This window comes from Peromyscus californicus, unplaced genomic scaffold (assembly GCF_007827085.1).
Source record: "Peromyscus californicus insignis strain IS unplaced genomic scaffold, ASM782708v3 Scaffold_4__1_contigs__length_199733344, whole genome shotgun sequence".
Taxonomy (NCBI): domain Eukaryota; kingdom Metazoa; phylum Chordata; class Mammalia; order Rodentia; family Cricetidae; genus Peromyscus; species Peromyscus californicus.
The window spans coordinates 75,384,720-75,444,877 of NW_026294562.1; the positions used below are offsets into that span (position 1 = coordinate 75,384,720).

A 60,158-nucleotide genomic window follows, 5' to 3' on the forward strand; every position below is an offset into this window, starting at 1 on the left:
TATTCTGGAAATATTGGAAATATGTGTTCTTTCCAAGCATGGTGGTGTATTCCTTTAATCCCAGCACTTTGGGAGGCAAAGGCAAGATGATTTATGTGAGACCAGCCTGGTCTACATAGCAATATCCAGGCCAGTTGGGGCTACATAGACCTTGTCTCAAAAAAGAGAGAGAAAGAGAGAGGAAAGGAAAGGAAAGGAAAAAGGAAAGGAAAGCCAGGCATGGTGGCACAGGTCTTTAATCCCAGCATGTTGGAGGCAGGTGGATCTCTGTTAGTTCGAGGCCAGCCTGGTCTACAGAGCTAGTTCCAGGACAACTGGGGCTACACAGAGAAACCCAGTCTCAAAAAACCAAAAAAATAAAAATAGAGTCTTTCTGACCCCAGAAGTAACAATATGGTTCCAACAACCAGTTATTTTAGGGGTTAGGGGATCATACACCAGGAGGCATCTCACCTCACCCACCACTCTGGCTCTGGTCCATGGGGGCAAGGGAAAGCCTAAGCTGACTAGAGGTCCTCTGGTCAAAGCTCAGCTCTCTGAGTACCTACCTCATCTAGAAAGATGTGAGGAGCACTTCCAATGAGAAGGGGGCATTTGACTTCCCAAGAACTCTAAAACCTACATATTTCCTTCTGGGTACAAGCTGCCTGGCAGTCTCCAGGAACCAGCAGGCCTTGTCTCTACCTCCCTGGGAGACAATGGTCAAGACACTGCCTTTCTCAGAGCACTGACTGGAAGGATCCAGACCGAGAGGGAAAGTGACGTCCTGATTCAGAGACAGAGGGCCTGGGAGTTAAACCGGTCTGGGACTGACACCCCACCCCTCTAAGTTAATTTCACCATTTAATTACTTCACTGCAACACTCACCTTCCTACTGGCACTTCCAGAGGCTCTTTGCAGGTATTTACTTTCTTTATACATAGTCACTCCAAGAAATAGGCCAACTTATAGAGCAGGAAAGTGGGACCTGGAGATGTTGGGTGGAATCTGGGGGCCACAGGTGACACATGGATAGGGTTCCCATCTGTGTTTCAACATTGACTAGCAGTGTTGTTCCCAGGGTGACTTCTGAAATTGTTTCCCACTATATGTTGGGGAAAAAATGCGTGATTCCTTTTGAGGTTACTGGGGAAATTAAAGGAGACTGTGTGTGCTAAGTGCTTACCACATGCCTAGAAAAATAGTGAGATTCAAAAATGGAAGCTAATAATAAAAGTCATCCAAAGAGGCTGCAACTTCAGTAGAATCTTAATACATCTTTTTCAAATAAAATAGGCTCTCCCAAAATTGTTCCAGTTCAGAATCTGCAGAGTGCTAAATAGCACCCATCCACTAAGGCATCACTTGTCCCTATTGGGGTTCAGCTTAAAACTGCCATCAGGGTGACACTTCCAGTTCTGTGACAGCAAGGGTGGCATTTCCCCAGTCTGTGTCTCTTGCTTCACTGTGGCATCTTATCGAAGTGCTAACACTTCCTGAGACCTGCGACAGGTGAACGACCCAGCCAGGCATCTCTATGTCTGAGTTGTAAGTAACTGCTCAGATGTCATCTGGCCCAACTTGATCCCCTCTCAGTCACCAGGAGGAAAGTCAGTGTGCGGCTCCCATTGTTCCTCAGAAGCATCACACACACAATTACTCCTTCCTGGCATTCTCTGCAGCCCCCAAGTTTCAGTTAAAAGCAAATGCCACCCCATCCAAACAAAGGCTCAATATGGGTAGCCAGAAGACATAAGGGACAGTGTATGGTACACAGCTGGAATCCCAGCACTTGAGGTCAGGGCAGAAGGATCAGGAGTTCAAGGTCATCTTCAACTACAAAGCAAATTTGAGGACCTATCTTATGAAACCAAAATAAATAAATAATGTGATTTACCAAACAAGCCTGAAACTTTAGTTCAATCTCTGGAATCTGGGGTGGAAGGCAAGCACTAACTCCCAAACACTGTTCTCTGACATCTATATACACCAAAGCACACTACCAAAATGCTGTTCACTAACAGCTATACACACCAAATCACACTCCCAAACGCTGTTCTCTGACATCTATATACACCAAATCACACTCCCAAACGCTGTTCTCTGACATCTATACACACCAAATCACACTCCCAAACGCTGTTCTCTGACATCTATACACACCAAATCACACTCCCAAACGCTGTTCTCTGACATCTATACACACCAAATCACACTCCCAAACGCTGTTCTCTGACATCTATACACACCAAATCACACTCCCAAACGCTGTTCTCTGACATCTATACACACCAAATCACACTCCCAAACGCTGTTCTCTGACATCTATACACACCAAATCACACTCCCAAACGCTGTTCTCTGACATCTATACACACCAAATCACACTCCCAAACGCTGTTCTCTGACATCTATACACACCAAATCACACTCCCAAACGCTGTTCTCTGACATCTATACACACCAAATCACACTCCCAAACGCTGTTCTCTGACATCTATACACACCAAATCACACTCCCAAACGCTGTTCTCTGACCTCTCTACACACTGATTACAGGCACAACCACACACACCCATGCACAATAATAAATAAAATTTAAACCAGGTGGTGGTGGCACACACCTTTGATCCCAGCATTCAGGAGGCAGAGTCAGGCAGATCTCTGTGAGTTCCAGACTAGTCTGGTCTACAGAGAGTTCCAGAACAGACAGGATCGTTACACAGAAAAACCCTATCTCAAAAAATTAAAAAATAGCCGGGCAGTGGTGGTGCACGCCTTTAATCCCAGCACTCGGGAGGCAGAGCCAGGTGGATCTCTGTGAGTTCGAGGCCAGCCTGGGCTACCAAGTGAGTCCCAGGAAAGGCGCAAAGCTACACAAAGAAACCCTGTCTCGAAAAACCAAAAAAAAAAAAAAATTAAAAAATAAAAATAACTAAAAAAGAAAAGAAAAATATTAAATATACACAGGTGAATATTTCTATAATTCTAGGATTAGGACTCTTTTGTCATTCTACAAAGGCTTCTCAAGGCTACATCTGTGCCAAGCCCTATGCTGGGTATTGGCCAGAGAGGGTCTAGATCCTGTTTCTGATCTCAACAAGTTCTTAGACTTTAGAAAAAGTAAACAGAAGCCAGGCAGTGATGGCGCACACTTTTAATCCTAGCACTTAGGAGACAGAGGCTGGTGGAGGCAGGTGGATCTCTGTGTTGCAGGCCAGCCTGGTCTACAGAGTGAGTTCCAGGACAGCCAGGGCTACACAGAGAAACCCTGTCTCAGGAAAAAAAAGAAAGAAAGAAAAAGAAAAGAAAAGAAAAATATATAAAAAAAAAAAGAAAAGAAAAAGCAAGCAGACACATCATATTATAAAGACTAGGTAGAGACATGGAGGGATATCCCAGGGAGAAACCAAGGAAAAGTTCATTCTGCCCAGACAAGAAAAATGGCAGGGAAGGGTGGGATGAGAATAGAAATTATACAAACACATGATGCCCTAGGTTCAACTACAGCTTTAAAAACAAGACAGAAGCTAGACCAGTGACTAAGCAAAGGACTCTTGACCATTCCACCTCTGAGCACAACTTCCCTTGTGTAAACGGAGCTGCTCTTCCCCTCAAAGAAACTGTTGAAAAGCATAGAAGTGACACCTATGGAGGACCACACTGCTACTTAGAAAAGGTAACTTTCTAAAAATGAGTTGTTTCTTTACCTATGTGCATTGGGCTTTGGCCTACATGTATGTCTGTGTGAAGGTGTCAGATCCTCTGGAACTGGAGTTACAGACAGTTGTGAGTTGCCATGGGTTGCTGGGAATTGAACCTGGGTCCTCTGGAAGAGCCACCAGTGCTCTTAACTGCTGAGCCATTTCTCTGGCCCAAAAATGTGACTTCTCGTATCAAAGGACAGGCTCAGCAAATGGAACAGAACAAAAGAGAACCCAAGCAGAGTTAGTGCTGAATTGTAATCCAAAAGTCAGCAAGACAGAACGGCTAAAGTTAACATGGGCTCTCTAGGGTCAAGCCAAGGAGCTTGGGCTTGATTCTGCTGAGTCTGGGGAGTCACAGGAGTGGGAGAGGGACAGGCTCCTTTGTGTAGGTTAGGGAGCTGAAGATTCTGGAAGAATAGGGATCAATGAGGGGTCATGCTAAGCCCTTCGAGCCAGGGACACTAGCTCTCTCACCAAAGCTGCTGCTGGAACACCATGCCACAGGATGGACACCCTCTGTTACCCTGCAAACTTAATCCACAATTTAACAGTGTTAAGAGGTAGAACTTTTGCAAGTCCTGGTGGCACAGACCTTGATTCAAACACTTGGGATGCAGAAGCAGGTGGATCTCTGAATTCCAGGACAGACTTATTTACAGAGGTCCAGGACAGCTATCTTGGGGGGGGGGGGGGGGGGGAGGGAGTACCTTAAGCCAGATGTGATAGAATACACCTGCAATTCCAATTCCAGCCATCAGGAGACTGAGTACAAGGACTAGGGGTTCAAGACTGGACTAGGTGAGATAAACAAGACCTTATCTAAAATAAATGGACAATCATTAGGTGGTAGTGACTAGGTAGAGTGCCCTTGGCAAAATCCCCAGCATTATAACAACCTCCCCCAAAAAAATATCACAAGAGCTACAAATAAGAGCTCTGTTAACCAGCAGTAGGGGGTAGTATGGTCTAACTGGGACTAAGAGAAACTGGGAGGCCAGTGTGGCTGGAGCTTGAAGAGAAAGGTAAACTGCTAGTGTGGTATACACAAGACTGCACAGATTGAAAACCGGGATGGGCCAGCTGAACCTCCCCAGCCATGTTTAAAGCAGGTTAGGAATTCTGAGTACAGAGCAGGCTCCAATGTCATCCCGGCCAGTCCCAGGAGTACGGGGTATCTAGCTGTTCACTCAGGTCTCCCCACAGTTCAGAGTTTTCTTATCTAATGGCTGTTGTCATCACCCCACAAGACATTTAACTACTGGGCATTTGGTAAGGTTTCAAGAGGCCTTAGCCCTTCCAACCCAACCTCTCATACCCCAGGCCCCCTCCTCCAGATGTGAGGCTGAGAGATGGATGAAGGAAATGTTTAATACATGTGCCTGAAACTAAGGCCAAGATATAGTCACTCTTTTACATTTCATTTCTTCTGTGGAATTTGGGGCTCAGTGTTCTAGCTGTTACAATTCTAATATTCTATGGCATGAGAGAGGATCCTAAGACCTGGGGAAATGAGATTTGGGGTTTCTACATCTTCAAGATTCTAAACTTCTATACTCCCTCCAGTAAACTCAGAGTGAACAGAAACGGGTTGCGCCAGCTGGTTTACAAACAAGAAGAACTCCTGAGCCTCTCAGCATCTCCCAAACAGCCAGAGAATAACAATTTAGCTTCACCCTCCATCTGCAAACCTCCAACACACCCCCACGAGCTCCATCCTCTACCTAGCAAAAGCCGAGTCTGAAAGTCTTAGGGGCGGGAACCAAAACTTGCTAGCTGAGGAAAGAGCGGGAGCTGTAACTGCAAGAGGGTGGTGGAGTCTGGGCCCGCCCATCCGCCTAAACTGCTGACTTCCTGGTCACAGCAGGCATCCGCAAGGGTAGCAGGCCACCGCGGCTGCGAACCCCAGAGCCATGGGGCAGGCGCGGGATGCCATCCTGGACGCTCTTGAAAACTTGACCCCGGAGGAGTTCAAAAAGTTCAAGATGAAGCTGCAGTCAGTGCCTCTGCGCGAGGGCTACGGACGCATCCCGCGGGGGACCCTGCAGCAGATGGACGCCATAGACCTCACTGACAAGCTTGTCAGCTTCTACCTGGAAGCTTATGGCGCGGAGCTCACAATGACTGTGCTTAGAGAGATGGGCATGCAGGAGCTGGCTGAGCAGCTGCAAAGGGTCATTCAGAGAGGTGAGTGTGGCTGCCCCCCCGTTCGTCTACCCTCAACTTCCTGCACCCAGCCAGAGGCCTGCCTCTTTGGCTCTTAGTTTTCTCTTCCTCTTACCTTACAAAAAAAAAAAAAAAAAAAACTTCCCACTGTAGCCTTGAACTTAGCACCCTGGGTGGAGGGGGCATCAGCTCCAGACAGATTATAGAAAACGGAAGAGAACCACCTGACATTTCTTTACAGAGTCTGGAGCTGTGGCAGCTGCAACCAGTGCCTCTCCTCAAAGGGTAGCCAGAACAGGTGAGGCCTCCCCACCCTACCACACCCTTGCACAGCCTATCTATTGTACAACCCAAGGCCAGAGCCAAGACTAGTCCTGCCTACCTACTACCCACACATTTCGGGGAGGGAGTGTAGTTCGCCTATGTAGTCATGGTGGGTGGACTTCCTTGATCCCCCCACCCCTAAAACTACATCTAATGAAATCTGAAGCAGCGATCAGCTCTGTTCTCTTCTGTCCTCAGCACACTTCATTGACCAGCACAGACAAGCACTGATTACCAGGGTCACGGACGTGGACGCCCTGCTCGACGCCCTGTTAGGCAGTGTGCTGACTAATGAACAGTATGAGGCAGTTCGAGCGGAGACCACCAACCCAAACAAGATGAGGAAGCTCTTCAGCTTCACTCCAGCCTGGGACCTGACCTGCAAGGACTTGCTCCTCGAGGCCCTGAGGGAAACACTACCCTACTTAGTGACCGACCTGGAGAAGAACTGAGGTATTTTCTCCAGCTACAGTCCCTACCCATGTCGCTCCTAACTTTGAATACACAAATTTTTAAAAAATCAGTTTGTACTGTTTTCTCTGCTCCCTTGGATGTTTGTGCCTAGCTAAGCTACATTTTTAAAGGCCAAATAGGCTAAGTGGTAGATCATGGACCTCCCATGCACAAACCCCTGGGGTCAGTCTCTAACCCCAAAATTCCAGAGTTCTGGTTTCACTGTTCTAGTGTGTAAGACTTCTCAAATGATTCCTGGTTCCCCACTGGGGAGCGTTTCCATATTATCCCAAGGGACTACTCTTGAAAACACACTTAACATATCCATCCAAAAAAAGTTTAAATGGGTATATTGAGAATATATGGGGATATGTACAATGGGGCTTAGAATCGAGAGGGGCAGCCTTGCCAGAGGCATCTAGAAACCAGTTCATAAAAGACTCTTTATGTGCTCTACCTTTTCCATAATTATACTATTTTCACATGAGGCAGAAGTACCAGCAGGTTACCAAGGAAGCCCAGATGCCAAGCACCGACCAGCTTCACTCCCTCTATCAGACTTGGTCTAACCTCTTAGCTGAAACAGGCCTACAGCTGGTCCTCTCTACTTCCAGTCCCCCTCCAAAGGCCTGAGTAACCAAAACTGCTCATAGGAACAGACTGTCTTATTATCACACCTGAACTTCCAGCCTGGTCCTTAAGCCCACCCAACCGCATCTCCTCACACACACTTCTACTTATACCCATATCCACTATTTGCTCACACCAGGCACTACTTACACACTTGGCATACAACTCTGGAAAGTCTTGAAATCTACTTGTCCCAGCATGCTCAAGGGCACACCTACTGGCTCAGAAAACATTTCCCAGTGTCTCCATGGTAAAGTAAACCATTGCCACAGTATATTTTCACAAGGAACCCTTCTAATAGACTGGGCCTGTCATTATAAAACAAATTTTTTTCCTAATTCCTATTTTTTTTTAATTTTCATATAAACTTGTTAGGCATGGTGGCACATGCCTTTGACCCATCACTACCCAAGCCAGCCTGGTCTACAGTGTTCCAGGCCAGCCAGGGATACAGGGATGTTAAGAGCCTGACCGAGAAAATGTAACTCCACAGGAACCTAATGGTTCCATCAGACAGGACCATAAATAATACTTTTGCAAGAGTAGCCTTAGGGCTGGGGATGGAACCCCACTCTAGAGGGCTTGTCTACCAACCTGAACCCTGGGTTTGTTCCCACCCCTCATGAGAACACCTGTTAGTCCCAGCACTGTGGAGACAGAGGCATGAGAGTACAGATGGGAGGCAGAGATAGAATGGCCCTGAAGCTCACAGGCTAATTTGCAGCACAGCAACAGGAAGAACTGACTCCCAAAAGTTTGTCCTCAAGCCTCTAAGTACAGACATACGTGCTCACATACACACACACAAAATACATTTTTAAATTTTCTTTAAAATGGATAAGCCCTTGAGGCTGGACGAACGACTCAGCAGTCAGCTCTTCCAGAGGGACCAGGTTCAATATAGTGCCCATGTGAAGGCTCAGTCTGTAATGCCTGTTCCCGGGAATTTGATGCCCTCTTCTGGCCTTAGCAGGTACTGCATGCATGTGGTGTACAGACATGCAAAAAGCATCCATAATAAAATAAAAAAAAATTTAAATAATCTTCGTCATGGCTCCTGATATCACCAAAGGCCATGCAGTAACACAGGATCAGTCACCCGATGCAAGATAGGGATCTGAGAGTCATGCTGCAGCTGGGTCCATAAAGATCCGAGTGACCTGTACTGCCACAAGATGCCCTGATGACATCTGAGCCCAGGCTGCTGAGGACCACGGCTGGGTCTTTGTTGATGTCCATGGCCTGTGGTGCCACCAAAGGCCACACAGATGCCTGGGGTCTAGGCCCACAATGAGGCCATGCTGGCACCCAAGGCCATGGCACCACTACTGGGGCCACACCAATCTGAGTGGCCTGCACTATCATATGGGGCCATGGTGTCATCTGGGCCAAGGCTGCTGCCAAGGGCCATGTCTGGGTCTGTAGTTCTATGGCAGCCAGATCTGTGTTAATGTCTGTGGCTGTTGATACCATCAAAGGCCATGTCAATGCCAGGGGTCTGAGGCACCACCTGGGGCTACATTGGTGTCTGAGGGCCACTCGGCTGCTGCTGGAACCATGTCAATCTCAGTGGCCTATCCTGCCACCTGGGGTCATAGTGACATCAGAGCCCAGGCTGCTGCTGGGGACCATGGTTCTCCCACAGCCAGGTTCTGTGTTGATGTCCATGCCCCATGGTACCACCAAAGGCCACGTGGATGCCCAGGTCTAGGGCACAACCTGTGGCCATGTTGGTGTCTGAGGGCTGTTACCACTAGAGCCATGCTGATCTGGGTGGCCCACGCTGCCACACAGGGTCATGGTGTCTTCTGGGCCTGAGTTGCCAATGTGGGCCATGTCTGGGTCCATGGTTAAGCAGCAGCCAGGGTCTGTGCGAATGGCCAGGTCTGGACAGCAGACCATGTTGGTATCTGAGGGCATTGCTGCCACTGGGGCCATACTGATCCAGGTGGCCTGTGCTGCCACCGGGGCCATAGTGACACCTGCGCCCGAGCCACTGCTGTAGCTGGGGTTAGTGATAATATCCATGGCCTGTGTTACCAGAGTGGGTCATAGGAACCATGCGTATGAAATCCGAGAGCTGTGCCAACAGCCCTGCCCCCTCGTGGACACTGTAGCAGGAGCTGCCTCCCTCCACCAATCCACTCCCACTCTGGAGAGATGGCCCCACCACTCACCACATGCATGGAGAGCTGCTGACCCTGATGGCATAGGCCTAGGAGAGCTGGCTCTGCCCCTCACCTGAGGTTGACAGTCCCAGTGGTCCAAACCAACCAGTTCAGCTACCACCCAGACCCACATCCTGGACCTTGGGTCAGCCCACCCTAACATCTGCCCCATCTATGACCTGCTGGAATAAGTAAAGGGACTGGTCAGCAGAACAATTCCCACAGGATCTCGGGGCAGCAGCAGGATATCCAAGAGGCGTTTCAGTGAGGGTCCAGTGATGATAGTGTGCTAGAGGCCTTGACCAGACCAAGGACTCATTGAAATGAACATTTGCAAGTAAAGCTGATTGGACAAAAGGGTCTACTGTGTGACACACTACAGCTTCCGATGCCACTAGAATTGAATGAAGAGGTGTTAGAAGAGCGAGGTGATTTGTTTTGTTTTGAATTAATTTGGGGGGGTCATGCTGCATGAGTAGAGATAGATACGAATGGACTGGAAGTGAGCAGGATTAGGGTGAATGTGAAATTCCCAAAGAATCAATAAAGAATTCTGTTTAAAAAGAAAAAACACTTGGGAGACATAAGCAGGCAGATCTCTGAGTTCTAGGACAGCCATTCAGTCAGAATTACATAGTAAGTACCAGTCTCAAAAAAGTTTTTTTTAAATAAATCCTTAAAAAAAATAGTTCCAGTTGGGCGGTGGTGGCGCACGCCTTTAATCCCAGCACTCGGGAGGCAGAGCCAGGCGGATCTCTGTGAGTTCGAGGCCAGCCTGGTCTACAGAATGAGATCCAGGAATGGCGCAAAGCTACACAGAGAAACCCTGTCTTGAAAAAAAAAAATAAAAAAATAGTTCCAAAGCAATGTTTCTTTGGTTTTGTTTGTTTTGGGGGGTGTTATTTGTCCTGGAATTCGATATATAGGCCAGACTGTCCTTGAACTCAAGATCCATCTGTCTCTTCCTCGAGTGCTCAGATTAAAGGCTTGTGCCACTATGCCCAGCCTGAAGCAGCGTAGTTAATAGTTTTCCCGAGGGCTAAGGAGATGGCTGGGGGTAGAGGTGAGAGAGTAAAGTACTTGCTGAACAAAGGTAAGGATCTGAAGTCAGACCCCAGAACCTATATATAAGCTGGAAACAAACCAACAACTAACCTCTTTGGTAAAATGGGAAGCAGAGAATGCCTGGAAGCTCCCAGACTGGTCATGAGACCCTAATTCAAACATGGTAGAAAGCAAGCACCAACACCCTAGGTTGTCCTTTGACCTCCACATATAAGCCCTGGCCCTGGTGCTTAGAACACACATACACATACACACACACACACACACACACACACACACACAATCAGATCTTGGGGACTCCCCTTCCTCTTTGTATTTTTTCCCTAGAAGTAGGGAAGAATTCAGTTCTAGAAGTCTTAGATTTAGGACATAACATAGTGGTTTGAGTAAAAGTTCTAAAGGATGGAAAGTCAAACCCAGCTCCTGGTCTTACTATGATGAAAGCTGTACCCTCAGTATCCCTCTGCAAAGTAAGAATAGTAAGACCTAGCTCATCTCTTAACAGCACTGGGAAATGCACATTAGTGTCAATAACTCTTTCTAATAGGTCATTTAATTGCATCTGGGTGCCTGCGCTGCCTACTACATGGAAGACCATCCATCTAAAATTACCTTCCAGTCTTGGTGGTATGTAAAGCTAACCCACAAAGCAGCCCCCCACATCTCCAGTGCATTGGAGCACATCCCAGAGCTAGACGTTCAGAACACTACAAGCAAGAACTAGACAGCCACTGGTCAGATCAAACAGTCAGGCCACAAAGGAGGAGCTTTGAAGGCACTAGACAAAGTGACAAAACTCAATCTAATGTTCACCAATAGTCCCAACCAGGAGTCCCACAGAAATTCCCAACATCATAGTTTATGCCGAACTCTTTAAGATCTACCCCCTCTGACAGGGTTTCTGTGTAACCCTGGAACTCACTCTGTACACATTCCCTTGCTTCTGCCTCCTGAGTGTTGGGGTTAAAGGTGTGTGCCACTACTGCCCAGCTACACCAAACTCTTATCGACGCCCAACCTAACAAAAATTAGTTACAAAAAAGACAAATCTGAAACTTTTAGGTTTTGGGGGGGCCAGGTTGGCTTTATTGAGACAGGGTCTATACAGAGCAGGCTGGCCTTCCACTCAGAGATCTGCCTGCTTCTGCCTGAGTGCTGAGATTAAAGGTGTGCCAGGCTCAAAAACTTTTAAGACTCACTGCATCACATTTTCCCATGTCTTCCACCCACGTGCTGGGACTACAGGTGGACTATATACGACTATTCAAACTGATAGACCTTCCTTCTCAATCTAGTCAAGCTTCAGTCTTTGAACAAGAATAAAAGCCATCTTTGAACAATAAAAGCCAGCCTAAGCTAGGCTTGTGCTACTTACAAAAATTTGTATATAGGATGGGTATAGTAGCATACACCTTAATCCTAGCAATTAGGAGGCAGAAGCCTGGTCTAGTGTTTCAGGACAGCCAGAGCTCATGATTCCAATTAACATACAGAAGAGATGATCCAAGCACACATTTTCTGCCTAACTTCCTCTTCCTAAGATTTATCTTTATTATTTTTAATTATGTATATACATGTGTGTCTAGGGGTGTGTGCATGTATGTGGCCAGAAGCTTTGGATCACCCTGGAGGTGGAGTTACAGGTGGTTTCGAGCTGCTTGATGAGGGTGCAAGGGACCAAACCAACCTCTACAAGATCAGTGTGTGCTGATCTTGCTCAGGCAGTCTTTAAAAAATTAAAATTAGAAAAAGGGGGGGCATTGAAGAAATAACTCAGCCGTTAAGAGCACTTACTGTTCTTGCAAAGCATCTAGATTTGGTTTTCAGCATCCACATGTTGGCTCACAATCATTCACAGTACACACATGGTATATATATCCATGAAGGCAAAACACTCATACATAAAATATGTAAACCTAAAAAAATGAAGATAGCTATGTTTACTGGCAGAAACAATATAACATAGTGAGAGGCTGGGGGAAGTACAACTTGAGGCAGGAACGAGAACAGTGCAGGGACTGTGGAGCTGTCATAAGAAGTCAGGGCTGGAGAGATGGTTCAGTGGGTCAGAGCACACACTGATCTTGTGCCCACATCAAGCAGCTCAAAACCACCTGTAACTCCACCTCCAGAGTGATCCAAAGCTTCTGGCCACAAACACGCACACACTCCCAGACACACATGTATATACATAATTAAAAATATTTAAAGATGAATCTTAGGAAAAGTCAGGCAGAGAATGTGTGTCTGGGTCATCTCTCCTGTATGGTAACTGGTATCCTAGTTAGGTGTCTATTATCTGTGATAAACACCATGACCAAAAGCAACTTGTGGAGGAAAGGCTTTATTTGGCTTACATGTGCTGCTCAGGTCATCATGATGAGAAAGAAGTCAGGGTAGGAACAAGGCAGGAACTGAACCAGTACTCCTTGGGATAAAGGAAACTCCCAATCCCGTTAAATAAGGAAGAAGGAAGAAAAGAAGGAAAGAAGAAAGAGTTAGAAAGGAAGAGAGAGCAAGCAAGCAACTTCTAGTAGTCAGGTAGGTAGTAGACCCATGCCTATAATCTTAGTACTCAACAGGTAGTAGATCACAAGTTCAAAGCCATCTTATGCTATAGTAAGGGTCCATTTCAAAAAATAGTTAAGTCGCCGGGTGGTGGTGGCGCACGCCTTTAATCCCAGCACTCGGGAGGCAGAGCCAGGCGGATCTCTGTGAGTTCGAGGCCAGCCTGGGCTACCAAGTGAGTTCCAGGAAAGGCGCAAAGCTACACAGAGAAACCCTGTCTCCAAAAACCAAAAAAAAAAAAAAGTTAAGTCAACATGTGACCTCACACTGGCATGTCACCATCAAAACACAAGAACATTATGAATGCATGAAATTACACATACCGAAGGTATATGTGGAACAAGAGAATTTCACGTTTCCAACCCCAAAATACAAATATGAATATTCCAAAACTTAAAAATACCAGAAACCCAAAAAAACTCCTGATCCTAATCATGGATTTGGGTTATTAAATTAGTAGATAATCTGCACATTAAACTTGAAGGATTATTCAAACCACCTCAACTGACACAAGTTTAGAGGTGGGATTAAAGGCATGCATCCACACTCGGGTGCTCTCTGCCTCATGTTGTCAGTATTGAGATGTGAGCTCTCAGTTGTTCTCACTTTGCTCTACCATCATGAACTCTAACGCTCTGTAACCGTAAACCCAATGAAATGCTTTTAGGTTGCCTTGGTCATGTTTCATTACCACTAAGACAAAGTCCATAGTAAATAAAATTGACTAAACTTACCTCCAACTTCAGAAAAATTTTTAAAAAAGCCTATCATAAAACCCCAGACATTTCAAAGCACTAAATAATCTCAAGTGGAAAACACTGACCCCTTTTGGAGGTGGTGTATGGACAAGATGCCACCTGGAAAGAACTTATATTCTTCAAAGCTTATTCTCATGGCCCTACCCATCCCAACCCAGCCTGTCAATCCACTTTTTGAAAGATATTTAATGGACTGGAGGGATGGTTCATCTACTAAACATACTTGCCTTCAGTTTTGTTCCCAGCACTAGGGAGTACTCTCTGGCATTCACAAATACCTGCAAACAAGTGGTATCCACTCACATACATAAAATAATTAAGCTAAGCTTAATGGTGCTCACCTTGAATCCCAGCACTTGGAAGGCAAAGGCAGGTAGGTCTCCATGAGTTCAAGGTCAGTATGGTCTACATAGGGAGTTCCAGGCCAGCCAAAGCTACATAGTTTGTCTCAAAAAAAAAAGAAATAAATAGTAGACTTGGGGGAGGGGATGGGGTGGAAATTAAAACCAAAGTTTTTCGTGTTTTTTTGTTTTTTGCTTTTAAGATTTATTTTATTATATATAGAGCATGTATGACTGCAGGCCAGAAGACGGCACCAGATCTCATTACAGATGGTTGTGAGCCACCAAGTGGTTGCTGGGAATTGAACTCAGGACCTCTGGAAGTAGAATCAGTGCTCTTAACCTCTGAGCCATCTCTCCAGCCCTCTTGTTTTTTCATTTTTTGAGACAGGAGTTTCTCTGTGTAATTCTGGCTGTCCTGGAACTCATTCTGTAGACTAGGCTGGCCTCAAACTCAAATCCATCTGCTTCTGCCTCTGCCTGCTCAGATTGAAGGCGTGCATCACCACCATCTGGCAAAACTAAAGTGCTTAAAAGGATGCCCAGAGCTTGGCTTTCCACTACAGTACCAGCACTCAACCAAACAACACAAGTTTCTGTGTTTATCCCAACAAGTTGGCTAGCACTCAATTGCTTCTCAACAAAGCCCTTCTCCTCCCAGCACACACAATACACCAATACCCAAAACCAACACTACATCCAAGAGTCCTGAGCACTGTGTATTAGCAGGAGTGTTAGTCTGCCAGATCCCTCTTATTCCAGACTCATGAATTCTGACAACTTCAGAATCAATTATTTCCCAAAGCTCTGAACTGCTAACCATCAAAAATCCCTGAGATCAAATCTGCCAACATGCTCTAAGTTTAAGTCTATTCTCTGGATGCCAGCACAACTTGTGGTCTTCCTGCTTTGGCTTCTGAATGCCAACCAAGATGACAGGCATGTGCCATCACACTTGTTCTCCAAAAGCCCAACAAATGCATTAAAACTAAGTATTGTAGCAGTATCACTTCTGGGCATATACCAAAGAAAATGGAATAAACAAAAGCATGTCCAATACCCTCCTTTTGCAGTACTCAAAAAGCTAAGCTATGCTAAGACGCCAGCTAATTAAGTTTGTCTGGAGTATTTTGAGAGAGGTGCTGTGATTACAGGCATGAACCACTATGACGAGCAGATGAGTTGCATGTGATATACCTTCATGTGTGCACAGGTCTGTGCAGAGGCCAGACATTAATTGTCTCCCTCAACAGTTCTAATCACTGGAGCACTAGGTCATCCTCAGAAACTAGCAAGTCCAAGGCCAGTCTGGGCTACCTAAGACTCTACTGGGGGGGGGGGGGGGGGTGTGAGTGCTAGAGAAATGGCAACAGTTAAGAGCACTTGTTGCTCTTCCAGAGAACCTGCGTTCAGTTCTCAGCACTCACATGGTGACCCACAACCATCCCTAACTCCAAGTCTAGGGAGCTGATGCCCTTTTCTGATCACCGTGCATAACCAGGAATACCCATGGTGCACATATACATGCAAGCAAATATTTGACTGAAGAATTCCCACAGAGCCAACAGCCAGTTTGACTCTCCAGTGTTAACACCTAGCTTTGATCTGCCTTTTGTGATTGCTACCTCCTGTCTCCATACCTTCTCAGTGTTTTCCTAGGGGATCAAAGCCTATGCAAACTTAAGTTTAGGAACAACCCAGAAAACTGGTATTCTTTACTGAGGTTTTACATTTGGCGTTGTCCCTCTGAGGGGCTTAGGTCAAAGACTTTGGAATTGACGTATTAAAGGCGTGAATTATATAACAATAAAAGGTGCCGTTGCTCAGGGAGGGCAGTTCAGTCGAGACAATCCACCCTGCAGGTGGAAAAGGCTAAAGATTCATCCTCAAGGTGCCTCCTTTCATGATTCCACTGACACATGAGAACACCCACACCTGATATACAACTACACATTAAAAAGTAAACCTCCAGGGGTGGTGGAGCTCATCTTTAGTTCCAGCACTCTGGAGGAAGAGGTAAGCAGTTATCTGAGATACCTAAGTTCAAGACCAGCCTGGCCTAAACAGTGAGAGTCTTTCTGTATGAAGCTAGAGACCTTGTCTCAAAATACAAACTCATCTTTCAAAAAAATCACTTAAATAAAATAAAATCAATTATAAGATGGGGGAAAGACATAGCTCAACATGTAATTCAAACAAGTAATGCAGCTAAGCAGTGGTGGCACTTGCCTTTAATCCCAGCACTCGGGAGGCAGAGACAGGCAGCCGAGTTGAGGCCAGCCCGGTCTACAAAGCGAGTTCCAGAACAGTCAAGAGCTATTGCACAGAGAAAACCCTGTCTCCAAAAACCAGGAAGGAAAAAACCAAACACGCCACTGGGTGTCACAATTTTGTCATCAATGATGACTGGGCACCAGAACCAATTGTCTTGTTATCCATTTATTTCCTCATCTACCCACAGACTATGCTGGACCTAACCACTACCAATCACTGGGCACTAGTTACCTGATAATAAACTTCAACCTTAGGGCTGGAGAGAAGGCTCCAAGGTCAATAGCACATAATGATCAAGTTCCAGGACAGCCAGGTCTATATAGTGACCCTGTCTCAAAATACCAAAACAAAAAGCACATACTGGTCTTTACAAAGGACCCGAGGTTAGTTCTCAGCAGCCATAGCAGGTGGCTCACAATTGCCTGAAACTACCTCCAAGGAATCACTCTTCTGGTCTCTGCATGCACCTATAGAACACATGCAGACAACACATACACATAAACAAAATGAAGTATTTAGTTAGAAACAAAAAAGCTTCAATCTTCATTTCTTCTAGCTGCATGGATTAGGGAACCACAACCAAACTCTAATGTATTAGAACCCTAATAGGTGAAGCAGCAGCAGTACACATCCATTAGGCTTCTCAAACCAAATTAACACATCAAATAAACAGCCTATCAAATAAGCAGAGTCAGGGGCCTAACTACAGCTTAGCTGAGGATTCTTATCCAGGCATGGAAGATTTGCACACGTACCAAGTTTAATGAGACTAATACACTTCCCAAAACATTCAGGGCCTTTAACCTTAAAGCATGCCTACTCACAGGTGAACCTTTAACAAAGCCATCAAGAAACTCCTCTCACAAACACATTTCAGCATAAACTTCAACATAAGGCTGAGGATGGTAGCTCAGTAGAAATTCTAGCCCTGCTGAAGAGGAAAGGAAAAAAAAAAAAAAACTCTGCAAGAAAGCACCTCCCAACAATAGGTCTCAACACATCTGTAGGGCATGCTTCAGATAATAGCTTCTGTATACAAACTGTTCATCAGGCATCATAAATCAAGCCCTACTTTGTGCTGACATGGTGCCTGTCTGTAATCCCAGCACTGGGAAAACTGAAGGATTCATACATATTTAAGGATAGCACAGGCTACCAGGCCTGCCAAAGTTAAATGACAAGACGGTCAAAAAAAACCTTCAGGAGGTACAAATTAATGAGCAGCTCTAGAGCTGTCCAATATTAAAGATTGTGGGATAGAAACTAGTACAACCGAAACACAAAATCCGTCTTTGCTCTAGGCAGTTTTACCATTGTGACCTGATGCTGTCTTCTACAAATACAAAGTTCATGCTCAAAAACCATGCAGTTGGTTGGGCATGATACCCACTTCGTCTTTAATCCCAGAAACAGTGACACGTTGTTAAGAAACGTATTACACCAGGCGGTGGTGGCACACGCCTTTAATCCCAGCACTCAGGAGGAAGAGCCAGGCAGATCTCTGTGAGTTCGAGGCCAGCCTGGGCTACCAAGTGAGTTTCAGGAAAGGCGCAAAGCTACACAGAGAAACCCTGTCTCAAAAAACAAACAAAAAAAAAGCATATTACAAAAATAAAAGAGCATGTTTTGTTTACTGTTTTGTATTGGGCTACATTCTAAGATTTTTGCCTATTGACACTAATTTCTTACTGACCTATTTGGATTTTTTTTTGGGGGGGGGCAGGGGTGGGGGATGCTCCCCCCCACCTTTTTGGCATGACAGCAAGTCCATGCTGGACTTGAACTTCCAATCTTCCTGCCTCCACACACCTAAGTACCAGGATTACAGAAATCCATAACCACGCCCAACTGGTTTTGGTTTGTTGGCTTTGGGACTTTGTAGCCAGAGAGCAATCAAGTTGGAAACCCTGCCACCAGTGCTGGGATTACTATACCTAGTTTTCAGTTCTATATGCTAATATAAACACTGTTGCCCAACAGGGACAAGTTACTAAACACATCAAGTGAAAAGGCTGGGGGTTACGATGTTTTAGCTCCTCACTGAGGACCCTTTTATCATTCAACTTTCCTTAAGAGGAACTGTAGCCAAGAATAGCGTCTTCAATCCTAGCACCCAGGAGGCAGTTTTAGGTGAGCCAGGGCTACACAATTACCATAGTCCTATAATCCTAGCTGATAGGATGAAAGGGTAGATTATTCAATCTACTTTGAAAAAAGGAGATACAGATATGCTGGAATAAGGGTAGATTACTGAATCTACTTTTAAACCAAAAAGCAACTACTAGTTTTAAATATTTTACATTTGATATGGATCTTTGTATATTGATATAAATTTGAGGTTTTTGTTAGAACTGTACATACATTTCAAATCTTGTTCAAGATATTGTACCTATACAACTCATTTAAAAATTTATTGTCCTTGAAAGTTATTATTACCAACTAATTAGGATATAAAGAAATACAGGTTAGTAGTCATGTTACAATCAAACTTGTAGTCATGGTAGGTTATGTTTTCAAGGTCAAACATATATTTAGATAAGCTATCTTCAAACACTTAGAGATCTACAGAATATGGCATTTAAGGTATTTTAATAACAGGTTTTTTTTCTTGTTTTATGACAATGAGACATGCGCCTGTTCCTGGCAGCACCAATTTTACTTCAAAGATGGGCATCCAGGAAACTCTATATAGTTTACTTTCTTTGGGGCAAAAATTAGTCACTGGGCAAGAAAATGCCCTTGCCTCAACTGCTGACAGTATGCTGTCCCAATGGGACAAGTAGGACACAAAAGGACTGCCAAACTTGGCTAAGACAAGGTAGGAGAATATCCTGCTTCACAGAAAAGTCTGTCAGATATTCCAGGCCTGTAAAGCAAAGATGAATGCTCCAACGTTGCAAAGGAACCTTAGGTGACTGTGTAGGCAGCCAGCTGTTTCTGTCATTTCTCGAATTTTTTTGGAAGTCTCTTGCTTGCACTTCCCACTTACTCAGGTAATATTTCCTTCTTGGGTCTCTGGTGGAGCTGAATTTACAGTTTTCCTTGTTACCAGATTCAGAAAAGAAACTCACCAAAGAGGTGTAAAATGTGTAAGACTGAGACATTAATACTTTTGGTAATGCAAGTTAGGACAGAAAATGAATTACGTACACTTTGGACTCACCAAGATAGGACAGATATGGGGTATTTCCTCTGAATTTGTCAAATGTTAATGGACTGGACACTGTTAATGCAATACTTGACTGTATATACTGAATAGTTATTGTACTTACTGTATATCATTCCTTACATTAGTTATAACCTTATTTTAGACAAAAAAGGGAGAAATGTGATTATTTTGTTTGTGCTTTAATAAAGCTTGCATGGAGCTAGCCACTACAGGCCAGGCAGTGGTGACACACACCTTTAAACCCAGCACTTGGGAGGAGGAGACAGAAATATCACTGGGCAGAGAGGGTAAATGGTAAGGCAGGGTGGAAACAGGAGCTCGGGTCTTTTCAGTCTGAGGATTCAGTAGAGGAAGAAGTCTTCTAGTGGCTGACTGCTCTGCTTCTCTGATCTTTCAGCATTTACCCTAATTACCTGGCTCCAGGTTTTTATTAAGACCAATTAGAATTCATGCTACACCTGGCTGAAATAGGACTAAGTTCAAAACATCAAATTTCAAAATATCAATGACCTACAGAAGAAGTCAGGATTTAAAAGTGATCCACCTACACCACTGTATGCATGGTCCTTTTCCTGAAAACTAGGTACCAATCATTTACCTCTTTCCTAGAAACCACTCAAAGAATTCTTTTGTCTTTTCAATGTTGCATCAATCAAGGTTATGTTAGATAGGAACAATTATTCAAATTCCTGCTATGCAAGATGATATGAGGGAATATTTCCCCACGTTCCTAACACAGACCCATCCTCCAGAAAGTAAACTGGGGGCAGCAACAGACTTTAACTAAAATGATGTTTTTTAATGGGAACCAGAGATATGGTTACAATTATGGTAGTCTGACACAAACAACACACATACATACATACACACACACACACACACACATACACACACACACCAAAAAAAAAAAAAAAAATCCATGGGCAATCCTGAATTGAAAGTTTACAAAATAACAAGGGTAACACTGGGTACAGGAAGAAGAGCTGTTCCAGAACTTCAGAAGCCAGGCTAATATGGCCTCTCCCTGCGATCCTGTCTGTGCTCACCCCTGAAAGAAGAATTATCAGTTAAATATGAGTTACACCAGACTACCCATGCACACACCCTTCAAATGTCCTACTTGTCCCAATACCCAACAATCGACTTTTTTGAAGACTGTGTTCCTAATTCTTCTACTCCCCCTTCCCAATAATGTAACCAGCTGAGCTCTGTCTTTCCTAGGAAATCACTTGGCAAAACCTTATTTTCTCCCGACCTCTGACCAATTTCTCTATTTTTGTTTTGATTTAGACTTACTCACCTAGAGTCCATCTTGCCAGGGCCAAAACCGCCTCTGTCCCCACCACCCCGGCCCCCTCGGAAGCCCCCACGGTCCCCGCCTCGGCCCCGGTAGCCGCCTCGATCATAGCCTCCTCTGCCACGACGATCATCGCCATAGTTACCCCCTAGGACAGAAAAAATGACATATATCCTTGTTCTTCTACCTTCCCTCCCACTACCCTTCCAAATCAAAAGCATAGAGTACTTTTTGGACTTCTGTAACAAGCTATGCTCCCTTCTTACCCATGTGAGAGCCTCCTGGTCCTCCTCCCGGGCCATCTGGCTTAGGGGCCTTACACTGGTTGCATTCATTTCTCCAAGAGAAGTTCATGTTCTCACATGTTCTAAAGAAATGAAAGGGAATCAATTTGGAAGAGTGCAGTCCAGATCACTGAATTCACAAGACTCCAAAGCCTTGTTTCTCAAGTAGGAGCCAAAACAAAAAAAGTATTACTAAACCTAGACCACTACCTTTCCCCACTACAGCCTCCTTTCCATGGTAAAGTTTGCCACAGCTCAGTTTCAAACACAACACTTCAGTAATTCATGTTTGAAATCTTAGTCTCACTCCATTAGGTCTGCACGAGTCATCCATCACCTTTCTGTCCAGGACACCAATGCTACCCTACATTATCCTACCCACACAGAATCTCAGTTGTAGGTTTCCATCTATGGTTTGAATTAGAATGGCCCTCTTAGGTTCACATTCAAATACTTGGTCGCCAGTTGATGTAAGTATTGGGAAAGATCAGGAAGTAAAAGCAGGCAGGCAAGGGACCGACTTTGAGACTTTAAAAGACCAGAGTTAGTGCTTGCTCTCTTGCCTCGGAGATAGTTTTTATCTCCAGATATGAGCGCTCAGCTACTACTCCATGTCATGCCTGCCTGTCCCCATGGTCCCCACCATGATTAGTCTCCACTCTTACCCTGTGAACGTCGAGCCAGAAATTAAACATTTTCTTTTATAAATTGCCTTTGTCATGGCATTTTATCACAGCAATAGGAAAGCAACAGCTGGAGTTCTAGGTATTCACTTAGAAGATTCTAACCCTCCCTAAATAAACTATTGGCCTAATCTTCCATCTACAGGATCTTAGTTTAAAAAAATATCTTCCTAACTCTTAACGTAGTATCAAGGATCATGCACATAAGAATTCTTTAAAAAGAGCTAAATTCACTCACGGATTAGGACACTTCCAGTCCCCAGCTCGTTGCTGTCCGCCACCTCCACCACCGCCACTGGGGAATCCTCCCCGGCCACCGCCACCACTGCCACCTCCTCCATAGCCTCCACGGCCCATAGGTCCTAGTACAAATATAATTATGAATGTATTTCCTTCATTTGGTTAGTCTACCTTTTCCATGAAACTTCTTTTCCTCTTCTTCCACATTGTGCTTGATGACTTCTTTAAACCAGAAAAAGTAAATGGCTCACCTCCTCGCCCTCGGCCTCCACGACCATTTCCACCACCACGATTGAAGTCAGCTCGGCGGGTAGCAAATGAAACCTTAATAGGATTCCCAGAGAATTCTTTACCTAAAGAAATAAAGATGGGTGAATTAACCAAAATGAAATATATTTGAAAACCCTATGTTGAAAGAAATCTATTACATGTTAAGGTTTTGTTTTGGGGGGTTGAGACAGGGTCTCACTATTTAGCTCTGGCTGTACTGGAACTATGTACACCAGGCTGACATCAAATTCAGAAATCCACCTGCCTCTTGCCTCCTGAGTACTAGGATTAAAAACACCACACCCAGCTCCGCTGTAAATTAATTTTCAAAAATCAATACATTTAAAAAAATATAAAGGTAAATATGAAAAGATTTGGGAGCAGGGAATATAAAATGCAGTGTGATATGCAAGGGCCTGGTTTAGATCCCCAGGCACCATAAAAAATCAGGGAGAGCAAGATGGCTAGGTGGGTGAGAGTGCTTGCCACCAAGCCTGATGACCTAAATTCAATCCCATGAGCCCACACGGTGGAAGGAGAGAATTAACTTCACATCGTTTGTTCACTGACCTCTCTCTATTGCCTATACCATGGCATGTACAGATCTACAGTAAATGTTGAGAGTTTAAACCTACAGATCTAAAACACGTTTAAAAACTAAGAGAAATGGGTTTGAGAGATGGCTCAGTGGTTAAGAGCACTGGCTACTCTCTGGGTTCAATCCCCAGCACTCACATGGCTGCTAGCCCCTGCCTTTAACTCCAGTGCCAGGGGATCGATACCCTCACAGAGATATATGCAGGCAAAAATATCAATGCACATCAAATAAAAATAAACATGAATTAAAATTTTTAAAAATCTAAGAGCAGACTGCCTTAAGATGACTTATAAACTAATGAAACATAAACAAAGGAGCTTACACTGAAATTACACATCAAGAAAGTGTCAAAGGTACACAAGATGGATCAGCAGGTAACGCTGACTGCTGCCAAGCCTGATCACCCAAGCTCCATCCTCATGGCCCATATGTTACAAGAACCAAACTGAATCATCTCTTATACATACCATCAAACCAGTCGATAGCTGCTTTAGCAGAAGGTGGGTCATCAAATGAGACTGTTGCCTCACCCTTCAGCTTGCCAGTTTCCCTGTCTGTATACAAATTAATCATAGGCTGTCCAGTTTTCTTATTTGTCTAAAGAAAACAAAATGAATCATCAATTTTTAGAAGATACAAGGAGGTTTTAGCTTAGTGTTTGTATATAACCTACACACAACTCTGTATTCTCTAAATCATCTGTATAGACTGAATGTACTCAATGGTTACAGTACTTTCTTAGCAATCACAAAATAGCACAGGGTTCAATCTCTAGGCAAGACTCCACATTACTTACAATACCTAAATAGTAATGTTATACAGTTATGGCATACTGTTTTAGAATATGGTTCTGGGGCTGGAGAGATGGCTCAGAGGTTAAGAGCACTGCTTGCTCTTTCTAAGGTCCTGAGTTCAATTCCCAGCAACCACATGGTGGCTCACAACCATCTGTAATGAGATCTGGTGCCCTCTTCTGACCTGCAGGGATATGTGCAGACAAAACACTGTATACATAATAAATAAATAAATCTTAAAAAAAAAAAAAAAAAAAAGAATATGGTTCTGTAGATGTTATGTTATACTATTTTAGTCTGGACAAGTTCAAAATTAACATGATCTAAAGTGGGTTCAATCTACCAATGTAGAGCCTATGGAAACACAGACCCTCCATCATTCCTGAGATTTACTTCTGAACTTGGGCTCCTCTCTTCCCAGATACTCTTCTTACCTCTCATGAACTTAAGCCCTGGTTTATACTGTGCCCTTGAGTACCTCCCTCATCAGACCTATCTTTTTGTGGTTTCTCTTAGAAAGTACAACAAAATATTCTTTGCTCAATAAATTAAGGTGGCGACAACCTTTTAGACTTTGGCTTTGCCAGATACAAGAGGCACACACTTGCAATCCCAACATTCAAATTAATTTTTATTTTTTGAAACATGGTCTTTACAAAATCCTGGCTGTCCTGGAACTTACTATGTAGATCAGGATGGCATTGAACTCAGAGATCACTTGTCTCTCCAGGGAATAAAGATATGTGCAACCAGGGCTCTACTGAAATTTAACAGTTTAAGTATTGTACCAAGTTTAAAGACAGCCTGTGCTACATAGTGAACACCCTAATCTCAAAAAAAAAAGTCAACCAGATTGCTTTTGCTATTAACAATCAACAAGACCTTTATTCTTTCCCCTTCCACCTCTCTGTATGTATAACCTTGGCTGTCCTGAAAAACTAGCTCTGTAGACCAGGCTGGCCTTGGAACTCAAGAGATCCAACTATCTCTCTGCCTCTGCCTCCACAGTGCTGGGATTAAAGGCATATGCCACCACCACCACCACCCAGAACCAAGACTGCTGTTTTTATTAACATGTAAAACCTGAAAGCCTGTAATATAGGTAAAGAGGAAGCACCTACACTGTTTCACACGTACCTTAATAATTCCAATCTGCTTGAAGTAATCAGCCACCGATTCAATTGTAACATTCTCGCCCAGGCCTTGCACAAAGATGGTGTTGTTGTCTGAATTATCCTGTTCTGCTTGTTCAACAAAGGATGAAAGAAAAGTGAACAGCACAGGAAAGACAAAGGTTAGTATTAGGTATTCGAAATGTGCTTAAGTATTTGCTATTAAAGATTTCAAGGGAAACGCTCAGAATTCTGACCAGTCATGTAACTAATATTTTATTATACAGACCGATACCCACGGGCATTGATGGTTCTTTGGGGATTGAACAACCCTTTCACAGGGGTCATCTAAGACCATAGGAAAGCAGATATTTACAATTCATAACATCAGCAAAATTACAGTTATGAAGTAGCAATGAAAATAACTATGGTTAGGGAACTGTATTAAAGGATCACAGCATTAGGAAAGTTGAGAACCACTGATTTAGACAATCCAATCCAAAACAATCCATCCTTATTCTAGTATTTGAATATTCATCTACCTCCTTAAAAATGTTATGTTTAGTCTCATAACTATCCTTGAAACACAGACACCTAATACAGAAAACGTTTCCCAACTTTCACTCCAAGACTCCTTAGTAAAAAACCCCATTTCACATTGGTGAGGCATAATGGAACACGCATCTAATCCCAGCATTCGGAAGGCAAAGGCAGGTAGATCTCTGAATTCTAGGACAGCCTGGTCTACTTAGTGAGTTCCAGGACAGCCAGGGATAAGTATAGACTCGGCCTCAAAAAAAAAATTTATTGGGGGGGGGGACGCACTTCACATTCAAATTAGTAATACCATCAAGAGATATTGCTTCCCTTTATACATCTTGCAATCTGGTCTTTTATTCACTGAATGTTGTCTATTCAACAATCTAGATATGTGCATTTTCTTGTTGTTTGGGCTTACGACTGTTCACCTGCACAGCCCTGGCTGTCCTGGAACTAGCTCTGTATGTAGATCAGGGTAGCTTAGATCTGAACTCAGAGATCAGCCTGCTAAGAATAAAGGTATGCACCTGGATTAGTTATATGTGCACTTAAAAACGCCATTACTAACCAGGTGTCGTGGCCAACACCTTTAATCTCACTCAGCACTCAGGAGACAGGCAGATCTGAGTTCGAGGCCAGCTTGGTCTACAGAGCAAGTTCCAGGATAGCCAGCGCTGTTAGAGAAACCCTGTCTTGAAAAAACTAAAACACTAAACAAAAACGCCACTACTAACTTTAAATGAATACCTTTCAAGCAAGGCCTGTAGCAGCCAAAGTATCACCTGGGACTTAATAGAAATGATAATTACCAGACCCATCCTAGACTTCTGGATCCAGTACTTCTGATATTTATATAAATCACTGACCAGGTACAGTTCAACTCCCTCCCTTCTCTCCACTTTTTCAGTTATTTGTTTCAAAGAATATCCAGACGAACACTGCATGAAAACCATGAACTCACCAGAATCATGACGTGATCCTTGATCCCGAGGGCCTTAGTTACATGAAAAAAAAGAAAACAAAAACAAAAAAAGGGAGCCATTAGCTAACAGGAAAGGACAGATAAGGCAATAAATTAACATCTAATCAAAATTCTTGCAATGTATCAGGTAAATGCTTCCAGCCTCTCTCCAAACCCTATCCTGGGGCCTGCCCAGTGGAAAATACACTCTAGGCGGGTCTCAGGGAGACACAACACAGGCCCCTTTCTTAAGATCTGTTACTTTGAGTCCCCACACAGGGATAATGCCACACTTCAAGAAAATGCTCTCCCCCAGCTAGGCTGGGAAATGTCCTCAGCACAGATGGGGATGGGGCAGTACAAACTCAGTAACTCATTTAAATTAACCAACCAACTCATCCATAACTTGGCCCTGTTCTCTCACCAGAGAGACATAAGCTCAACACCAACAATGTGATGTGCATCCATCCAGTTTCTCCAAACTTTTAATACCAAAGACAACCCTTGTAGAACAATTTTTAATTTCATCTTGAAAACCATTCTTAACCATGTTGTTTCCCCAAAGCAACATGAAAATAAGAAACATACATAGTAGCTATTGTGGTTTAAAAGCATGTCCCAGGGAATAGACCAGAAATCTTATTTTCATAATACAGCCTCTTTTTTTTTCCCAGACACCATCTTTAACCAATGTTTATCTAAATTCCATATATAAATATTGTACCTGTACACAAAGACACCTAAGTCATGAACCCAAGCCTTTGGCTTTAAGTGTTTAGATAAATCAAAAAACCATTTTGTTTAACAACCAGAAAAGTTCCAGCTTACTGGGAGACTTCTCAAATTTGCCATTTTTCCATGAATTCAAGTTTGTGCTGTTTTAAACCTGGTTATTTCCCATGAGCAACACATGCTCTCAAGATTTTTCTTGAAGTAGTCCACACCTTCCTTCCCAGATCTAGTTTCTATGTGCTTGTCTGAGTACATATGTAGAATTGCATTGACATCACTTAGTATTTAATATAAGCATATATACCAACATTATCATCCTCAGGGCAGGGCAATAGTTCATGTCCCTCTCCCTGATTAAAACATTTGGGAGGTTATGTACACACACACACACTCACTCTCTCTTTCTCTCTCCCCTTTCTCTCCTTGGACACACTGATCAAAAGGATCCTAAAGCCAAGTTGGCACCACATGTTCCAAAACACTCTCCAGTTGCTCATGATGGTGTGGTCACTAAGTGCTAGACGTGGCAACACCCATCAAGAGGTCTAAATTATTTCTTTTAACTTGGGTAAAACCAATTAAGTAGCAAGAGATTATCCCTGCCTGCCTGCCTCCAGGTTAGCACACATCTGGCAGCAGGAGGCATTCTACCCCACCCCCTTCCTGGAGGTGGCTACAGACACTTTAGAAACCTTTGACACTTAACAAGCTAAGACATCTGCAAATGAACAATCAGACAAAGCATTGCTGGGATTTGGGAATTTTGGAAACTCTGTTCACTTACCACCAAATTTATTGAAGCCACCTCGGTCACTTCCGCTGGAGAAGACAAGTTAGAAGAAAGGACATGAAGCTTCCAACAGCTACAAAAGGTTTTTGTTTTTGTTTTTGTGTTTTTGTTTCAACATTCCCCAAACATGGGTAGGTGTTTTGGGAAAAAGATTCAAGTGGCTACTAAAATATACCCCTTCCTGACCATCCTTGTCTGACCTTTGAGCTTATCACACACACGTGTGCAATTTCTCAGACACAGTTAAGGATTTTTCTTTAAAAAGTTGTATCTATATCCCCTGGAAAAAAAAAGCTCATTTTTCCTTGGTTGTTCTTCTGACGTAGATTTTTTTTTTCCTCTTGTTGCAAGTGGTGGACAACCCAGCAGTTGGTTTAAAAGATCTACCCCAAATTACCCAGAAGACATTTCACACCAGGCCCCTGGGATAGCCCTGAACACATTTTTTTGTGTGTGGTTTTTGCTTTGAAAGCAGCAAGCAGACCCAACCCCATTCCATAAAAAGTCATAACCAAAGGCAATCTCCCCTTAGAGCAAGACAAACTCAACTAAGCCCTATCCTAACTACTGAGCTGGTTTTGATCACCCTTCACCCCCGGGGTCACCCCTTCTACACTGTGAGAAGAGCGGAGTATTTTGCAATGTCACCTTTCATACCTGTGGCACATAAAATGCAGAGCAAGTTAACAGTCACATAACAGTTGTTTTTCTTTTAAAGTTTTGCATTAAACACACGCACACAACTAGAGTTTTCCATATTTTTGCATGTTTTTTTGAGACTACCCCCACCCACCTCTGAATACTTACCATGAACAAACTCAAAAAACCTACTTTTTTCAAAAAAAAAAAAAAAAAAAAAAAGGGAACATCACTGACATTTCCCCCTTTTCAAGGGAGATAACAGGGTCCTTCAAAGTCACCAAGAGATTTGACAAACTGTTTTAACATCAAATCTAAGGTTTTACTTGAACAAGGAGAGATCCAGTTGGACAAGCTGATTTTAACTGACGAGAAAAGCTGGACAGTGGGATAAGAAAGCAGAATACCACTGTCAAGTGTATTTTCCCCGAAAGTTTGCACACTTCAGTCAGAAGACCCCATAAATGAACCAAGTCACACACAAAACCATAGTCAAATTAGTGCAAAATCAGGCTCATGATTCAAGTAACTACAGAATATGGATGAGTAAGTAAATAGCCAATTCCTAGAAGCTGAGGTCAAGTTTACCATTATTACCAATTCCCCTGGAAGACACATGGGAATACACAGAACAAGTTTCCCCTAATATTTCCCAGGAATGGGATTAATAGGTTTCCCTTGCAGAGAAGTCTTACTCCCAAGTTTCTTGCCTGAGATAACAATGACTCCAATCCACATCTACGTGTATTCTTTTTCTTTGGAAAATAAATGCACCAATACTCAAATCTCTACTCAAGAGCTGTAAATGAGATTTTGGCTCCCAAGTTCTCACAAAAACATAATAGAAATGAATACACAAAGAAACACTACTGCCCACAAATTAAAGCCCTTACATATCCCCAGAGAACAATACTAATCATGCACTAGGGACTGACTTCAAGGGAGATCCATGCAACACTCCCCATCTGAAGGTACTCCCTGACTCACGAAACACCTACCCCATGCCGCCTCTGCCTCCTCGGCCACCTCCACGGCCTCTGGGTTCATAGCCACCACTGCTTCGGTTGTAACCACCTCCACCGCCCCTGCCTCGGCCCCCACGGTCCTGCTGGCCTCCCCCGTAGCCACCACCGCCGCCGCCACCACTCTGGTCCTGATTGCTGTAACCACCGCCGCCGCCACCACTCATGGAGGACTGATCTTGGCCATAGTTGCCTATAACAATAATAATAATACTTAAAAAAAAAAAAACAGGGCTGGGGTGCTTAATAGTTATGTATGCTTAGCATATATAAATTTCTGTTGCAATTCTCAGCAACAAAAGTGAGAGGATGTGAAGTATCGGAAACGGTCAATGGTGCCACTACAAAGGACAGGAAGAATTAGAAACTTAGTAAACAAGAAAGCCACAATTTAAATTTAAAGTTAAGGGGCAAATTCACAGAGAATAAGACGACAAAACTAAGACACTCTCTCACCTCCACCACCCCCTCCACCACCTCCACTGCTGCTGTTGTACTGGTTCTGTTGTCCATAACCCTGAGGTGGGTTATAGGAGCTTTGCTGTCCATAGCTTTGCTGCTGTCCACCATAGCCAGACTGTTGGCCATAGCCTCCACTCTGGGGCTGCCCATAGCTGCTGCTCTGAGAACTGCCACCGTAACTAAGTGGAAAACAAAGAAAAATCAGAATTATGCTATAAAATGACCAAATACCTCCTTCACTTTTAGTCCATTCCCTTTCTTTGAGTAAGGGAGATCCAACCACTAATTTACCAACACTTTCTGGCCTTACCCCACTCTCATACTACCTTACCTTCCCGAGGTGCTGCTAGGAGCTGGCTGCTGGCCATAGCCAGGGTAGGAGGACTGCTGCCCATAAGAAGACTGGGAACTTTGGCTGCTGCCATAGCCTCCAGTGGAACCATATCCCTGGGGAGCTGACTGAGTGCCATAGCCTGCTATGAAGAAAACAGTTACAAATGCTGTAAAGACAAAACAGGTCAGGTGCAGTTGTGCTCATCTCTAATCCTAGCACTGGGGAGGCAGAGGCAGACCTCCACTATCAAGGCCAAACTGGTCTACATGTCCAGTTCCAGGTCAACCAAGGCTACATAATAAGATTAGCAGAAGGAAAATGGAGGGATGGGGCAAGGCATAGCTCGAAGAAAACATTATATACTTCCCAGTACTCACCTATTACTTGAGGAAAAAAAAAAAAAGCTTAGAGGCTGCTAATAAGAGGTTTACTGAGGAAGGCCAGCTACCAGAAGACTGGGGTAGGAAGGTCACAGTTTAAGGCCAATCTGGGCATCTTAATGAAACTAATTCAAATCACTTTTTTTTAAAGGAAAATTGGACTTGCTGTGAAAGTCTTATCAACCTGGGTTCAATCACCGGACTCATCACAAAGGTGGGCAACAACTAACCCTGGGAAGTTGTCCTCTGACCTCTACACATGCACCATGTAACAAGCATGCCTGCGCTCACACAAAATAAAGATACAGAAATCACAATGCCTGCCTAGCTTTTTAAAAAACACAAGAGATCCCTACTAACTAAATTTTAATGTGCTGATATAGACACAGTATTTTTTTTGTCCTTTTGGACCTAAGGGCAAACCCCACCTCTTTGTGAATCACATGTATCAGCACAACTTCAAAATTTTTCAAGGAAACCATTTTCTTCCATCCTAAAACTGGTTCTCTTTAGGAAACATGCTTTTTCACAAAATGAAAATATGGAGAAAATTGTTCAAAGAAACAATCATACATCATTTTTTTAAAAAAGACTGACACAAAATTTTAACAAATACAGATTGACAAGGGAAAATATGGGATTTTCAGTACTGTTCAGGTTTAAGAAGAGCTATTAACACTCAGAAAAAATGGGTGAAGATGTGTTCCACTAAGAGACTCACTGTTTTGGGTCTGTCCATAAGAAGACCCATAGCTGCTTTGGCCATATCCTGAAGTGTCAGCTGACTGGCCATAACCACTGTAACTCTGCTGGCCATAGGGTTGATTGCTCTGTTGGGAGTATCCCTGCCCAGGCTGGGTCGGATAAGCCCCATAGCTAGGACAGAGGGGGGGAAAAAAAAACAGAAACAGATCAGTAAAGTTATCTTCAACTAAAAGAGAATAAAAAACAAAAGCATACATAAACAGATGACTAAAGTTACAATGGCCACCCTTACCATCAACAAATGCCAGCCCAGAAACAATACTCACCTTTGAGTTGCTTGTTGGGTATAATCTGTGAAAGGTGGAAGGGAAGAAAGTCATGTTAATTTTAGTGAAGACTGGAATAGAATTTAAATTCAACTTCGGTACTAGGCACTCTAAGAGGGGTGGTGGTGGGGCAAACCCTTAATCCCAGCACTCAAGAGGCAAAAGTAGGCGGATCTCTCTCTGAGTTGGAGGCCAGCCTAGTCTACAGAGCCAGTTCCAGGACAGCCAAGGCTACAAAAAGTCTTAAAAAACAAAAAAGAGGCAATCCTGCCAGGTGGTGGTGGCACCACCTTTAATCCCAGCACTGGGGAGGCTTGAGTTCGAGGCCAGCCTGGTCTACTGAGCAAGATCCAGGACAGGCACCAAAACTACACAGAGAAACCCTGTCTCGAGAGGGGAAAAAAAAAAAAAAGGAGGCATTCCAGATCAAATAAATCTCCAAAAATGCCATTGCAAAAACAGGCTAAGTCCTTCATCCTTCATGAAACACCAGTTGTGAGTAAAGCAAGCTGGAAATAGGCAAGTTTTAATACAACAGCAAAGAAGGCACAAATTCCTAGACATCAACTAAACCTTAGATTTCTGTTTTGTTCTGGGTAGAATCCAGGACCTAGACCATGCTAAACAAGCTACCACTAAGCTGTAACACCAGCCTAAGGCATCAAACAAACAAACAAAAAAACACACACACAACAAAAAAAAAAAAACCACCGAAAGATTTCTGTGGATAACTACCACTATCTGAAAATATTGTCAAGGGAATGGTTCTGTAATATTTACCTTCAATTTTTTTCCCTCGTTTTTGGTTTTTTAGAGAGGGGGGTCTCTTATTACGTACCTCTGACTGTCCCTGATTCACTATGCACACTAAGCACTCAAGAAATCCCCCTGCCTCTGCCTCCCTATCCCTAGGATCAAAGGCATATACCACCACACCCGGCTTAATTTTTTTCTTCTTTAAAAAGTCTCAAAATACAGCACAGAACATCCATGAACTTTAAAAATCCTGTCTCGGCCTCTCCAAGCCCTGCAAAACTCATACACACACACACACACACACCCCACGTTCATCTTTCACAGCAGCTCTATAGGAAGAGTGGTGTCACCAGGAGTCAGGATTAACTTGGGCAGTCACAGAGCTATTACAGAGTTCGAGTTCAAACAGTCAAGAACGTGACCCTCCAACACCTAACAAATGCCCTGAAAAGCGTCCATTCACCTTGTGGCCAACCTTGCAGACCTTAGGAAGGCAAAGTGAAGCTTTAGTACAAAGCCTAACGAGGCAGCAATGCTCTCTGACCCTAGGTAGCCTCGAGGCTCCAGACCTGTGGCTCCCTCCCAGTGATGGCGTTCCCGCCTACCGGGCGCACGACAAGCAGAGAGCACATTAAACAAGCTAAGCAGTAGCTCAGCTCCGTGCAGGAAACCCGGGGTCTGCCCCCGCACGAGGCAAAAAAAGAAAAAAAAAAAAAAAATGACAGCCAAGAGGGTGTGGCCTCGGAAAGCGACTCCTTTCGTTTCCTTCCTGCCTCAGGAAAACGAGATCCCGGAGCCCGTTGGTCCTTCTCCCAACCTCACCGACACGCGGGCCAGTTCGGAGCGCGTCCGCCCCGGCCCGGAGGCCACGGAGGCGGGAGAGGACGGCCCCGCCCCTTCCCGAGGGACCCGGGCAGCGGGGCGAGGCCGACACCGGACCAGCGGTCTTCCGCCGAGGGTCTCGCGACAAAAACCCAAACCAACCCGAGGCGGGCGAGGGGGGGAAAAAAAAAAAACGCGCCGAGAAAGGGGGAGGGGCCAGAGGAGCGCGTGCGCGCACCAAGTGCCCGGATGCAGCACTGCGACAAAGCGAGGCCCGGCAGGCGGGGAAGGAGGGAGGGGGTGGGGCGAAGCTTGAGGGCCCTGGCGCCTCCTCACCCCCTCACTCCACGTCGCCAGGCAGCGTCCCTCTCGACACTCTCGCCAAGTGGAATGGGCCGAGAGGGAAAGCCCTCAGACTCCGCGCCAAAGGCGCCAGTGGAGCCACACAAAATGGCGACACCGCCCTCCCCTTTCCTTCCTCCCGCCGGCTTCCCGCCACAGAGGTGCGGGAGCCCACACTCGCCCGCCACCACAGGCCCACCGAAAGATCAAGGGCCTGGCTGGGAGGGAACGAGGCCTCCCCGGGACGCGCCATCGCCGCCGCGCGCCCTCGCTCACCGTTTGAAGCCATGTCCGCGCACGCGCGCACGGGCCGCCCAGCAACGGGATTCCAGGCGACTGCGAAGCGACGCCGCGAGGACTGAGCGGCCCCGCCTCCCGCGCCGGCCTTAAGTACGCCTCCCGCCTACGCGCCCCCGGGACGTACCAAGTTGGACAGCGCGAGGGGGGGCGCACGGCCAGGGTCCCGCCCTTGCCCGAGGATACGGTGACCCCAGGGAGACCAAAGAAAAGTGAATTCGATTGCAGATGACCTACGGGTGTGTCCCATCATCTTTGGGAAAACGAACTCCCACTCGCTCCCCCGGGGCCCGTCTTCCACACACTGTTACCCCTCTGGAGGCATAATGGTACGACCCAGCCGCCCGCTCTGGGCGGTGCCAGGGCCCTGAGCTTGAGAGCAGAACTGTAGTCAAGGCCTGGAGTCCCCGGGTGTGGGAACCGAGATTCCTCCGGCCGGCCGGCCGGCCCCTCGCCTGGGCCCCACTTTCACTGGGGAGGGCGTGCTTCCGCCCGCCCTGGCCAGTCAACTGAGTCAGACTCAGTGTCGCGCTGGCCCTCCGCATTCTCTCCTGAAAGCATGATCTGTCTCTGTCCCTCACTCTCGTTTTTTTCACTTAAGTAGTGCCTCAGCTTGCCGTTCCTTAGACCTTACATGCCAAGGTTTGTAGATGGTGACGTTTGACCTGAAAGAAGGTGGGCTTTAGCCTGGACCCTGTGGCCCTAGTCTGGCTCAACACTAACCCGTGTCTACAGCTTACGTGGTTTCGAAACCCACAATTTCTCACCTTTTTTTTAAATTTGACCTCTCAGTGCAACCCAGCCGACCTCGAATTCATGATCCTATTTGCCTTACCCCAGTGCACTCCAGTATTACAGTCGGCCTGGCTTTCCCCATCATCATCTTGTAAAGAAAATAAATGTATGTGCCTGCAACAAAAGAAGTCTGGGGATAGAGTGATTGCTTAGCCTGTGCTTGACCCTGAGTAAATCTCCAGTCCGGGAGCTAGGCAGAGGTGCGGGGAAGTGGAATTGGATCTTAGAAATGAGAGCAGTGAGACCCTAGACTTAAGAACATGTCATGAGTGTAAGGCAGTTCAGGGTCAGACCTTCTGATCTTTAAAATCTAAATCTATGAAACTACCAAATGCTTCTTGGTTACATGAAATGATTTAGAGCATTTAAAAGCCTGTACACTTTTTGTAAGGACAAGGACAAATATGAAATTCAAGGAGCTGGAGAGATGGCTGAGAAATTAAGAGCACTGGCTGCTCTTGCAGAGGACCCAGGTTCAATTCCCAACACCTATATGACAGCTAACAACCATCTGTAACTCCAGTCCCAGGGGATCCCATGCCCTCTTCTGGCCTCCATGGGCACCAAATACGTATATGGTGCACAGAGATATACACAGACAAAACATCCATACACATAAAATATGTTTGGGTGGTTATTTGGGGTTTTTTTTGGTGTTTTTTTGTTGTTGTTGTTGTTGTTGTTGTTGTTGTTTTCTGGTTTTTCGAGACAGGGTTTCTCCGTGTGGTTTTGGTGCCTGTCCCGGATCTCGCTCTGTAGACCAGGCTGGCCTTGAATTCACAGAGATCTGCCTGGATCTGCCTCCCAAGTGCTGGGATTAAAGGTGTGCAGGCACCGCCTCCCATCATAAAATATGTTTTAATGAAATTCAGGGACTGGAGAGATGGCCGCTCTACAGAGGACACAGGTTCAGTCCTAGTGTCCACATGGTGGCTCACAACCGACTGTAACTCCAGTTCCAGGGAATCTGATGACTGCAGACCTCATATGGACTCCAAGGTCACTAGGGACACTCGTGGTGCCTAGACATCAATGCAGGCAAAACATCAATACACATAAAAATGTTTTAAATAATACTACAGCTGGGCGGTGGTGGCACACGCCTTTAATCTCACCACTCGGGAGGCAGAGCCAGGCAGATCTCTGTGAGTTTGAGGACAGCCTGGGCTACAGAGCGAGATCCAGGACAGGCACAAAAACCATGCAGAGAAACCCTGTCTCCAAAAACCAAATAATAATAATAATATCGCGCCGGGCGGTGGTGGCGCACGCCTTTAATCCCAGCACTCGGGAGGCAGAGCCAGGCGGATCTCTGTGAGTTCGAGGCCAGCCTGGACTACCAAGTGAGTTCCAGGAAAGGCGCAAAGCTACACAGAGAAACCCTGTCTCGAAAAACCAAATAATAATAATAATAATAATAATAATAATATCGCAACAGCATTATTTATATATCAAATTTTTATTTTATTTTGAGACAATATCTCATTATGTAGCCCTGGCTAGACTGAAATTCACTATGTTTACTAGGCCGGCCTTGAACTTGCAAAGATCCCCCTGACTCTGCCTCCAAAGTGCTGGCATTAAAGGCATATGCCACCAAAATGTCTAAAATTTCAAAATTTTAGAAACAACCTAAGTGTTCATTAAAAGATCTGGTCAGGCTGTGGTGGCACACACCTTTAATCCCAGTACTAGGGAAGCAGAGCCAGGCTGGTCTCTGTGAGTTCGAGGCCAGTCTGGTCTGCAGCATGAGATCCAGGACAGGCACCAAAACTCCAAAACTACATGGAGAAACCCTGTCTCGAAAAAACAAAAAAACAAAAAAAAAAGAATCTGGAAACCCACCAAGGCAGGGGCAGGCAGATCTCTGTGAGTTCAAGGCCAGTCTGGTCTACAGAGCAAGTTCCATGACAGCCAGGGCTACACAGACAAACCCTGTCTTGAAGGAAAGAAAAAGAAAGAAAGAAAGAAAAAGATCTGGAAATCAGATGGTACACCGTAGTCCCAGATACTCAAGAGGCTAAGGTAGAAAAACAGGCCGGGCAATGGTGGCACACGCCTTTAATCCCAGCACTCGGGAGGCAGAGGCAGGCAGATCTCTGTGAATTTGAGGCCAACCTGATCTACAAAGTGAGTTCCAGGAAAGGTGCAAAGCTACACAGAGAAACCCTGTCTCGAAAAGTCAAAAAAAAAAAAAAAAAAAAAAAAAGAAAGAAAGAAAGAAAAGAAAAACAGTAAACTGGACAACCCATGTTAACTAGTGAGGGAGACCCGGTCTTTAAAAAGAAAAGAAAAGAAAAAAGCCAGGCAGCACACACTTGCAATCCTGGCACTAGGGAGATGGGCTAAGGTAAGGCAGAAGGATAGGGATCCTAGATTACTCGGGATTCCAACTCAAAAGAGGTAGAAGCTGGACTTGCTGGCATATGCCTTTTATCTCAGCAGAGACAAGTGCATGTCTGTGAGTTCAAGGCCAGCCTGGTCTACATATTGAGTTCAAGGATAGCTAGGTTACAATAGTGAGACTCTATCTTAAAAATAATAATAATAAGGTGTGGTAGTTAGAATCAGAATGACCCCATAGGCTCCTATATTTGATGCTTGGTGAGAACTTAGTGGGACTGTTTGGGAAGGATTAGGAGGTGTGGCCTTGTTGGAGGAAGTGTGTCACTGGGCTGGCTTTGAGGCTTCAGAAGCCCACACCGGTTCCACTCTCCCTGCCCCCACCTCTGCCTCTCACTTGTGAATCAGCTGTAAGTTCTTGCCACTATTGCAGCGCCAGGCCTGCCCACCTGCTGCTGTGCTCCCCACAGTGATGGTTAGGAACTAACCCTCTGAATCTGTGACGCCCACATTAAAGGTTTCCTTTTCTTTTTCTCTTCTTTCTTTCTTTCTTTCTTTCTTTCTTTCTTTCTTTCTTTCTTTTTGTTTTGTTTTGTTGAGACAGGGTTTCCCTGTAGCTTTGGAGTCTTTCTTTTTCTTTTCTTCTCTTGTTTTTTTTTGTTGTTGTTGTTGTTGTTTTGTTTTTCAAGACAGGGTTTCTCTGTGTAGCTCTGGCTGTCCTGGAACTCACTCTGGAGACCAGGCTGGCCTTGAACTCACAGAGATCCGCCTGGCTCTGCCTCCGGAGTGCTGGGATTAAAGGCGTGCACCACCACCGCCCGGCCAATGTTTCCTTTTCTAATTTGCCTTAGTCATGGTCTCTTCACAGCGATAGAAAAAACCTAAGACAAGGGGAAAGGTGGGGTCCTGGAGATGATGCTCAGTAGGTAGGGTGTCTAGACTCCACAAAGCCCTGGGTTTGATCCCCAGTACCCATACAGCTGTGCATGGTGGCCTTTGTCTATGTTCCTAGCACTCAGGAGGTAGAGTCAGGAGAATCACAAATTCAAGGTTATCCTTAGCTACATAGGTAGTTCAGGTGAGCCTGTAGTATGTGAGACCCTGTCAATAAATAAATAAAATAAATATGGTGATGCTTACCTGGAATCCCAGAACTGGAGAGGCTGAAGCCAACTATTGCTTCAAATTCTAGGCTATTCAGAACCACATAACAAAATCATATACCAGAAAACAACAGAAAAGATCAAGGATTGCGTAACAGTTTCTTGCTAGATTAAAATATTCCATCATGTAGGGAAGCATGTTAAAATAGAAAATAAATGCCAGGTGGTAGTGGCACACACCTTTAATCCCAGCACTCAAGAGGCAGAGGCAGGCAGATCTTTGTGAGTTCTAGGCCAGCCTGGTCTACACAGTGAGTTCCAGGACAAGCTCCAAAGCTACACAGGGAAACCCTTCTCAAAAAAACTAAAAAAAGAAAAGAAAAGAAAAAACAACTCAAACTAGCTTCAGGAAGTCCCTAAAACTAACCAGATTCACTAGACCCCTCCCACCCAAGAATCAACAATAAAGACTAAGAGTTATGGCTTTGTTTGCTTCTCATTTCCTGAAGAGGCAACCAAAGCAGTCACTGAGATGAACGGATGAATTGTGGGCTCCTCTGTATGTTGCCCTGGCCCAGAGGAAGGAAGAGCGGGAGGCTTACCTAACTAACCAGTATATGTAGCGGGCGGCTGGCATGAGACCACTCCCTGCGAATGCCATCTAAAATCAGTTCCAGCCTGCAGCCGGGGGCTACTTTGTGCCAGCAGTTCCGCAGGCTCAGGAAAGGCCTCCCTTTTACACACCTAACCAGCTAGCACAGATGAGGCCTAATCCACGCTGGCGGCAAGGCTTCCAAGGCGCAAGGCTTCCAAGGAATGCCAATTCTTCCCCATCTGGCTCCAACTGGGTCTGAGTGCCCAGACTGCTTGGTTACAGACTTTGGTGGGGCTGGTGCCGCCCAGCAAAGGCTGACTGACAGCTGCCAGTCAGGAGGTGTTCCTGCAGCTGTGCCAAGCCTTGCACCTGGCGCTGCAATTGCAGCTGCTCCCAGGGCTGTGGCTCCTCCGTACGAATATGCCTCCAGTGTCCGCAGCCCTCACCCTGCCTGCCATTTCAGCCACTGCAGGCACCAGAGCCTGCAGTTCATGTCCAGGGGCAGGAGCCACTGGCTGCCTCAGTGCTGGCTGCAGCACACGCGCGCGCAAGCGCACACACACACACACCGCCCAAGGAACAGAAGCAGATGCTGGGGGAGCATTTGTTCCCACTTGTCCAAACAATGCGTTCAAATCTGGCTGGAAAGATCACAGGGATGCTGCTGGAAATCGATAGCTCGGAGCTGCTCCACATGCTGGCGTCCCCCGGGTCTCTCCGTGCCAAGGTGGATGAAGCTGTGGCAGTTCTGTAGGCTCATCGTGCCAAGAAAGAAGCCGCCCAGAAGGTGGGCACTGCTGCTGCTGCTGCTGCTGCCTCTGAGACAAGGAAAAAGACTGAAAAGCCAAATAACCCCTCCTGGCATTTGGTAAGGTCTGAAGACTTCCTAGTTTGTCTGTGGACCTCCGCAAAAAGAACCACAAGCTGCAAATTCAATAGGTCATTTTGTACCAAAAGGTCAATTATGAGGCACCTAGAATTTTTCAATTATAAGAATATATTCCATGGGTTCTGCTATGGCCCGGGTGGTAACTTTTTTTTTGGGGGGGGGGGGTGTCTGATTTTTTTTCCCCTCCTAGAAATTGGTTTTGATGTACCCAAGACTTAAGTTTCTCAATAAAGAAAAGAAAATATTAAAAAAAAGAAAAACGGGCGGTGGTGGCGCACGCCTTTAATCCCAGCACTCGGGAGGCAGAGCCAGGCGGATCTCTGTGAGTTCGAGGCCAGCCTGGGCTACCAAGTGAGTTCCAGGACAGGCGCAAAGCTACACAGAGAAACCCTGTCTCGAAAAACCAAAAAAAAAAAAAAAAGAAAAAAGAAAAAAAGATTAAGAGTCACTCTCAGACAAGCCAAGAGGCTCAGGGAAGAAGCAGAGATCAGTCAAAGGGAAGGAGGGCGCGGCGCCAGCTGAGCCGCTGGAAAGGACACTCTCCAGCCTGCTGAGCCTTCTGTAGCCTGTGCACTGAGCTGCAGGTTTCCAGCTTCGGTGAGCTGTCACTTGTGCTGGGGGACTACAGCTGTCTTTAAGGCATTTCTGCTCCCGTGACTAACCCCTCCCCCATACTCCTGTAGTTAACCCCAGTAAAACTCATTAGTTCACCAAGCTGGACTTTGGTGGGATCCGTACGTACTGTGATCTGTTGTGGGCCCCCTATCTGGGTCGAGGAGACATGTGTGTTTCATCTTCCCAGGAAAAGTCTGTCACACAACACCGAGATATAGGCATGAAGCTCACAGCTATAATTCCAACATTTGTGAAGCTGAGGCAGGAGGATTTCCTTCAGTTTGAAGACAGGCTAGGCTACAGAGTGAGGCCCTAGGGTTTTTTTGTTTTTGTTTTTTTGTTTTTCAAGGCAGGGTTTCTCTGTGTAGCTTTGCGCCTTTTCCTGGAACTCACTTGGTAGCCCAGGCTGGCCTCGAACTCACAGAGATCCGCCTGCCTCTGCCTCCTGAGTGCTGGGATTAAAGGCGTGCGCCACCACCGCCCAGCGAGGCCCAAGTTTTTAAAGTCCCTTTGGCTTGCTTGTTGGATTTTTTTTTCTAGGTTCTTCCCAACTTCTTTTAGACAGAGACTTGCTATGTTGCCCAGGCAGGTTCTACAGCTAGACTCACTGCTTCTGCTTCCGCTTCCTGAACAACCGCAGTTGTAGTCCTGAGCCACTGCGCTCTGCCACATTAGGGATAGCAGCTTGCTTGGTAGCCCAGGCACATCTCTACCTGGAGGTCCTCCAGAGTGCTGGGGTCACAAGTGTGCCTCCCACCATACCTGGCCTGCATAAATTATCATTACACTGGGCATAGATTGCCTAATCCAAGAAGCAAATTGACTCTTACAAATGTTTTCAGGGGGCTGGAGAGATGGCTCAGAGGTTAAGAGCACCGACTGCTCTTCCACAGGTCCTGAGTTCAATTCCCAGTACCCACATGGTGGCTCACAACCATCTGTAATGAGATCTGGCACCCTCTTCTGTGTACATAATAAATAAATAAATCTTAAAAAAAATGTTTTCAGTAGATTGGTTGGCGGAGGCACAATGACCAAAGCGTTCGACACCAGCCTTGGCTTCATGACAAGTTTGAGGATAGCCTAGGCAAGTTTGAGGATAGCCTGGACAAGTTTGAGGATAGCCTGTGCTAGGTGAAACTGTGTCATGGACTGGAGATGACTAGGCAAGGAAGCATACTGGCAGCACAAGCCTGACAGCTGCAGCTGTCCTTGGACCTCTATAAGTGTGCTATGACACCCTTGAACTCTTGAGTACACACACACACACACACACACACACACACACACACACACACACACAAATGATAATAATATAATTTTTAAAGAAACACTGCTTCAAAACAAGATGTTGTAGGTAATAGTATAGGCGGTGTCACAGAGGTCAGGTGATTCATTCTGCCATGAGCAGGTTAGGATGCATCTGAGGAGATGACATTCCGACTGGGCGTTTACCAAGTGGATGAGGCATTTGTCAGCCCAAACATGGTAAGAGCCCAGAGAACCAAGCCTGACAGAGAGCCTGCTCTGTGAAGCCGCTTCAGCTTGTGTCCTGCTAGGGGGCACCAGAGGAAAGATAGTCACATTCTCTTCTTAGGAGCCTTCACTGGCCCAAGACACACCGTGGAGAGCCGGTGAGGAGCAGGCAGGAGCGGGTGAGGAGCAGGCAGGAGGCGGCAGCCCAGGCCTCCCTTAGACTGCAGCGTGTCTAAGGAATCCCTTCCTCCTGGATCCAGGGAAGCGAAGGGGGCTTGGGTTTTACTCAGCCGCATGCAGAGGCCCCGCGATATTGGACAGCCCCCCATCTCACATCGTCAAAACAATAGCAAGCCAGGTGTGTGGTTCAGCAGAAGGCTGAAGTAGGAAGCACCATGAGTTCAAGGCCAGTTTAAGCTTTAAAGTGAGTTCTAGCCAGTCTGGGCTACAGAGTAAGAGCCTTGAAAATCCTAAAATTGAGAGAGAGAGAGAGAGAGAGAGAGAGAGAACATCATAGATCTATTGTGAGTATAAGTAGTTTTTCCATCTGTAAATCACCTGGAACACAATAAGTATAAATAAGTGTTCTTATTAAAAAAATTACATTTAATTTTTATTTTATTTTACTGAATGTTTTGCCTACATGAATATATGTGCACCACATGTGTTCTAGGTGCTCACAGACATCAGAAGAGGGTGTCGGATTCCTTGGAACTGGAGTTACCTTAGAACTAGAATTATGGATAGTTAAGAGCCACCACATGGGGACTAAGAATTGAACCTGGGTCCTCTGCAAAAGGAGTAAGCCTTCTTACCAATAAGCCAACTCTCCAGCCCTGAGTAAATGTCCACGCTTACAGGTGGCCTCCAGAGGAGTTGGCTCCATCTGCAGCTGGAGTTACAGGCTGCTGTGAGCAGCCTGATGTGGGTGCAGTGAACGGCACTTCTGTCCTCTGGAAGAGCTGCCTGTGCTCTTAACCTGAGTCATCCTGCCAGCCTGATGGATTGATTTTTGAGATCTTACTGTGGAAACCAGGCTGAACTCCAAGTCTCTGCCCTCCTGCTTCAGTCTCCCAGTGCTGGGATTAGAGAAGTGCACCACCACAGCCAGATTTTTATTGTATTTTGAGTGGGTGTCTCAGGAGAGAAGAATCTCCCACCCCTTTAGACAGGGTTTCAATTGTAGTAGCTCTGGCTGACCTAGATTTCACAGCAATCCTCCTTCCTTGAAGTGTGAGGACTAAAGGCATGCACCACCACCCCAGACCTAGAACTCTCTTAAGCAGTGCTACCCATTTATATAATTGTGGGCGTTCTGGAAGTTACACTGCGTTTTTGTTTGGTTGGCTTTGTTTTTGCACACCCCCACCGCCCAGCTTTAAAATAGTTTTTGTGGGATTTTGTTTTGGTTGGTTTTGATTCGGTTTTGTTTTGTTTGTTTGTTTGTTTGTTTGTTTGTTTGTTTTGGTTTGGTTTAGTTTGGTTTGTTTTTTTTGGTTTTTTTTTTTTGTTTTTTTTGGTTTTTTTTTGAGACAAAGTTTCTCTGTGTAGCCTTGGCTGTCCAGAAACTAACTCTGTAGACCAGGCTGGCCTCGAACTCACAGACCTTCTCCTGCCTCTGCCTCCCAAGTGCTGGGATTAGACAAACGCTACCACCACCACCCACTGATTTTGTCTTTTAGCAAACTGGACTCTCACGCATGCGCTCTACCACTGACCTAGAGCCGCAGACCACCTCACCCTAGGAGCTACATCTTGAAAGTAGAATGTATGGAAGAGAATGTTTACAACGTTTTTTAATATATATTTCTTAAATCTTCAGAATCTGGCTAGCCTACACACTCAAAGAGCACACAGAAAAGAGGGCGGACTGGGCATGTTTTAATAATTTTGTTCTTTCTGGAATGCAGTTATGGGTGCTTTGGTTCGGTCCGGTCCGGTCCTGTCCTAACTCCACAGGTATGCCTTTAGAAACATACCTGTGGAATCAAAGGTGGCAATTCACTGGGTTCAAATTACCCTAGCCAGAGTGAGGGCTGACTTGAGGCTGAAAGGGAGAGGATCCGAAAGTGAAGGACCAGTTCACAGGCCTGCCACGACACTGAGGATCACAAGAGAAACACATCATAGTGAAGGTGCCTAGACAGGGCATCGCCTCCAGGTGAGAATCTATCAAGGACTCATTGACTGACAGTCCTGAGACTATGAGGCAGATCATGCCCACAGAACTGAGCCGGGAGTGGGGGTTTAAATCACTATTGTAGTTGTCTAAGTCAACTCTTTTAATAAATTGACTTCATCAGCTGTTTAATAGTAATAGTAATAATAATAATAATAGTAATAACAGTAATGTGTGGGCTAAGATGGTTCAGCAAATACAAGCACTGGCTGAGGACCCGGGTACTGATTCCTAGCATCCACATGGAGGCTAACAAACATCTTTAACTCCAGTTTCAGGAGATCTGATGCCTTCTTGTGACCTCCACAGGCACCAGACATACACGTGTGCACATAAACAGATGCAGGCAAAACACCCAAATACATTAAATAATAATAACAATAATACATTTTTTAAATAATAATGAAGCCAGGTGGTGGTGGCACACACCTTTAAACCCAGCACTCAGGAGGCAGAGGCAGGCAGATTTCTGAGTTCAAGGCCACCCTGCTCTACAGAGTTAGTTCCAGGACAGCCAGGACGGTTTCACAGAGAAACCCTCTCGGTGTGCGTGTATGTTGGTGGGTGTGTGTGTGTGTGGGGGGTAATAATGATAGTCATTTTCTTCTAAGTCTTTTTAGCTGAACAGAAATCCGAGAACCTGGGGGTCAGCAAGATGGCGCAGCAGGTAAAGACGTGACCTGAATTAGATACCTGGGGTCCATATGATGGAAGGAGAGGGCTGATTTTGAGACTTGTCCCTTTACCTCCACATCCATGCTGTGGCATTCATGCTGGCAGATATGCACGCACACACAAAACAAACTTTTTTAGAATTACTTTTTTAATCAGAGAACTTGGCTTGGAGAGACTGTCCAGTCAGCGGAGTTCTTACTGCACAAGCATGAGGAGATCAGTTTGGATCTGCACCACTATAAAAGCCCCACAGCCTGGGTCTGCAACCCCAGGGCTGTGAGGCAGGGAAGGGGTGGAAGGGGTATAGAGACAGGCGGATCCTCAGAGTTCACTTGCTATTCAGCCCAGCAAATCAGCGACTTCTAGGTTCAGTGAGAGACATTGTCTCAAAAAATAAAGTAGGGGGGCTGGAGAGATGGCACACCTATTAAGAGTGCAAAGGACCTGTCACACACACACACACACACACACACACACACACACACACACACACAGAGAGAGAGAGAGAGAGAGAGAGAGAGAGAGAGAGAGAGAGAGAGAGAGTCAGAGTTTTGCAATGGTTTCCTTCCTCTCATAAATGATTCACATGAAATAATTTTGAAATCTGTCTTAAGAAATTAAAAAGCAGGCCATCAAGATGGCTCAGTAGGTAAAGGTACCTGCCTTTGTAACAGGGCCCCAGTCCTTAGTACTACTGACTCCATGATGGAAGTGCCATTCAGGATGTAAAATTCAGCATGCAGACAGCACCATCTGTCAAAACTAAAACAAAGGCCTAATCCAGCAAAGTCCACAGTTCTGGGAAAGTCTCTAAATGTTCTAACCTTGCTTTTTGGCTTCTGTAGTTCTGCTTCTGGCTAACTGTTCTTGTTAACTGAAGTATGTCAGCCCAGGACATGGTTTTTGTGCTTAAAAGCTCACCCTGGCCAGGCAGTGGTGGCACATACCTTTAATTCCAGCACTTGGGAGGCAAGGCCAGCCTGGTCTACAGTGTAAGATCCAGGACAGGCACCAAAACTACACAGAGAAACCCTGTCTCAAAAAAACAGCAACAAAAAAAGTTCACCCTGGAAAAAGCTCAGGACTACAATAGTTTCCCGAACACCCCATGTACTCACTTTTGGGCTAATAAAGACTTTCTATTGACCTAAACCCATGTCTGAGAAGTCTCCTCTGGTGATTACCCCACAACAACTTCCACGCCTGTGGACCTGTGAAGCCTTAACTAATTATTCTTTATCCATAAAAAATAGGGAGTTAAATAATGGGGTAAGAACCTCCTGAAAGATCAGAGAACAGGAAGCAGCTGCCAGTTGCTTCCTACCTCCCACGTTCCTCCACTGAAAAGGGCCAAGATCCTGTCTCAGCCCCACCTTACCACTTCCTATCCCTCTCTCTACAGTCCTCCAAATGTCTGTGGTTAACTAGTGGCTAGTTCTGCCCTCTGACTCCAAGCAAGCTTTATTTGTCAGAACACAATCAAAATACCACACAACATTTCTCTGTAGTGATACATTGTGTGCCCTAATAAACTTGTCTGAGGATCAGGGGACAAAGCCAGCCACTAGATTAGACATAGAGGTCAGGCAGTGGTGGCACACACCTTTAGTCCTATCACTCAGGAGGCAGAGAGCCATCGGGATCTCTGTGAGTTCAAGACCACACTGGGCTACAGGAGATTGATCCAGTATAGGAGAGAAACAGAGCCAGGCAGTGGTGGCACACACCTTTAATCCCAGCACTTGAGATCTCATGCCTTTGCTTGGGAAGCACACACGCCTTTAATCCCAGGAAGTAATATGGCAGGACAGAGAAAGGTATATAAGGTATGAGGAAACAGGAACTCACTCTATTTAGGCTAAGGGATTTCGTAGAGGTAAGAACTAGTGGCTGGCTGATCTGCTTCTCTGATCTTTCAGCTTTCACCCTGATATCTGACTCTGCGTTTTTTGTTAAAAGACCATCTAAGATACAAACAACATTTTTTGTCTTAAAAAAAAGCAAAGGTTTTAACTAATGTAGTAAAACTATATACAATAAGTACAATAACAATATACAAATATATACAGGCCATAATTACATTAACAATGTCTAGTCCATTAGCATTTGACAAATTCAGAGAAAATACTTCATTATCTATCCTATCTTGGTGAGTCCAAAGTTTTGTACCTAATTTACTTTCTATCCTAACTTGCATCATCAACCCAAAACTATTTTTTTATGTCTTTCAACCTCATACACTTTACACCTCTTTTGTGAGTGTCTTTTCTGAATTTGGTAAAAAAGAAAACTATAACTATCTAGTCTTTAATTCCATCAGAGACTGTGAAGGATATAATAATACCTGAGTAAACAGAAAGTGCAAAGCAAACAACTTCCAAAACTAAGAAATGACAGAAACAGCTGGCTGTGTGGAAAGTCAACAAAGAATCCTCTGTAATGTTGGGGCATCCACCCCTGGTCTGCAGACCTAAAATATCTGATACTTTTCTGTGAAGCAGAATTTTTGAAGAACTGTCCCACTTTGTCTTGGCAAAGTTCAGCAGTTGCCTTCTTTTGTGTCCTGTTTGTCCAATTTGGACAACATGTTGTCAGCAATCCAGGCAAGGACACTTTCTTTGCCAACATGGCTAGCTATTGCCACAAAGAAAGAAAACTCCATAAGGAGTTTCTTCAATGCCCATCATCTTCTCTGAAGTAGATTGGTGCTGCCAAGGGCAGACATGTCTCATTGCCATACAAAAAAAAAAAGAATCCATGTTATTAAAACATCTAAATGCCATATTCTATAGATCTCTGAAGTGTTTGAAGACCACCTGTCTATGTAAAATAAATTGGTTTGACCTTGAAAACATACCTAACATGACTACAACTTTGATTGTAACAGGTGACTAACTACTAACCTGCATTTTTTTTTATTATCCTAAGTAGTTTGTAATAATAATTTTCAAGGACTAGAAATTTACATTACATTGTTAAATGAGCTGTGTAGGTACAATACCTTGAACAAGGATAGAAACATATGTACAGTATGTTCTAACAAAAATAACCTTAAATTTGTATCAATATACAAAAATCCAAACCAATGCTAACTATTTAAGACTAGTAGTTGCGCCGGGCAGCAGGTGGCTCACACCTTTGATCCCAGCACTCGGGAGGCAGAGGCAGGCGGATCTCTGTGAGTTCAAGGCCAGCCTGGTCTACAGAGTGAGTTCCAAGATGGCCAAGACTGTTATACAGAGAAACCCTGTCTCAAAAGACAAAACAAAAAAGAGAGAGAGAGAGAGAGAGAGAGAGAGAGAGAGAGAGAGAGAGAGAGAGAGAAAGAGAGACTAGTAGTTGCTTTTTTGGTTTAAAAGTAGATCCAATAATACTCCTTTTTCCTATCATTTCTATACCCTCTCTTTTTCTTTTCAGAACAAGATCCCTGAATCTAATCTCCTTTGTTCAGCTTTTTTTCTGACCATTACCAACAACAACTTGTAACCAAATATCTATAACCCACTGAATGACCAAAAACCAGCTACCCCACCTCATGGTGGACATCATGTTCTTAAAATTACTTCCTGCTGTCTGGAGGCAATGGCACCTTTAGGGGCCCCTGGAAAAAATTGGGAAAATTGTCAAGTCCTGGGAGAGCTGGCTGTGTCACTTGTCCAGTCTCTGTGTGATGGGAAAGTGCCGGGCTTGTCTCAAGTCCTGGCTAGAGTAGTCTGTGAGGCTGGACCATCTCAGCTAACCATCTTGAAATTGTCTGAGCAGTTGTAGTCCAAAGTCCATCTTTGGGTGGTGTTTGTCAGCTTAGTGATGTTACCATAGACCAGGTAGAATTGTCATTGTGGGGCCCCATCCTCCTTTTAGATGCTTCAAAGGTCACTGTTAAGTATGGTCATGGTTCACTGCAGAAATCTTAAACATTTTAAGTGTTATATGCAGCAGATCTCAAAGAGGTTAAAGGACTATAATTTATTAAGTACATCCAGAGTACAAAATCTTAATTCCTAGTTACCTGATAAAGACTCAAACCCAAAATCATGTTCAAGAAGTTAGATAAAGCCTTTTTCTAGAATTACTACTTTATATGAACATTAATATCATGACAAAAGTTTAAAATATATATGTTAATTTTATAAATTTTGAGATAATATTTATGCTTTAAGAAAGTTTTTTTTTAAGAGTCAAAATAAAACAAAAGGACTATGAGATTAGTGGCAATAGAATAGTTCCTTAATATTGGTTTTTCTTCTGTTCCATATCAGGTGGCTCTTCTGACATGAGACATTTTGGATTTTATTTTATTTTTTGTGATTTTATTTTATTTTATTTTATCTTATTTTTTTGGTAACAGGGATTTTTCTGTGTAGTTTTGGTGCCTGTCCTGGAACTCACAATGTAGACCAGGCTGGCCTTGAACTCACAGAGATCCGCCTGGCCCTGCCTCCCAAGTGCTGGGATTAAAGGAGTGCGCCACCATGCCCAGCCTGGCCTGGTTCTTTTTTTTTTCTTTTAAAGATTTATTTATTTATTATGTATACAGAAGAGGGTGCCCGATCTCATTACAGATGGTTGTGAGCCACCATGTGGGTGCTGGGAATTGAACTCAGGACCTCTGAGCCATCTCTCCAGCCCCTGGCCTAGTTCTTAAGGCAGTAATCCTGCCTCTGCCTCTTGAGTGTTAAAATGACACACATGAGCTGCCACTGCCAGATGACAAATCAACTTTATATAAAACGATTATGCTGGTCATGGTGGTGCACGCCTTTAATCCCAGCATTTAGGAGGCAGAGGAAGGCGATTCTCTGAGTTCGAGGCCAGCCTGGTCTACAGAGTGAGTTCCAGGACAGCCAGGGATATACAGAGAAACTCTGTCTAGAAAAATAATACTTGTTATAAAGCAAGTATTGTAGAAAAAATACTCTGATTCACGTAAGGCTCAATATTTAAATTCATACCTCTCTGCAACCACAAGGGGGCGCAAAGTTCAATCCTGCCCAGCCCTGCCTGTGCCTAGGTGTGAAACTGAAAAAGCTAATTTGGGGTTACTGAAAGAATCATGAATACATAGGAATTTCTTTGCTTATATATAAATTAATTACATTATGATTATTTTTACAATTAGAATAAGGTGATATTACCAAAGAACCTCTCATTTTTCTGTCTTTGTATGTATATGCTGCCTACAGTGCAAAGGACGGAGCCCAGGTCCTGGTGAACGGCAGGCGAGGACTCTGCCACTGAACGGCTTTCCCCAGCCACATTCTTCTATATATTTTAAAAGTATTTTTTAATTTTTATTTTATGTATGTGAGTATTTTGCCTGCATGTATGCAAGTGCACTGTTTGCATGCAATGCCTGTGGAAGCCAAAGGTGTGGGGGTGGGGGTGGATTTCAGATCCCCTGGAACTGGAGTTATGGTAACTGTGGTGCTCAGAACCAAACCTGGGCTTCTGGAATAGTAGCAAGAGTCTTAACTGCTGAGACATCTCTCCAGATTCCAGAGGGAAACATTTTCAAACTTGATTCCTATGGTGGCTAGTTTTATGTTATTTTTTTCCCTATTTGAGCCAGAGTCTCACCTTGGAGACCAGGTGGCTGGAATTCACACAAACAGCCTACAGGAGAAATATCCACTGTGGTGTGAGTTACTGAAGGACCCACAATGCCCCCATTCACCACATTTACCAGAGAGTTCAGAAAGCTCTCTGTCCTTGGGCCACAGAGGTATACAGATTTGCTGTCTTCAGCCACAGCCTTGCCAGCACCCTCCTCCTCTCCTGGCACCCTATCAATTCTAGGGATTGCAGCAAGGCCCACCTCATTTGCCAGGGAAGCACCCTGTAGTCACTGTCCCCAGAGGCAGAGTGTCTTTCTCCCAGTGAGCAAACAACTCCTCACACTCCAACCCAGTTATGCTTCACTTACCAGGAACCATCCCCCAGATGGCAGCCAATGCATTTACTTAAAGGGAGGTGCCCTTGAAGTAATGCGGTTCATTTAAGGCCAAAGGGCTACGGTCATCTCTGGGTCTGTAGGTGACAGGTGCTCACAGGATGTAAAAGATGAAAGGTGGAGCTGGTGGTCTGGTGCCAGTCTGGTCCCTGGAGAACATGTGACCGGATAAGAAGATGGGCATCTGTGGTCCAGTGAGGTGGTTGGAGGACAGTCATTCTTCTTGCCACAAGCAGAACTCCAGAGGAATGGATGCCAGTCAAGAATGAAGTCAAGCCAGGCGGTGGTGGCGCATGCCTTTAATCCCAGCACTCGGGAAGCAGAGGCAGGCGGATCTCTGTGAGTTCGAGGCCAGCCTGGTCTACAGAGCGAGTTCCAGGAAAGGCGCAAAGCTACACAGAGAAACCCTGTCTCAAAAAACAAAAACAAAACAAAACAAAAGAATGGAGTCAAGCTGGTGACCCAGGCCTTTAATCCCAGCACTTGGGAGGCAGAGGCAGGAAGATCTGCAGGCCTGCAGCCTGGTCTACAGAGTGGGTCCTGGGACAGCCAGGACTACACAGAGAAACCCTGTCTTGAAAAAGAGGAGAGAGAGAGAGAGAGAGAGAGAGAGAGAGAGAGAGAGAGAGAGAGAGAGAGAGAGAGAGAGGATACTCGGAAACATTTTCTACCAGGAACCTCTGGTTGGCACACTGGGCTCGAGTTTGGGTATGAGATTCTCACTTTCCCTCCTGTCCCCCACCCTGGAAACTGAGCATCTCTCCACTGAGTGAAAAATGGATCAAGACAGAAATCAAGAAGAAAATTGAAACATTTTTAGAACTGAGTAAAAGTGAAAACGTCATATACCAAAATCTATGGGACAAAAGGCAGTTCTAGGAGGCAGATTCATGGCACTGTGTCTACATCAAAAACGTGGAGAGGGGGCTGGAGAGATGGCTCAGAGGTTAAGAGCACTGGCTGCTCTTCCAGAGGTCCTGAGTTCAATTCCCAGCATCCACCTGGTGGCTCACAACCATTTGTAATGAGATCTGGTTCCCTCTTCTGGCGTGGAAAGTTACGTGGTGGCAGAATGTTGTATACATAATAAATAAATAAATCTTAAAAAAAAAAAGTGGAGAGATCTCATATTAGGAACGTAGTGGCACACCTAAAACTCTAGAGCAACAAGAAATAACACCCAAAAAGAAGATCAAGAAAGCCAGGCACTGGTGTCTGTGTGGGCATTCTGGCCCACCTCTTGGGGGCCCGACCTGTGGCGTCCTGAAGTAAAGCTCTGGATAAGTGAGACAGTTGATTAGCTTGAACTGTTTAGGAGGCCCCCAGGCAGTGGGACCGAGACCTGTCCTTAGTGCATGATTTGGCTTTCTGGAACCTAGGGCCTGTGCTGAGACACTTTGCTCAGCCTTGGTGTAGGGAGGAGGGGACTGGACCTGCCTCAACTGAATGTACCAGGCCGAGCTGAATCCCCAGGGGAGACCTTGCCTTGGAGGAGGTGGGAATGGGGGGTGGATTGGGGGGGAAGGCTGGGGAGTGGGAGGAGGGAGGACAGGGGAACCCGTGGCTGATACGTAAGATTAAATTAATCATAAAATAAAATAATATATATTTTTTTAAAAAGGAAAAACCCCTCCCTCCTTCTCTTCCCCTTCCTCCTTTTCTCGCCATGAGGTGTGCACGCCTCTGCTTTCCCTCTTTCCCTCCTTCTCTCTTTCTTCTTCTCTCTCACTTTCTTTCTCTCTCTCCTCTCTATTATAGCAAACTCTCCACATGAATGCTATGTCTGCATGGTATGAGTGACTTTCCACACGCCACAGCCCACCTCTGTGTCTGCATGGCGTGTCTCCCTCACCCACCGAGGCACCTTGGCCCAACCTGCCAAGGGCACCTGTGTGCGGTATCATAACATTCTGTCCATGTTTTAAATCCCAGCACTCCGGAGGCAGAGGCAGGCGGATCTCTGTGAGTTCGAGGCCAGCCTGGTCTACAGAGCTAGTCCAGGACAGGCTCCAAAGCTACAGAGAAACCCTGTTTCAGACAAAAAAAAAAACAAAAAACAAAGAATCAATGAAAAGAGGAATTGATTCTTTGAGAAAATCAGTAAGATTGGTAAAATCTTAGCCAAATTAACTAGAAGACAGAGAAGATCTAAACTAATAAAATTAGAGATGAAAGAGGGAACATCACAAAGACAACAAGGAAATACAGAGAATCATAAGGACATAGTTTAAAAGTCTGTACTCCAGGCTGGGCAGTGGTGGCACATGCCTTTAATCCTAGCATTCAGTGGCCAAGGCAGGCAAATCTCTAACTTTCCAGCCAGCCTGGTCTACAGAGAGAGTTCCAGAGCTATACAGAGAAACCCTGTCTGGCGGGGGAAAGTCTGTACTCCACTAAACTGGAAAATCTAAAAGAAATGAATGAATTCCTTGATGCATATTACCTACTGTATAAACTGATGACGCGAGTGCTCCACAGTGTGGTTAAGAAGAAGGGTTTTGTGTGGTTTTGTTTGTGGTTGTTTGGCTTTTAGAGACAGGGTTTCTCTGTCTATCCCTGGCTATCTTGGAACTCACTCTGTAGACCAAGCTGGCCTGGAACTCACAGAGATCTGCCTGCCTCTGTCTCCTGAGTGCTGGGATTAAGGGTATGTGCCATCACACTCTGACAAGGGGAAGATTTTTATTGTAGATATAAGAGAGAGAGTAGCCAGAGGCATCTGGAAGAGTCCAGAGCAGAGAAAGAAAGTAGACTGAACATGGCCAGCAGACTGGACATGGCCAGAGGTATCTGCAAGAGAGTGGAGAAGAGCAGAAATTAGAGAATAGAGAAAACAGTGAGAAGCAGGAGCAGAGACAGACAGACAGACAGACAGACAGAGAAAGAGCAAACATAGCTAGAATAGCAGGGTTAAAAGGAGAATGAGTAACTGGGCAGAGGGAAGCTGGAGAGAGGTCAGGGTATGGAAGGAGGTGAGAAGGGCTAGGATGTCAGCATGGACTTGAAGTGTGTAACAGGTGCTTGTGATACTGAGGGAGCCTGGAGGCCAGCATGAGCTTTGATATGCTGATATGTGCCACAGGTAGCCACATGTCCCTTCTGCCACAGGTAAGGGAGATGACTCCCTTGGGTAGATTCGAATCAGTTTCACAGGTTCCTGAGGAATACTGGCTTGTATCTAACCACCAGAAATCCTCCTACAGCCCAGGTTGACCTCATTTCTGGATCTTTGGAATGCCTTTTTGAGTGGTGGTACAGACAGACACCCGGGTTCTTTTCTGAGGACATGGCACTGCCCAAACAGTCTTCAACAGAGTAACCCTACTACAAGTGGGGTGACTTGCAGATCCTGAACACATTTTTTTTTTTCTTTAAGATCTCATATAGCCCATGCTGGCCTCAATCTTGTTATGTAGAATCCTCGGCCTCCTGAGGGCTGGGGTTGCTGGTATGAGCTGCCATGCTTGCCTGTGGTTTTATCTTTGGCACAGTGGCTGCACCTTAATCTACTGCTATCTCAGCCAGCAATTGCAACTCCAGTTACTGGCCTGCTTCTCTGGTAGCAGTCTGGCCACTCAGGCTGCAGCCTGGCAGGAATTCTGTTCCCACAGGCACCAGCCCTGTTAATGCCACTAAAGGTAGCTTTAACTAAATCTCTACCATTCTATTTATAAATAAGACACGAGATTCAAAAGCTGGGGTGAAAACCTGCTAGCTCAGAGAGGCCTGGGTAGTAACTAACTAACCCCTTCTTGCTGGCGTCTGGGGTAGGGGGGCAGCCGGTGTCCTTCTACTGCGCCCAAACAAAAAAAGCCACGCCACTCCAAATCCCTCCCTGCGTCTCTCCCAGAAGACTCAGCCCTGCCTGCTGTGGCTGGTCCCGGGCATGCCCACTCTGCTTACCTGGTGAAGAGTCTTGTCTTTAGCTTATTTGTTGTGTCATTTTGTTTTGTTTTGTTTTGTTTTCCTTTCATACACTACACAAGTGCTACATCACTGTGCTACACACATCCCAACCCAGTTATTATTTATTGAATTCATTTATTTGTTTTTGTTGGTAGGAGAGGGGAGGGTTGAGACAGGGCCTCCTGCAGCCCTGGCTTGCCTTGAACTAGCCATATAGCCAAAGTCAGCCTTGAACCTCTGATCCCACCTCTACCTCCCAAGTGCCAGCATTGCAGGTGTGCACCACCAGGACCAACCTATTCTATTTCATTTTCCTGTAGTCTGTATCGCTGTGTGCTGACCATGCCCTTAACCACTGAGCTGGCTCTGCAATCTAGAAATGGAACAAAGGAATTGAGGATTATCTAAGGCATACTTTTTTTTTTCTGGCAGTGACAATCATCGGTTCACTTTGTTGTTGTTGTTTTTTTTTCTTTGTTTTTTTTTCTTTGTTGTCAAGTCAATTCAGAAATAAATAAATAAATAAATGACCTGAAACCCTTTTCTTAAAAGAAGCCATCTCTTTTATCAGGAAATGTAATATCAAAAGCTTGGCTTCAGAATGCCTGTTTTTCCCAGTGCTGAAAGGTCTCTCTATCATCCAGGCACTTTGAGAAGCTGCATAGCACAAATACCAAGGTGTATCTGATGTAATGTTGCACCTTTTACCAACATTTTCAGTCAAGAAAGTCACTTTTGGAGTTGGTTCACTTGCGTTTCCTTAACTGACCCTTGAATCTATTTAAAAACTCGGATGTGTCTCCTCACTCCGGTGTAACGGCTTCACTGTACAGTACAGAACAGGCACTTGCCTTAGAAGCACAGCCCAGCGAAAGGACCATCTCTTAAAAAATTTACAAGCAAAGAATACCAGACCTGTTGGTACCAATGCACTCTGCAGGGTGACATCTCACTGCCTAAACATCAATATCTCTTTAACTCTAGAAAAGTTGTGGTCCCAACTCAATTACAAATCAAGCTGGCTGTAGAGTTGGAATGTGGCTCTCTCCTTCTCTAAACCCAAGCATGTTGCTAAAAGAAAAAATTAAGAGATTCTGTCTCATATCAAAAGAGCCAGTTGGTATGGGACAGAAGAAAGCCAGTAATCTAGGGACTGTTGTTGTCAAGATTCTATTTCTCTCCATGCCGATTCTTGATTCTTTAGAACCCTTCTTTAAATACCTTGCCATCTTAAATTTTTTTTAAAGATTTATTTAATGTACTTTGGGGTTTTGCCTACATGAATATCTGTAAGAGGGTGTCAGATCCCCTGGAACTGGAATTACAGACAGTGTGAACTGCCATGTGGGTGCTGGGAATTGAACCAGGGTCCTCCGGAAGAGCAGTCGGTGCTCTTAACCTCTGAGCTATCTCTTCAGCACCATCTTAAAATTTAAACTTTCCATTTTGATATTAATAATGTTTAAGTTTTCCACAGTGAACAATAAATCCTCCTAACAGCGATCTCTGAAGCCTCCAGAAGGAAGATGGGGCCCCGGGTTCATAATGATGCCATTGAGCCGATAAACACCACTCTATGATCAGCTTTGGACGGCAGACTGTTCAGGACGGTTCCAAGATGGCTAGCTGAGATGGTCCATCATATTACACTTCTAGCCAGAACTTATGATAAGCTTTACCCATAACTCGGAGACTGACTAAGAATATTACAGCCGGTTCCTACGAGACCTAACCATTGTTTCAGTTTTTCACAGGATCCCATAGAGATACCATCCCCCCACCAGACAGCAGGAAGCAATTCTAAGAAAACTATGCCCCCTCTTCCAGAAGATTTTGTTTTCTTGGAGTTATGGAAAATTGTCATCTGTTAGGGTTCAGTTTTAAGTTGTAGTAAGTTTGGGGGTGGAACAATAATGTTTAGACTCAGGATTCTCTTGGAAAAGAAAAAAAGGGGAATAGATAGGATAGACTAATAAGGTAGATTATTGTGTCTACTTGTAGACTAAATCAGTAACTATCAGCTTTAGGTAATTTGCATTGGTGTGGATTCTTGTATGTTGATACAAATGTAAAATTATTTTTCTACTTCTTTTTAAGATAATCTGTATATTGATACACACACAAAACTATATTTGCCATATTGTACATCTGTTCCTACTCCTGTATGAAAAATTTTGTATATTGATACAAATGTAAATTTATATTTGTCATACTGTATGTATGTTCTACCTCTGCTTAGGATATTTTATATATTGATACATATTAAGGATATTGTTGTCATATTGCACTATATATTTCTACCTCTGATTAAGAGATTTTGTACGCCGGGCGGTGGTGGTGCACGCCTTTAATCCCAGCACTCGGGAGGCAGAGCCAGGTGGATCTCTGTGAGTTCAAGGCCAGCCTGGGCTACCAAGTGAGTCCCAGGAAAGGCGCAAAGCTACACAGAGAAACCCTGTCTCGGAAAAAAAAAAAAAAAGAGAGATTTTGTACATTGTCACAAATTCAAGGTCATTGTCCTTATACTGTACATCTGTTTACAGATTGTTTACTCTTATAATGTAAACCCTTAGTCTTTAAGTTATTTAGGTTGATAAGATTTACAAGTTAATAGTCACCCATGCTTGTCATATTTGTAGTCATGTTAGTTAGGTTTTCTAGATATACAGAAATATATGTTGGATGGATAGGTAATCTTCAAACACTTCATAGACCTAGAGAATATGGCATTTAAATGTTCTAATAACTTGGAATTCTATTGACGTGAGACATGATTGCTCCTGGCAGCATCAATCTACTCCCAAGAGGATATTGGGCATCGAAGACACTTTATATGGAGTTTGTCTTCTTCTTGGCAAAAATGGCCTATTGGGCAAAGAACTGTCCTTGCCTCCACTGCTGACAGTAAGCACTCTGTCCAATGGGGACGAGCTGGACAAAGGATAAGCAACTGCTGAAACTTGCCAAGACACAGTAAGATGATCTTTCAAAATTCCTGCTTCTGAAACTGGTCTGTCTGATAGTCTAAGCCTATAGCCAAAAAAATAGATGCCCCAATGTTGCAGAGAAACATTGGGTGACTGTCTAGGCTGCCAGTTGTCTCCATCATTTCTTGCAAATTTCAGAAGTTGCTCACTTGCACTTCCTGTTTACTCAGGTAATATTATTTTCCTTCTCAGGTCTTTGATGGGGTTGAAGACCAGATAGTTACAGTCACAATGCTCTCGTATCTTAGCTAAGAGCATATTAGGTAATAGATTTAGATTCTTCTGGATAGGACAGCTGTTGGAGTAATCTCTGCAATTTGCCATTTACCTATGATCTGGACATTTACTATGTTTCTTACTTGACGTTGTTCTTGTTGGTTGTAGCTCCATTTTTGTTTATGTTATTTTCCTTTGTTTCTCCTGGATAATACTTGATAATTATTCTTATTGTATGTAGTTTGCATTAGGTTTAGAACCTTCTTATTTAGACAAAAAGGGTAAATGTAGTGGTATTTGCTTCACCCATGACCTTGAGCTATACAGCCCAAAGGAGGCAGTGCTTCTTGCTGTGGATGTGACCTCTTAAAAGGGAAGTTAGAGGGGTCATGGTCTCTTCTTGGCGTGAGCGGAGACTGGACAGCCAGGTGCATTAGCTCCCAGACGGACCAGAGGAAGATTTCAGCTGTTTGCTTGCTTGGTTCTGTATTTCGTGAGTGTATTTCCCCAACTTATAGCTTAATAAATTCCCTGATACCTCTTAAGTGGACTCCTGTGGATTTCTCGCATAATCTGGTGCTTCTATGCAACCATCCCCTGGTCAAGACGGCAACTTTCCTGTGCTCTTTCCAATCAATGTTGTCACCAGGAAGGACTTCCCTTTCCTGGCTTCTAGCACCATCTGTCAGTTTGTCCTATTCCTAAACTGTATGAGAGTAGTCAAAAATGACAGCTTACACCTGCAGCCTCAACACTCAGGAAGCCAAGGCAAGAGAGTTGCAGCCAGTGAGGCCAGCCAGAGCTATATAGTGAGATCCTGTCTAAAAAACAAAAAAGAGCTGGACTGTGGTGGCGCACTCATTTAGTCCCAGCACTTGGGAGGCAGAGGCAGGTGGATCTCTGTGAGTTGCAGGACAGCCTGGTCTAAAAAGTGAGTTCCAGGACAGTCAGGGATGCACACAGAGAAACCCTTTCTTTAAAAACAAAAACAGCCAGCCTGGGCTACCAAGTGAGTTCCAGGAAAGGCTCAAAGTTACACAGAGAAACCCTGTCTCGAAAAACCAAAAAAAAAAAAAAAATAAATAAAAATAAAAAATAAATAAATAAATAAATAAAAACAAAAACAAACAAACAAAAAATAGAGAGCTGAAGACATGGCTCAGGTGTTAAGAGCACTGAATGCTCATCCGGAGAACCCAGTTCAATTCCCAGCACCTACATGGCTGCTCACAGCCATCTTGTAACTCCAGCTCCAAGGTGATCAAATGCCCCTTCTGGTCTCTGTGGGCATTGCACACACATTGTGCACAGATATTTATGCAGACAAAAAACAAACACCCATAATTACTACTACAACTACTGCTACTACTACTGATGATGATACTACTAATAAATATATTTTAAAACAGAGTGCTGGGGAAATGGCTGAGTTGGCAAAATGGTTGCCTTTTACTTGGAAAGCCCTGAGTCCTATCTCTAGCACTGGATAAAATAGGAGTATTGGGTTGAGTGGTGGTGCATGCCTTTAATCCCAGCACTCAGGAGGCGGAGGCAGGCAGATCTCTGTGAGTTCTAGTCCAGTCTAGTCTACAGAGTGAGTTCCAGGACAGCCGGGGCTACACAGAGAAACCCTGTTTCAAAACACAAAAACAAATAAACAAACACAGGGGTGATGGTCCATTCCTATAATCCGGACACTTGGGAGGTAGAGGCAGGAAGATCAGAAGCAAGTTCACACTCAAGACCAGCCTGGACAACATATGGTCTTTGTTGCAAAAAACAGATGTGTGGTGATGTTTTGTTTGTGCTCTAACAAATAAAGCTTGCCTGGAGATCAGAGTGTGGAGTTAGCCACTAGAGGCCAGGCAGTAGTGGCACATGCCTTTAATCTCAGCACCTGGGAAGATGAAACAGGAAGTGATATGGCTGGGTGAAGAGAGGAAGTGATAAGGCAGGGTGGAGACAGGAGCTTGACCCCTTTCAATTTGAGGATTCCTAGAGGTAAGAAGTCTTTCTAGTGGCTGGCTGTTCTGCTTCTCTGATCTTTCAGTTTTCACCCTGATATCTGACTCTGGGATTTTATTATTAAGACCAATTAGAATTTGAGCTACAACGCCGGGTGGTGGTGGTGGTGCACACCTTTAATCCCAGCACTTGGGAGGCAGAGGCAGGAGGATCTCTGTGAGTTCAAGGCCAGCCTGGGATACAGAGTAAGTTCCAGGACAGGCTCCAAAGCTACACAGAGAAACCCTGTCTCGAAAAACCAAAAAAAAAAAAGAATTTGAGCTACAGAGATGAGAGAGGAAAAGGAAAATAAAAAAGGTTATATATAATTCAAATCATAGAGTATGACACATATTCACTGAAAATAATTTCTACGAGGTTCCTTTGTATTGCTGTACACATAGTAATTCTTTTTTGGAAATGAGTCTTGCCTATGTTA

General features: G+C 44.7%; 2 protein-coding genes across 4 annotated transcripts; one reads left to right on the forward strand and one right to left on the reverse strand.

Moving 5' to 3' along the window:
• Positions 1 to 5,030: 5,030 nt before the first annotated feature.
• Positions 5,031 to 20,495, forward strand: Pycard (PYD and CARD domain containing). 2 transcript variants are annotated; one of them, XM_052762113.1, is made up of 3 exons: positions 5,041 to 5,871; positions 6,092 to 6,148; positions 6,373 to 20,495. In XM_052762113.1, the coding sequence occupies exons 1-3, from the start codon at positions 5,598 to 5,600 to the stop codon at positions 6,624 to 6,626; spliced, it is 585 nt and encodes a 194-aa protein (XP_052618073.1). In that variant the 5' UTR covers positions 5,041 to 5,597; the 3' UTR covers positions 6,627 to 20,495. The 2 variants fall into 2 exon arrangements, with proteins under 2 accessions (XP_052618074.1, XP_052618073.1); XM_052762114.1 differs by lacking the exon at positions 6,092 to 6,148 and having other exon boundaries at positions 5,031 to 5,871.
• On the reverse strand, positions 20,379 to 34,071 carry Fus (FUS RNA binding protein). Of its 2 annotated transcripts, none has more exons than XM_052762111.1 (15): positions 33,966 to 34,071; positions 31,770 to 31,794; positions 31,460 to 31,614; positions 30,356 to 30,497; positions 30,019 to 30,203; positions 29,539 to 29,755; positions 27,896 to 27,930; positions 26,380 to 26,412; positions 24,904 to 25,007; positions 23,440 to 23,569; positions 22,356 to 22,457; positions 22,103 to 22,226; positions 21,164 to 21,264; positions 20,901 to 21,045; positions 20,379 to 20,648 (listed from the first exon to the last, which is right to left on the reverse strand). In XM_052762111.1, the coding sequence occupies exons 1-15, from the start codon at positions 33,976 to 33,978 to the stop codon at positions 20,609 to 20,611; spliced, it is 1,551 nt and encodes a 516-aa protein (XP_052618071.1). In that variant the 5' UTR covers positions 33,979 to 34,071; the 3' UTR covers positions 20,379 to 20,608. The 2 variants fall into 2 exon arrangements, with proteins under 2 accessions (XP_052618071.1, XP_052618070.1); XM_052762110.1 differs by having other exon boundaries at positions 30,356 to 30,500.
• Positions 34,072 to 60,158: the final 26,087 nt, after the last annotated feature.

Excerpts from the sequence above, each read along its gene's own strand:
- Pycard (XM_052762113.1), top strand. The coding sequence starts at position 5,598 with ATGGGGCAGGCGCGGGATGCCATCCTGGACGCTCTTGAAAACTTGACC. Across the intron at positions 5,872-6,091 it reads GCAAAGGGTCATTCAGAGAG|AGTCTGGAGCTGTGGCAGCT; the intron begins GTGAGTGTGGCT and ends ATTTCTTTACAG. Across the intron at positions 6,149-6,372 it reads TCAAAGGGTAGCCAGAACAG|CACACTTCATTGACCAGCAC; the intron begins GTGAGGCCTCCC and ends TTCTGTCCTCAG.
- Fus (XM_052762110.1), bottom strand. Across the intron at positions 25,008-26,379 it reads AGGATCACGTCATGATTCTG|AACAGGATAATTCAGACAAC; the intron begins GTGAGTTCATGG and ends TTGAACAAGCAG. Across the intron at positions 22,227-22,355 it reads TGGAGGCCGAGGGCGAGGAG|GACCTATGGGCCGTGGAGGC; the intron begins GTGAGCCATTTA and ends TATTTGTACTAG.